The following is a 72,089-nucleotide window of genomic DNA, read 5'->3' as shown; positions in this document are numbered from 1 at the left end:
CGTCTATTCACAAGTTGCCTATTCAGCAATATACATTGTGTTCGAAGAGCTCGTAAAAAAAGGTTAGATAGCGACATTGTGAAAAGTGTGTGAACTTCCCAAAGAATGCTAATCGCAATAATACCCTTGCTCTATCTCTCGTTTATCGTCAAACAGGGTTGTGTGGGCAGGAGCTAGCATGGTAATGTTTTTCATCACTACAATATCGATGACGGGGCTCGCCTTGACCTACTGGTACAGGGATTGTGACCCCATGCTCGTTGGCTCCATTACACGGTACGACCAGGTACGTTCTACTCCGATACTTGCGTGAATTCATGGGGCGATAGCGTAGAATGAGCACTCAAATGAAGCATGGTTTGTCGCATGCTATTTGCCTTGAGCGATAACAAGAATCGTAAGCAGCTTTATGGACACGAGCAATGTAATTCTAACTAACCTATCGTGCACTCCGGGTCCTGTCTCTTGTGCCTCGACATCGTGAGATGCCGAGGCACAGGACACAGGATAGCGAAATTTATAATCAATAGTTGGTATTTAATTCTCGTAAAAAATTTAGGAGACACATGCATTGCGAGTGACGAAGAACTTTACACACGATACAAGCTTTGAACGTGTTCAACTCACAAATCATTTTATTGCGATAGCAGTTATATGGACACTCCCGGCGCATTTCTGCCTCCGCCGTCGTCGTGAGGCTCCGTATAAATTCCAAGGGAGATAAAATCGTCGCCGCGCGCCGTACACTGTATGTGCGAGTGAACGCCTGCGAGGGTGAGCCTACGATCGCGGCTCAATGCCGTTCTACTCTGGGCGGCTCGGGCTGCTGTATCTTGAAATCCATCTGCGTCGGGGACACGGTCCACCGTGCGCTGTGTTTTTGCGGCTTAGTTCGTGTTGATGCGAGACGCAGCACGAAGACTAATTCGGTCGCAGCTGCTGCCGCGCTTCCTCGCTCGAGCATTTTGACAGCGAGTTCCCGCAGTCACCGAGGGAGATGTGTTCATGTTCGCTTGTGCGCGCGTGACACGACGCTTGTCCACTTAGTTAGTATGTCTATCTTCACATGTTTATACGGCGGATAAAACCATTAACTTCCTATAGCTGCCCACTAATTTGCTATCGTAATCAATGCTTCGCCTTTCGCGCGAAACTTCGACTTCTCTAATTGCACGCGCAGAAAGTGCACACAGATACCTCGCGCATTCCATGAAAAGCCACAAAAAGAAAAAAAAGAAAAAGAGAATTCGATGTACGCCTCTAACAGTGATCAATGCAGTTGAATTCCCTGTCGTGTAGTAAGAAGGATGGCTGGCTAACGCATGGAGCGGCATTCCTGGTCTTATGATGCGCCTCCGTGATCGCTCTCGTGGTCTTGTCAAGATCCCGAAACAACATTATTGCGCTTTCGAGAACGAGTTTACCAATTACATGCATGACAATGTAACTCAAGATAAGATAACGGTGCGTTATTTAATAAATTTTGGCGTTCTATGAGGCGCGGAATGTTGTAAAGCGCTCCTGAAATTCACTCTACAAAATGATTTACATGCTTGCGTCGGCATTCACGACTACCATCTGGAGTTCTTCGCGCCATTCTGTGCACAGTATAACAAACCTGGCTGAGTCTCTGCGGCGCAGAAAATAGCACCCGCATACGAAAGCAGTATACCACATTTTTAAGAACATGCAACATTTTTCTTGCACGTAGGTAGCAAATGACAAATTCGTATGCACAAATCCGTGTGCACTGAAGAACAGCGCCTGTTCGGGTACCGTCGGTTTCAAAAGAGGTGGTTAATGCAAGACTAAATTATTTCGTAGTGCCTACGGGGCGCATTCAAATAATAATAATAATAATAATAATAATAATAATAATAATAATAATAATACAAATATCACCATCATCATCAACTTTTTTGATGCCCTTGCAGGACGAAGGCCTCTCCTAGCGATCTCCAATTTTCCATGGCTTGTGCAAGCTGATTTCAAACTGCGCCTGTAAATTTCCTAATTTTCTCACCCCACTTAATAATTTTCTGCCTGTCTTCGACTGCGCTTCCCATCCATTGGCACTCGCGCTCTAACTCTAATGGTCCGCTGGTTATCTGACACCCCGGCGGTACCTGCGCAGGCGCTGTCTTTACGTACACACTCAAGAGAAAAGAAATTAGGCAGATAACCTTGGCATGCCTCGCTTCATTTTATTGCGATAGCAATTATATGGACACTCCAAAGCAGATTTCTGCCGTCGGCGTCGTCGTCGCCGTGAGGTTCCATATGACGTCAACGGGGATGAAATCGTCGCCACGCTCCGGACGCTGTATGTGCGAGTGAAAGGGCGCGAGAGACGCGCGCCGTCACGGGGAGCGAACGCACGTCGGAGAGGTAGGAGGAGGAGGAAAAAACTTTATTCTGACAGGGCATTTGGGACCTCCTAGGTCTCCTGGGTCCCCGCGCGACCCCACCGCACTCAAACGTTCATGTTTAACATGTCCATGACGCTAGCAGCCCGGATGGCGGCGATCTTCTGCCTTGCCGGGTCCGTGGAGCGCAGTGAGGTCTCCCAGTCCTCCCAGGTTTGGAGTGGTATCGGGCCGCCAGGGGGAGGAGAAGCCGGACAGGCCAGGAGTATGTGGGTGAGGTTTGCTTTCGGCGCATTGCACAGAGGGCAGGAAGGTGGGATGGGTCTGTAGTGGGAGAGGAGGGATGGGGTAGGTAGGGTGCGCGTTTGCAGACGGCGCCACAGGTGTTGCTCCCTGGTAGTGAGGGAAGAGTGGGGCGGTGGGTATATTTGCCTCTCGGCGCGAGCATTCGCGATGAGCTCAGCGAAGGTACACGCACGCTCCCTCGAGAAACCCCCCATGAGGTCCGCCTGTGCCAGGTTTCTTGACCCTCGGGCTAAAGAATCGGTGGCCTCATTGCCGGGGTTTCCCGAGTGCGCGGGCACCCAGATGAGCTCAGCGCTGCGGGAGAAGGGGGGGTTCTGGGTCAGTATGTGAAAGGTGGCAGGGTGAACTCTGCCCCTAGCATAATTTAGCAGTGCAGTTTTAGAGTCACTCAGGATGTAGGTAGCACTGGAGCTGCCGAGCGCTAGCGCTATAGCGATCTCTTCCGCTTCCTCTGGGTCCGTTCCCTGGGGTAGTTCCTTTATTAATGGAGGTGTGTTCAGTGTGTAAGCAACCGCTGTGGCTCCGTGCTGATCGCATGCAGCATCTACCCATATTGCGTTCTGTTCATCGCCGTACCGTTTATAAAGGGCTGCTGCTCTGGCTTTCCGCCGCTCGCGGTTTTGGTCGGGGTGCATGTTACGAGGGAGCGGTCGAATGCGTAGCGTTTGACGAATTTCCGTAGGAAGGGCTTTTAGGGAGTCATGATTAGCAGGGATGCGAATTTCGAGTTTTGAAAGTATATGCCTCCCGGTAGAGGTACTGGCTAGTCGGAGATATTGTGCCTGTAGGTGTGCTTCGTTTAGTTCTTGTATGGTGTTATGCATGCCTAACTCCGCCTGTCGTTCGTTACTGGTGCTTTTGGGCAGGCGGAGCGCAGCCTTGGTAGCTTGTCTGATTATAGAATCTATTGTTTGGGTTTCGGTTATATTGAGGTTGAGGTAGGGGGTAGAGTACAGTATTCTACTCATGGTATACGCTTGTACTACTCGCAGAGTATCTTCTTCCCACAGGCCGTGAGCTTTATTTGTTACTCTGCGTATTAGCTGCATGGTAGCTGCTAGCGTGCTCTTTAGGCGTTTGGTGGTTTCGGTATTTCTCCCATCTGGTTGCAGGTAGCGGCCAAGGATTCGAATGGTGCGGACCTGTGGGACCACCCTATTCTGTAGGTAGATTCTAGTAGGAGTATGATACGTTCTACCCTTTGGCGGGATCAACAAAAGTTCAGATTTTTCCGGTGAGCAGGTGAGGCCTACCTTGGTGACCTCTTCCTGTATTACCATTGCGGCTGTTTGCAGTGTTTCTTCGATTTGCGCGTCCGATCCATATGTAGTCCACAGGGTGATATCATCCGCCTACAGGGTATGGTCAAGATGGGGAATTTGCTGTAGCTTCCGCGCGAGCGGAATAAGTACTGTGTTAAAAAGGAATGGGGACAGCACTGAGCCTTGCGGTGTGCCTACGTTCGCTAGTGTGTAGCGGCGTGTACGAAGGTTGTCTACTCACATGCTGGCCGTTCGGCTTTGCAGGAAAGCCTTTATGTAGTTGTATGTTCGTTGGCCAACTCCTAGGTCTATCATGGCCTTTAGGATGGCCTCGTGCGGGACGTTGTCGAAAGCCTTCTTGAGGTCAATCGCCAGTACCGCTTTAGTGTGCGCAGGTATGAGGGGGTCCAGAATAGCTGTTGTGAGTTGCAGCATGACATCTTGCGTGGATAAGCCCGATAGGAAACCAATCATTGAGTGTGGGTATTGACCAGTGTCTTCCATGTGACCGTGCAATCTAGCTAGGATGACTTGCTCAAAGAGTTTGCTTAGGCTGGAGGTAAGGGAGATGGGGCGCATATTTTCTGGGGTAACTGGTTTGTTAGGTTTCGGTATTAGTATGACCCTTCCATGTGTCCACTCCTCTGGCAGTGTGCCGCTCTGCCAATGCTTGTTGAAGATACCGGTAAGTTCTTGCAGGGAGTTGTCGTCTAGGTTTCTAAGAGCGGCGTTTGTTATGCGATCTTCGCCTGGCGTGGTGTTGCTGAGTCTATGAAGTGCTGCTCGGACTTCTTGTATAGTTATGTCCCTGTCTAGTTCATTATTTGGGGGGCCGGCGAAATCGGGCAGTGGAGTGGAAGTGCCCGGCGAGGTGTGTAGGCTCTTAAGTTTTTGTAGTAGCGCCTGCGTGTCATATTTATGGTTGTGTGTTAGTCGAGCGACAAGATTTATAGTGTGTTGTTTACTTTTCATGGGATCAATTAGATGTTTTAAAAGATGCCACGCTCGAGCGGTACTGAGATTGCCTCTGAGACCCTCACATATCTGCTGCCAATTCTGTCTACAAAGTTGTTGGCTGTAATCCTGAATTTGCTGCGCCAGCTCAGATATCCTGCTTTGGAGCTTCTTGTTGCGTTTTTGCTTAGCATATCTTTTCATGAGACTTTCATGAGCTTCTATCATATGAGCCAATTTTGAGTCCATAACTGGGACTTGCTGTTCTGGGCTATATTCCTTGGTGCACGCCGCTTGGTCCTCGAGGACTTGTGCTGTCCAGGTTAGCGCATCCACCGGCCCTGTTTGTTGGTTTGTTTCCCGCCATTTTCTAAATTTATCCCAGTTGATTAATTTATCCTCTATTCTTTTTCGAGACGCTTGGGGACCTGAGACTTGAACTTCGATAATATAATGGTCACTGCCTAAAGTATGTGTTGTTCTATTCCATTGAAGGTTGTGGATGCGTCTGCCCATCGTGAGATCCGGACTTGTGTCCATCATTCCTGTTGTACCTTGTCTGGTGGGGCAGTCGAAATCATTGTACACCGTGAGCTGGGACTGTTGAGCTTGTGTCATGAGAACCTCCCCTCTGCCAGAAGTTCTCTGGTATCCCCAATCAATGTGCGCGCAATTAAAGTCTCCGGCCACTATTATTGGTGTTTTATTTGCCGCTGCGGTAATTTGCGCTATTAGGTGAGCGCAGCGCGTTGCTGCCATACTCGGCGGATTATATATATTGGCGCTGAGTAAGGAATCATGTTGAATGTAGAGTGGGATAACTTCAAGGACGTTTTGTACTATGTGGGAGAATGAAAGTTGCGTATGCCTTATGAACCGCTTTATAAAGGTGGACACAACCGGAGTAGTATCGTTTGGTGAGTGATAAGCAGTATATCCTGGGAGCGATATGCTTGTTTTAGGGTCCTGTAGCAGAATTAGGTCTGGTGGGTGTTCCTCATTTAGTATGAGTTGAATTAGCGCTTCTCGCTTACGGCGTATGCTGCGACAGTTCCAGTGCCAGAGTTTTAAAAGGGGAGGAGTCTTCGAATTAGATGAATCACCTGCCATTTTGCTGCCCAGAAGTTTGGGAAGTGGAGGGGGGATAAGTGGTATGGGGTAGGGGCACCGCCTGCATTTGGTTGGTTGCCTCCGCCACCATTAGGCCCATCTGTGTCCTGAGCTGGGTACAGAAGGTATCTAGCTTGTTCTCTAAAATTTTGAAGCGTTCGTCAATGAGGCTGTCGATCCGAGCTTCGAGAGTTGGGAATCGAGCCTCGTGTGTTTGGAGGCGCTTGTCTAGGAATTGCTGAAATTCATCGCGCATCTGCTGTTGGAAGTGTGCTTGTTTCGCTGTTAATTTTGCCTCAAGTTTGGCTTCAAACTGAGCCTCCATCTCAGCTGTTTTGTCTGATTGCTCCCGCTCTGTTGTTTTGGCTGATGGCGGAGGAACGTCTTTTCTTTTCTTTTTTGTAGGTGGGGTGGAGGTTGAGGTTTCTGCGGGAGATGAACTCTGGGTGTCTAGGGGTAAAGGGTGACCAGTGGGTGGGTGTGAGGGTTGGGTGATGGTTTGGGTGACGGGTGATGGGTGGGGTTGGGTGATGGCTTGTTGCAAGCTTCTTACCTCCTCTCGAAGACGGATCATCTCCTCGTCCCGGGGGTCTGGTTTGCGGACGATTCGTTCTGCCCATGTGAGCTCCTCGGGGGCCTTCGGGGGGGCTGATGGATTCCATCTTGGAAAATCTTCTGGGTGTAGCTGGCGTCTTCCGGTTGTTTCCCTGTTCACCGGTGGCTTCGTTGTTTGTTGTCGCTTCGTTGCTTTGCACCATCCTGTTCCTGTAAGGTGCTCTCCGCCGCACAGAATACATCGGGGCACGCACTGACGTGTTCTGTCTTCGCCGTGATCTTCGCCGCATCTTGGACATCTCGGTATTTTCGGTTCTGGACACACATCATATCTGTGTCCTGGGGCGCGACAGTTCGTGCAGGCCTCTGGTCGCGCCCTATAGGGCGTGCACAGGTGTACTCCCCCATAGTAGATGATTCTACGTGGATTTAGACTTGTCCATGCGTCTTGCTAGTAGAATGCCTGCTTCCGGATTTCTCGTTTGTAGATCTTGCAGAAGCTCTTCTTCCGTTTCATCCCAAAAAGCATTCGATATCACGCCTCTTACTGTGTCCGCTGCAGGGACTATGTACGCTGCCACCCCATACGCTTTTGCGTTTAGGGTAATGCTTCTGATTTTAACCAGGTTAAGGGCTGCTTCCTGGTTAGTGGTGGCTACTGTGCACGTGTTGTTCATTGGGTGCACGCGTAGTTGCACTTCTGCTCCCATCGGTATCTTCGCCGTTTCGCAGAGGTAGCGGAGCAGCAGCTGCGGTTGTATGTTGGGTAAGAATAGGCCTCCCTGGGAGCGGAAAACTACCTTAATCGCATGTTGTGGCAGTGGAGCCATTTGGCGACTTTTGCGCTTCACTTGCTGCGTGGCACGCAAGTGCGCCGGGTTCGGGCGGTACGTCGGACGCCATGTCGACACGGGGAGCGTTTCGGTGCGTTCCTCGGATGCCTTCTGTTTTCCGCGTACCCCGTTTGTATCTTCCATTCGGGCTTTTGACTGGGACTTGCCTTGATAGGTTCCGATGATCTTAGTCCAGTCTGCTGGGTCGTAGTCCTCTTCTCGGAGGGTAGTTCCTTCGACTTGTACTTCCATCATCGTGGGCTGCCGGTGATTCGCCGAGCTAGGAATCGCGCCTGGCATGGCGCGGCCTGTACGGCGTGTCGGTCTTCTCTGTCCAATAAGTCACGTTTGCTGGACGATATGGTCGCCAAACTTGGTGAGTGGCCTCCACTCACCTTCGGGTAGCTACAAGGCAAGTTTCTTGAAACGAGATGACAAGTTACCAGAAGGGCAGCATCGGTCTCACGGAGCCGATGCTGCATGCGTCCGCACTCGCCCGTTACCTGGACGCGTCTCCCCTCGGAGAGGAAACGCGCGTTCTCCGCCATGCTCCCTGAAGGGCTGCTGAATTAAGCGTCTCTTTCCTCCTTTTCATATATAGAGAGCAAACGCAACTTTTTCCGTCGCGCGAAAGTTTGTGGGGGGACGGGAGGGAGGGAGGGAGGGGAGGCGACGTTTAGCTGCGGCACCAAATGCGTATTTATATATAAACGCCGACGGCGTCGACAACAGTTCTGCGCGTTGCTGGTGCTGCTGCATGTCCAAGTTTGTACAGCTGATAAAACTACTATCCTTACTCCATATAGCTCTCTACTAATTTGCTATCGCAATTGGTGCTTCGCCTTTCGGGTGAAACTGCGACAAAATTTTCCCCCGTAATGTTAACTACGAAGTTTATTCCCACTTTTTCAGTATGTGAGTGGACAATTTCATGCACAGTGTTATCTACACTGTTATTGCAGGTGGTGCGTCAGTAAATCAGTTGAAATGTTAACGGAAATAGTGAGAGGATATTCACTAGTTAAACGACAATCAGGAAAGCATCGAACATGAGGGTGGGCTCATGGGCCTTTGTACGATTGGTACATTGAATTTTGTCGAAAATCTAGCTTGCTGAAAGGGAGTTCATATTCCTTCCTTTCAACCGCACAGCGCTGCCTGTAGAGGCTTGCGCTGGTTTATGCAGGCACGCACACATGTATACTACGCAATAAATATTCTTCTCTGGAGTCCAGGGTCCTCTGAAGCAGTGGGCTTATATAGGCACAAATCTACAATAAAATATGTGCCTTTCATGAAAGTGTGCAATCTGTGAACGTCATTTGTGCACTTGTTTTTTGACATTTACAGGTTGTACCTCTCTATGTTGCTCAAAACCTCGCAAGTGTTGGCGGCCTCCGCGGTTTGTTCCTCGCTGGACTCGTGGGCGCTTCAGTCAGGTATATTGCCCTCATATATTTTTCTAATTTGGACAGCTACATAGATAAAATACAGGCGGATATTTCCTGCAACAGTACACAAATAAAACTAACATTTAAGTTTTGCGTAACGAAGGTCGTTCATCAACTGAAACAAAAATATCGAAGCATTGATAACGACCCCTCATGTAACGCTAAGCGTAAGCTTCATGTGTTCGTGCGTCTGTTCTAAGCCATTAAACAATAGGTTACGGGAGTTGTACGAAAGAATTAGCAAGTATTACAGTCTAGCGCCTATAGGAAGTAAGGCCGTGAGTGTATTCAAGGACATCGTCAAAGCCTGATTCTTGTGATTGTGAGTACAATCGTGTGTACAGGTTGACAAATATGTAAATGTATTTAGCATTTTTTGCATTTTCACGTCCTTTTTGGCATCTTTGTTTCTACATATGTCTAACTATTTTAGCGGCAATTTCGGTAACTGGGTAGTTGTTTATCCCTGTTTAATAGGTAAAGTATCGCGCTGCTGCGTTTAGGGATTGGGTGTTCGAAACCAGCCGAGTGTGTGCCGCAGGTTATGCGCTAAATTACAACGAACCTCTTGGACACCAATTTGCGTCACTGGGTATTCCAACTGACATATTGCCGCGTTTCACTGATCAAAAATTCTGTTAAAATTTTGCCGGTACTGGATGGAATTGAAGAGGCGCCATATGTATTCATACAACGTTATCTGGATATATATATATATATATATATATATATATATATATATATATATATGCAAGATGAAGTGTTTTGCGCCAGACCCGAAGGTATATTCAAAAAAGGAAAAAAAGACGAACGTTTATGGCATATTAACTGACTGACGTTTCGGCCGGAGGACCGGCCTTCGTCGGAGTGAATACAAGTGTGGTTGCGTTACAGGTATATATACACACTAGACACTTATCACGTTGTCCCATACGACATGCAATGCATGTCGTATGGGACAACGCGATTTTTTTTTCATTTTGTCACCGTGCTGTGACTAGGGTTTGATTGTGTATATATATATATATATATATATATATATATATATATATATTCACCAAGCAATTGAGGAAGATAGGATGGTGAAATTGCGGATGAAACGGTGGAAGTATGACGCTAACCCAATGAAGCTGCGAAGGTCTTTCAAGGTCTTTGGCCATGGAAACTGGGCTACAGCTTGTAGTTTCGCCGGATCAGGGAGTACACCTTCTTTCGACACGACATGGCCGAGGATGACCAGCTGCCGGGCGGCGAAGCGACACTTCTTCAAGTTAAGCTGGAGGCCAGCATCGGCGACGCATTTGAGGACGCGTTCAAGTCGAAGCAAGTGGGAAGGAAAGTCCGGGGAAAAGATAACGATGTGGTCCAGATAACACAGGCATATCTTCCATTTGAGGTTGCGAAAGATGTTGTCCATCATTCTTTCAAATGTGGCAGGCGCGTTACACAGGCGAAATGGCATCACGGTGAATTAAAATAAACCGTCAGGTGTGATGAAGGCCGTTTTTGGACGGTCTGACTCAGCCACTGACACTTGCCAGTACCTGGAGCGTAAGTCTAAAGATGAGAAGTATTCGGCACCTTGAAGGCAGTCTAGCACGTCGTCAATGCGGGGTAGTGGATAAACGTCCTTGCTGGTGATCTTATTAAGGCGCCTGTAGTTTGCGCAAAAGCGAATTCTGTCATCCTTCTTTTTGACAAGCACTAAAGGAGAAGCCCAGGGACCTTGCGAAGGTTGTATGACACCGCGTTCGAGCATGTCTCCAATGTGCTCAGCGATGACGCCACGCTCCGTGGCGGATACACTATACGGGCTCTGGCGTAAAGGCGCATGGTGGCCGGTGTCGATGTGATGAACAACAGTGGAAGTACGGCCTAAGCGAGATGGTTGTAGGTCGAATGACGTGCGAAAGTGGTCAAGGAGATCGACGATCTGGGCGTGCTGACTTGCAGTGAGGTTGGGATCAATACATCGAGAAAATGTTGGGTCACGCGGCAGCGTCGGAGGAGAAACATGAAGGACCTGAGGATAAGCCGGGTCGTCAGGCACATCATAAAGGAAGCTTGGCTCGATTGCATCAGCATAACAAAGACACTCATCAGCAGGGCAAGAAAACAGGTTCGAGACGTAAAATGCGCTGGAACCTTGTCGAATGGCAAGGGCAAAAGGAAGCAAGAAGGGATGACGGCGAGCAACAAGTTTAGACGGCGTGAACAGAACTGTGGTGTCGGAAAACCCAACGCAGGAAACACGAAATAACAAGTGCGGCAGAGTATGGAGGGATCTCGGTGTCGGCGTTGATGAACACACGACTGGAAGCGTCATCAGTATTTTCAAAAACGTTGTTGCCGAATGGCGACAGAGCGAGTTCAGCACGGGCACAATCTATAACGGCATGATGAGATGAGAGAAAGTCCCATCCTAAAATCATGACATGGGAGCAGCGGGGCAGAATAGCGAACTCAACACGGTATAAAGTGCCGCTTATAACAACACGCACGGTACACTTCCCTAAGGGTTCAGTCGGCGCAGCGTTCGCTGTGCGTAATGGAACGGCAGAATATGGCGTCGCGACTTCGAATCTGGTGTCATCCTGAGAATTGATTCCAACCTTGCGAACTCCTTGGCTACAATTTGTAAATTGCAATATGGACCATCATATAATTAGTTTAAACCATAATTAATAAATTTTTGTTAATTATTCGATTGTGTTTTTCAATTTCTTGTGTAAGTAATGTCCGCCTCTTCAAATAGACCACCTCATGAACTAGAATTGTGCTATCGGCCACAGGCACCCTTTAAGAATTTTTTAGGTGTTCGCTGAAACACCGTGTATATTGTGAGACAAAGTTGAAGCAGTCAGATTCTTCGTTATGCTCTCAAGCGAGAGCCCCACTACCAGGCCCAAATTGGTGATCATGAGTACGTAAAGATAAGAATATGAAGCGTATGAATAATGCTCACACAAATTTCCTCGTGCGCGCAAACGGCCAACCAGGCCGCGACTTAGCCAGCAGGGAAAGGCCGAACAAATTGTTTGATGCCGCGAAACGTGAACGATCTCCGAACCAGGATAACGATAGTCTGAAGAAACCTCGATGGGAGTAACACGATAGTTCACTGGGGATGTTTGTTCATTAAAAATGTAGGCGCCAAGGACGTGCGATTCAAACTTCTCACACAAACCGGGTGTACAAATGGGCGTTCAAAGGAGCACTTCATCTCCAGGACGAAAGGAGACGTCTCGACGAGAGATGTCGTAACGTTGCTTGTGGTCTAGTTGACTGACTTCTGTGTTGAAGCGAGAAGGGTCACGACATTCGGCAAGTCGCGAGACGGACTCTTCGGGTATACTGACCGGGGTGTTAGTTGGGGCAGTTACGAAAGCACCGTCCATAGTGAATGTCGGCGAACGGCCGTAAACGAGGTAGAAGGGCGAGTACCCTGTAGTTCGTTAGATAGCGGTGTTGTGAGCAAACGTCACAAAAGGTAAACGTTTGTCCTAGTTGTCATTGCTTGGACCGATATGCATTGATAGCTTATCTGTTAGCGTGCGATGAAATCGCTCTGTTAAGCCATTTGTTTGAGGGTGGTATGCGTATGTCATCTTATGAACTGTGCTACAAGCTCTGAGTACTTCTTCGATCATTGTTGGTATGTAAGTCTTGTCGCGATCACTCAACACTACACGAGGTGCACCATGACGCAGCACAATGGCATCCAGGAAAGAAGTCGGCAACGTTTGAGGCCGAACTGCGTGCGTACCTTGTGAGGTGGTCGACAGCGGTCACGATCCATCGGTGATCTGCTGGCGTTATGGGCAGAGGACCGACCAAGTCTGTTCCCACGATGGCAGAAGGTGTCTCGGGACATGGGATGGGCTGTAAAAGGCCAGCAGGATGTGAAGTCGGTCGTTTCCGTCGTTGACACTGGACGCAAGAAGCGACGTACTTGGCCACAAAGGTAGACGTGCCTGGCCCGAAGAAACGGCTCCTAATGCGGTTGTATGTTTTGTGTAAACCCAAGTGGTCAGCAGATGGGTCGTCGTGAAAAGCTTCAAGGATTTGTGTGCGCATCGTACGTGGAAGAACAGGCACCCAGCGGTGTCCGTCGGTATTGTAAATGTAGCGGTGCAGCACATCGTTGTCGAGCTTAAATAGCCGCAGTTGTCGACGTAATCGGGCAATCGGTGCAGAAATAATACCGCACAGACGTTAGATGATGCCGATGCAGTAGGGATTATAACGCTGACACGTGGCGAACTGTGTGCCGCGATTAGAAGATGGCGTGTCAGTAACCGCTAGTGGTACTAACGTAAGCGGAGACATAGTCTCATCATCAAGAGGTGCGGAATGGAGAGACGTGCTCGAAGATAATAGTGGAAGGGGGCAGCGAGACAGAGCGTCGGCATCTTGATATTTTTTTCCAGACTTGTACACAACGTCAAAATCGTACTCTTGTAATCGGACCACTTTCAGCGACCAAGGCGTCCAGACAAATTTTTCACTGACGACAACCAGCGTAAGGTGTGATGGTCGGTTATGACAGTGAAGTGGCGTCCATAAAGATATCGTCGAAGTTTTTGTATGGCCCAAACTACTCCAAAGGCATCCCTGCTCTGTGATCGAGCAGTTCTGCTCGGCAGCCGTTAATGCGCGACAGGCATAAGCAACAACTCTCTCTTGTGCAGTGGCATCACGCTGTAGAAGGACAACACTGATCCCATGGCCACTAGCGTCGCTGTGCAAACAAGTAGGTGCGTTCTCATCTAAGTGACAAAGGACGGAGTCGGATGTCAAGGCTTGCTTAAAGGCTTGGATTGAACGTTCGCAGTCGTCTGTCCAATTAAGAGAAGTGCCCGACGTCAGCAACTTGTGCACCGGCGAGCGCCACGGCAGCAAAATGACTGATGAAGCGGCGGAAGTAGGAAGCCAGGCCCAAGAAACTTCTTCATTCTTTTTTGCTTTTCAGGGCGACTGAAGCGAATCACGGAGGATTGAGGATCGAAGAGTCACCCCCACCACGTATGACGTCTCTGTTGGCACGACAATGATTCGGTCCGAGTACTCGGCACTGAACCAGCAAGGGCACGCACCCGATGATGATAACCACACGGAACTGAAGATGAGGATCGAGAAACGTAGAATGATGATGATAATATACAGAAGAAGAAGACGTGCGTAATAAACGCTCACAATATATATATATATATATATATATATATATATATATATAGACTTATTTATGTATTTATTATATCCTCAAGGCCAAGGGCATTACAGAGGGGAGTGGTTATACAACCAAGAAGACAAGAAGAAAAGCAAGGGGCAGTAGGTCAAAGTATATACAAATACCTTGGCTGCTACTATAATGTTAACTAATTACAAACGGCAAAAAATGTAAGTTTAAACCCAAATACAAAGCATCTAACAAAGTAAGAAGCAATATGCAGTGCATAGTACAAATCGTAGCTATTTTCGTTCAAATGGGCAATATCAACAGTAACGTGGTTTCATTGTTGTGATGTTCAAAAAGAAAAGAAAAAAACATTGAATGGGTGTTCGTGTTAGAAAAAGTAATTCCTATATTGTGACGACGCTCAGTGCGATGTGAAATGTAAATGGGTAGAGGAATCAGAACGTTTCGCAGTTTGGGGTGATGGTATTACTAGTGAAATAGTGTTGATATGGATACCTTGCGTCGGCGACTTGATAAAGTCATTGAGAGAATTGCAAGCGGGCAACGAGAAACAATTAAGACGACCCTTTCTCTAGGAACATGCACCCGACACACAACCTCGAGAGACCGAAGAAAAGGGCCAAGTCACTCCGTCAAGACATAGATCAACATAAGCAGCAGGCGGTGTTTGTTGACGCTGCCTGGGTTAAAAATAAGGATGCGTATACCTCAGTTGTTGTAGACACTCAAGATAACATACGGGATGCCATCACCGTCTATACCAAGGACCCAACAGCAGCAGAACAAGTAGCAGTCGCCTTAACCATCCGAACCAATCGGTGGACACATATTTACAGCTATTCTAGAACAGCCATATACAACTTTAATAACGGATATGTGACACGGATAGCAGCCAGTTTACTAGACAAGGTCAACAGTGAGAGTATCGAAAGCCTCTGGTTTCCTGCACATCTGGGGGTGGTGGACGAAACTCGGAGTAACCTCAGTGACGGGGCAAATGAAGCAGCACGAGGACTTTCTAGCCGTGCTCTTCATGACCGATGAACTTACACTTCATTCGGGGACCACAGGGATCGATTATTATCCTATAACGAAATCACGCAGCATTATTACTTAAGCAGAAGGGAATAACCAATGCCACACGGTAAATTTTGCAGAGCCCAAGCGGTCACATTACTTTTGCTACAGACACGGACATAACCAAGTCCAGATTTTATTACCAGCATCTATCTGGACTGGGAAATTTAAACCAATTGTAATAAATGCAATGGAATCATTACTGTTGACCACATGCTTTGGCAGTGACCCTCGGTCTTCACAGACTGTGACAAGAAACAAGAATGGTGGTGGCAACTGCTACACAGTGAATCACTCTCCGACCAATTACGGGCTGTCTAGAAGGCCCGCGATGTGGCTGAAGGGCTCGGCCTGACATTCCCAACGTGGGAGCAGCCCGCGTCAACTCAGTGCTGACCTTCAGGACCCAATAAAGTTCTTCATACCATACCATACACCTATAGTTGTACTCCGATTGTAGTTATATGAAATGAAACGAACATTTATTCTTGACTAGTTGAATAGATGAAATGGGATTCTCATGATATTGTCACGTAGTAGTGACGGTGAAGAAAACAGTCGCAAAACTGTGAATGACGAAATGGACTTTTGATTGGGCGAACCTGTGCCCACAAAAGCAAGTTGCACTCGAAGCACAACGATAGCGGTGAACACAGTCGGCAATCGTCGAAATCTTAGCAGCGGCGAAACGGGCCAGCTTTTATACATGAATCATCGAAGGTTCCAGAGTAATCCCTGGTGTCCGCGTGCCTTCCAGAAATTACTAGACAATTCGCGTCACTCATACAATCAGATTACATAAGCGTCGGTGACGACAGACAACCGATAGAAGCATCGATAACGTTCGAGAAACTTCCGATACACACAGGCGCGTCCTGCGCCTAGCGATAACGTTTTACCTTTGTTAGCCAGTGAAAAGCGGTCACCGGTGAAAGATAAACAAGTACATGTTTCAATATGGATCCCAAACTGCCTATGTATATTCTAGATTTGGATGCATTTAGTGTTTTATAAAGCAACAGTTTGGAAGTGGAAGAAAAATTTCGTGCAATAATCCCATCGAATCACGTGGACGCCGGGCCACGCGGGACTGGAGGGGAACGAAAGGGCGAACGCCATAGCTCGAGCGCTTATCATACGAGTGGGGCGAAACTAATCGTCCCATCAACCCCCACACTTAACCTTAGTGCCCCTGCCATCCAATTACGACGACCACCTGAAATCCAGCGGCTCAACCGCGGGATTTATCCTCCCTCTAACAAACAAATTGACAGCCGATCCGCGAGGTGAATGCTGATGATGGAGCGAAGCTCCTTGGACGATTGCGGCTGCTGCTAGAGCTTTCGCTTCGGGGTCTTGCTACCGTTGCCAGCATGCTGCTGCCTCTCGCGCTCGTAGCTCGGGGATAGCTTCGCGGCGTTGCCGTTGTGCTGCCGCGTCTCGTTTTCGAAGTGTACGATCAGAGTCACGACGTTTGCGCTTACGTTCGCGTTCCTCTATAGGCTCCGTCCAGTGAACAGAGGGTGCCACAACCGAATACGGCAAAACGCCGTGCAGCGCCAATGGTGGTAGTAATATGAAACACTGAGACGGCCGCTCCAACCCCCGCGGCAGCGACTGAACGTCTTCCAACGCGTGCGTGACGTTCAAAATGTCGCGTGTGCTGTTTTGCGGCTTTAAGCCGATAAGCTGTATTGAAAATTACTTTCGTGCGCCTATACTCGACAAAGGACAGAAGCTGTATGTGGCGGGCCACGTTTACGACGTGAAGGAGACCAACGGCACCGACTTGAGGGCGAAGTGTCACAAGCAGCAAGGGAAAGAAGTGTACGACGTTTCCTTGCAGGTAAGGAGAACATGCATGCATTTTCATATCGCCAAGTAGTTTTGACGCATAAGCGGAAGCGCACACGCTACCAAGACTTATTGGAGGAAAATTTGCGCTGCAAGTTAAACGAAGAAGAAGAACACACAAACAGGACGGGAGCGAATACGAAATTTTGCGGCGCATTGCTACTAGCTCAAACCAAGATTATGCTACCGCGACGCTTTTTGAATGAACAGTCCCAAATCGACATTTGGTGATTTCATGTCGTTTTGCTACGTTAATTGCCAGGTATTCTGGCGCAGGGTCACAGAAGTGTCCAACTGCAGCTCTGCTATTTACAGTATTTCGTTCACTTCTTGGCCGACGTGCGCAGAAACGCATTTTTGCAAATATATTGCTACACGCGTGTGGTATTTAATTGTTTGACCGAGGCGCGCGGGCGCCATCACTCGAGAAAAGAAGAGGAAGAACGAGCTGGGCTCGCGCTGTGAACCTAACCGGTCAGCGCTGCAACCGCTGTTGTAAATACAACCTGTAAATAGTTGCCCGTCTTACTGACTCGTTCTTCGCGTAACATCGTGGTGGAGGTGGAGCGTTCCCCGTCCTCGCCACGGAGCTCCGAAGCGGCCGCACCGTCGTCTTCTCAGCCATGGCTTCCGATGGAAACACCCCGTCGCCACCTACACCTGCGGCGCCTACCACAACGTACGTTACGGTTCCTAGTCTCCGTGATCCTGGGACATTCTCCGCCCAAAATGGCGTTGACGTCGACGACTGGCTCAGCATGTATGAGCGTGTTAGCCGAAGCCACCACTGGGACCCTACCATCATGCTTGCCAATGTGATATATTATCTGGACGGGACACCGCTTGTCTGGTTTCGCACCCATGAGGTTGAGATATCCAGCTGGGACACTTTCAAAGAGAGGCTTCGCGACCTCTTTGGCAACCCGTCAGGTCGCCAACAGGCTGCGCGAAAGGAGCTTGCTACCCGTGTCCAGTCGTCGACAGAATCGTATGTCGCCTACATACAGGAAGTGCTCGCGCTTTGCCGGAAAGCCGACGAGCACATGACCGAGGTTGACAAGGTGGGCCATATCCTAAAAGGCATCGTGGACGACGCCTTCAATTTGCTCGTCTATAATGACGTCTCTACTGTCGACGCCATCGTCAAAGAATGCCGCCGCTTCGAGGTAGCCAAAAGCCGCCGCGTAGTCCCACAGTTTTCCTGGCTCCCTAACACCCCTGCCACGTCCTCTTGCTCCGGTCTTCCTGCCACACGACCTTTTCAAGAGAACGTCACTCGTATCGTTCGCCGTTAGATTGAAGCGGCGAGTCCGGCCCCCCTTCATCCGCGAACCCTCGACGGTACCTTTGACCCAGCGGCCCCTACTATTTCCGTGATACAAGCAGTTGTGCGGCAAGAAATTGCAAACCTTGGCATACCTACCGCTTGCTCTGTCTCCCGACCTGATTCGGCATCCATTCCCATGGCCACATCCTTCAACGACCAGTATTTTGCTCCCCGACCACGCAATCCTGCTGAATGGCGTACCCCCGACGGCAAACCGATCTGCTTCCGCTGCCACCGAGTTGGTCACGTATCCCGCCACTCCCGCAGCACCTGGATGGCGCCGTACTGGAGCTCATTCCCTGCTCCTCGCCCATACGCCGACGCTCGCCGTTACTCACCTCGCCGTCTGTACTCTCCTTCTGATGCCCCTGACAGCCGCTCCTCCCGGCGATCGCCGTCGGCTCAACGCCGTCGCTCCCCGTCACTCCAACCTCGCCGCTTTCCCTCGCCAAACCGCCGGACGGAAAACTAGGCCATGCAGCTCTTGGAGGTAGTGCTGCATCCCGTCCGTCCTGTAAAAATCCTCCGCTGACGCTCCTCACGAACGCGAACCTAATTGACGTAATGAGGGCAGCATTGCGGGCAAGTTGGTAGTCCATTACTAAGGTGTTAATGCGCAACAAAAGGACATGGACGGCAGAGAAAAAATACACACACCAAGCGCAAACTTTCAACTAAATTTATTGTGCCACTGAATCAGTTTATATGTGTCAGGCAGTATAGACTGCGCATGCACTTACATGAACTAAAAGGATTGCATATTCGTGTAACATAGTTACGAGTCAAGTGATGCCGCCTCCAAGAAACTTAGTTCTTTTTCTGTGAGAGCCAGTGAAGGGAAACTAACACACTTATCGCCCAGTTTGTCAATCATCTGCGCTTCAGTTATTTCCCGGATAACCTGCGTCCTACCACGGGACACAATCATGCACTCGTCCTCGATAGGTTTGCAGCCATGATCGCGACAATGAATCGCCAAGAACCCACCGGTGCCATTTTTTACATTATTGCGGTGTTCGCGGAACCGATCATTGAGACAACGCCCACTTTTCCCGATGTATTGCTTTCCACATGAAAGCGGGAGGTTGTATACACCACGCGGTGAGCACACTCTACGAACTTTTTTCGGTGATGCTTCGTGCACTTATCGGGGGGGACGGCATTTGGATCCGTCAACTTGCAAAGCTTGCTGAGCTTGTTGGGAGCAGAAAAAACCACTCTTACATTTGCCCTTTGGGCCATCTTTTCAAGTTATGGGATATCCCGTGCATGTAAGGTACAACACTTACTTTGGGCCGTTTGCCGGGAGAGACATCGGCAACAGGTTTCGGCGTGCTGGGTCGCGCTTCTCGTAAAATGCGTTCCGCGACAGACACCTGCATCTGCTTGGGATATCCAGCCAGGGACAAACGTCGAGTTTGCTTCTCAAAACTTGCGTCCACTACATGGCAGCAAGATTTGCTAAGGGCATTCTTGAAGCCCAAACTGATAATGGCCCGCTTAACAAGCTTAGAATGTGCGGACGTATATGGCAGAAGTGGCTTGTTTGCTCGCGGCTCATACGACCAACATGTGTGACTATCCTGAAAGCTCAGGCGAAGATCAAGAAAGCGAATAGACCTCTCCACGGGCAACTCATGAGTAGTTTGAAGGGGAACTAGGCACTTTTGAAACGTTTCTAACGCTTTTTTTGTTTCCAGGATGAAGGCATCAGAAGAGCAGTCAATAATTTCTAATTTTTTAGTTTAATAAATTTAGTTGAAAGTTTGCGCTTGGTGTGTGTATTTTTTCTCTGCCGTCCATGTCCTTTTGTTGCGCAATAACACCTTACTAATTGACGTAGACGTGGATGGTGTTCCATTCAAGGCATTGGTTGATACTGGAGCCCAAGTGTCCATAATGAGCGCTAATCTTTGTCGTCGCCTCAAAAAAGTTCTTACGCCTGCCATCACTCGGGCCGTAGGCGTCGCCAATGGCACCCCTGTTGCCGTCAGTGGTATGTGCACTGCGCGCGTAGAAATTGCTGGCCTCCACGTTCCAGTCCTGTTCACCGTGCGTCAGTGACCAGTTGCCCTCACGACCTCATCTTCGGGCTCGACTTTCTGACGACGCATTCTGCCCTCATCGACTGTTCCACCGGTACGCTGTGCCTCGAGCTTCCTCTTGTTTCCGATGTTCGCCCCGAACAACCGAACACCCTCTGCACTACAGCGTTTGTTCGGTTACCTCCAAAAGCCCTAACCTTCGTCGAATTGGCCTCAACGGCAACCGTGCCTGATGGCGACTATGTCGTTGCACTGAAGCGTTTCTAGGTGTTGATATTTACTTTATTGGCTACTGCGCCGTTCACGAAGTGTTTGGAGCAGATCCTGCTCGTCTGCTTCGGCATCCACGGCGAGCCGTCATTCTCGCTGAAGAAAACAAAAGTACCGTGGTTGCGAATACTACGCAGTTATACTGACGACACAGTGCCCTATGCATGCGGCCGCAAGCAAGAGCGCACATGCAGTAACCGAATGACTTGTTCACGAGACGGTAAACGAGGCAAACACGCCACAAAGCGCTGACAAGAGCGAGCAGTCTCACGGCGGGCGCCACTTGGTGAAGGCATTTGGAGTCTAGATGTTACACGCCCCATCACTACCCCCAAAATCAACTCAAACCGAGTTTACTCACTTCGCTGAAAGTGTCACAGAAAAACGCAATTTAACAGTTAATTACCGGACTACACGCATGCAAGCAAATCCACAAAGATTCGCAGACAGCCTACAAGAGCGTTTGTCGCGCAAATTCGCGCGTAAGAATTCGCGCTACGCAAGCTTGCTGTGCAAACCGTGCTCCTTACACTTCCAACCGCGCTAAGCACACAAATACAGCTGCAGAATTAACCTCAAGGAGCTAGACCTGGCTAGACCTTAAAGCACATAGTTACATTGACACTAGGAAAACACTGTTTTCACAATAACTTACTTAACTCTTCGAACAGCAACAATCCATCTTTTCCGTCGTTCTTGCTCCCACGGGCGGCCAGGAAATCGGTACAATTTCACGCCAGGCTGGCCTTCCTGGCTGTGGCAGTTTTTACGCAGCAGTACCGGCACTTGTTCCTCTTCCTTTTCCGTACCGTTTCAGTCGATGGATTAGAATTAGTCGACCTGAAGGATGACATTGTCTCAACGCCAGAAAAGACCGAACAGCACCATCGACGCCGCGCCTACGAATACCCGCGCGCGCTTTGGCCGTCTCATTATTGTTGGCGGCACTGCGACAGATGGCGCAGCAATCGCAGCAAACTTCACTGAGCGGAGCCTATACTTCAGTCCTAGAGTGTACTAGAATTCAGTCCTAAGTGTAGCGAAAGCGGCGCGGCGCCGGCAGAACACCTGCGCGCGGTCGGTATGTGCGCTGCGTGCGCTCTGCGAACGGTTCTGCGCATGATATCGTGCGCTTGCGCGGAGAGGGGTTTCACAGCGGCGCCGGCGCAGCGCAACACCTGTGCGTGGTCGGTATGCGCGCTGCGTGCTCGACGGGGAGCTACGACGGCGACAACGGACATCGTGAGAGCGTAAGGAGCTTCGCTCCTAAAAACGCTCGCTTACGGGGTACAGGGGTGCACGCCAAGATTGTTCAACCCTAGGGGAGGAGTTGGTTATTTTTTGAGCATTGCAGATGTTCACGGGCCCACTGCCGTCCTTCAACGCAGCCTGCCCTTCGGCAGAACGAACCAAACGCGGCCTCCCCTTCTGACTGCTCGGCCTGAACTGGCCGGAAACGACAGGGGTGGGGCGAGTGAACACGTAATCACACTCTTTCCCTTCTCCGGAGGGAGGGACGCTTGTAATTTGGTGGGGATATTGCGTGATTACAAACGCCAGCTGCGGGCGCCGCGTCTACTTCTTCATGCATATAAAATCCCGCTTTAAAGGGCGCGTAAGAAGAACTGACAGTGGCCGAATTGGTTCAGACTTATGCAAGCAAAGACATTCCTAAACAAACACGCATACCGCGAAGTGTACCCACTAACATATCGCGGCATCTGCCGCTGGTGCGGCGACGCACGCCGTACACTCCTCCATATCTCCTAGGGGTGTGGAGGCAAACCTCAACACTTAAAGACGCCTAGCACGTCATTTGAGCGGTGGGGGGTACAGATGACTGGCGATACCCTGTCGGGCCAAGAAGCGCTCGTCCAGCAAGTTCGTCGAGCAGCCATGGCCAATGGAGTCCTGGAATGGAGACACAACCCATCGACTTCAAGGGCAACGACCTCGATGGTTGAAAGAAATGTGTTCTCTCTCTCGGCGCAAGTAACGTAATATCCTATTAGGATTGTCCATTATGTTACCAGCATGAACTTTCCATGTGAGACTACTTGTTATTTGAATGCTAAGTGCAGCCATATTCAAAAGCACTGTTATTGAGGTAACATATAGGTGAAGTAAGAGTTGTACTAGACACCCTTAACACATTACATTTATTAGTGTGAAGCTCCATTAACATTTTGTTACACCGATTATCTACAGTGTTAAGAGTGGCCTGTAACAATTTGTAATCATACTTATTTAGCGATAGATTACACCAGGATAAGCGAATAGCTGACCATTAAACGATATTAAACAAGCAATGTCGTTAATGTATATGAGAAATAAAACTGGAGCCAGTACTGAACCCTGTGGTACAACTGAGTTTACATTAGAGGAAGCAGACTTATTAATGGCGACAAATCGTGAGTGATTAGTTAGAACAGATTAGATCAACTTCAAAGGTAATAAGCAAGGTTAACAAGGCTTAGTTTTCCCCGGATGAGCGTCTGCGTGAGTAGGCGTTTGGTATGTACCGTTTGGTATGTACCACGTACCGGAGCGCACGATGGTTGGACCCTCCCGCGTTTAGCGTGCGCGGCTTTGTCGTGTCTGGAGAAAGGGGGATCCTGGGGTTTGAGCTCAGGATCCAGTTTCTCAAACCAGGGAAATTTGAAAACGCATCATAAGGAACCACGTACGAATTTTGAGCATAAGAAAAGAGGTCTACTCCAACCCTAGGCAAAGCACATTTTGGAGGTGGCCGCACTAGAAGTGGTTCATGTGGTTGCCTGGACGCATACTTTCTGCATGCTCCACAGCTTTCGACTAGCGCAGTGATTTCGCCGTTCTGACAGGGCCACAAAACAAGGGTTCGGGCCCTCTCTTTGCACTTTTGAAACCCGACGCGGCCAGCATGAATTCTTTTCAAGATGCTTCGTCGCATACGCTTCGGTATTACAACTTTCGAGCCCGTCAGCACAATAAATTAACGACTGACATTTCGTTCGAAAATGGCTTAAATTCCCCTTTCACTGGCTGCCCGCTTGCTAAGCTCTTCCTCACGGTCTGTAGGTACACGTCACGAGACGTTTCTTGCTGCAGTAACCGCCGAGTTTCGGAAGTGACCAAGTAGCCAAATGACTGCGCCGCATGCATCTTCACGTCGTCCGTGGTACCAGAATGGGTGCCAATTTGGTCTTCGGCCTGGTCAGCCGTCAAGCTTGACAAACATGTCAGCGAGAACTAGCTGCTTTCCGGGAATGTACTGCAAAACAAAGTTGTATTTTAGCAGTCGCAAAAAGAATCATTGCGCTCGCGCTGGCATGTGGGCGATTTCCCTTTGCGCGATCGCTACAAGCGGCTTATGGTCTCTTTCAATATGCACTTTTCTTCCGTACACAAACTCGTGAAACCTTGCACAGCGAAATTAAATTCCCAGTGCCTCCTTTTCAATTTGTCCACAGATTTGCTCGGCTCGGCTGCATATGAGAGATGCACGAGATGCATATGCAACGGGTCGCCATTCACCATTGGAGCCGCACCGACACAGTTCTTTGATGCGTCGCACGTTATCTTTGTTTCTCGTTGCGCATCAAAGATTGCAAGCAGGGGGCGGTAGTCAAAACTTGCGTTAAGATTTTCCATCATTGCGCGTGGTTTGCTTTCCATTGGAACTCTGCGCGGGAATTGATAAGCTCTCGTAAAACCGTCGTTCGTGTAAACAGCCGTGGCACGAATTTGCCGAAATAGTTAAGCACTGCCAGCATCCGCTGGACATCAGTCTTGGAGTTGGTGTTGCCATTTTCGCCAAGCTTTTTATTAGCTTTGAGTCAGGCGATATACCCGTTCGGCTTATGACGTCGGCAATGAATTTGACTGATTTGACACCGAACTTGCATTTTTGCGCGTTGAAAGTCAATCCTGCTTTCTCGGCACCTTTTAGTAATTCTGTAAACCGTTCATCGTGTTTTTGCTTACTGGAACCCCTAACTAAATTGTCGTCAATGTATACAAGAATACCAGGTAGGCCTTCGCATACTTGCCTCATGGTTTGTTGAAATACCTCCGGTGCGGATGAAATGCCGAAAGGCAGACGCGGGAAACGGTATATCCCAAACGGCGAAGAGAAAGTGCAGATCCCAGATGCCCGCTCGTCAAGTGGTATCTGATGATAACCGGAGTTCGCGTCAAGACAGCTGAAGTACGCGGCATTAGTTAAATGGGCTTCCAAATCCTCGTGCCTAGGAAGCGGGACATGCGGCCGCTTTAACTGCTCTGTGGCCCATGCACACCCTTAGCGTGCCATCTTTCTTGTTTGCCAGAACTAAAGGCCTGACCTAGTCGGTAGGCTCGTTCACTTTAACAATTATGTCAGCACTTACCATCAGTTCAAGTTCCTTCTTTAAAGGCTCTTCCAGCGCCAAAGCAACTCATCGAGCTGGTTGCACGACTGGCCTCGCTCCGGTTTCAGGACCATCCTGTAGGCCTGCTGCAAACAACCTAGGCCCTCGAAGACATGCCTGAAATTCTTGAGAAGTCTGTCATTGGAAATCTGGTTTTGTTCTTCTTCTTTCTGGGGTTTTACGTGCCAAAACCAGTTCTGATTATGAGGCACGCCGTAGTGGAGGGCTCCGGAATAATTTTGACCACCTGGGGTTTTCGGTGCCTACTTTACGCTGGACCAGCCCCAATGCTTCACTAGCTTCTAGTCCAAGTAAGGTCTGCCGGCCATTTTTCACAACAAAAAATGTAATTGTAGCAGAAGTACTACCAAGCCTTACTTCCTGTGTAGACGTTTAAGGGCATGATATGTTACCACCGTTATACGCCCTCAGCACCGAATTTGTTGGATTCAACTCTTCAGCTCCCCTCAGTTGGCGGTAAACTGACATGGGATACAGGCTTGCCTGCGACCCGCTGTCCACTTTAAACCTCATCTAGCGATTGCGAACTTGGACTTTCACCGTCCCATCCCTTTCGTGACTAGCTGTCGTGATCTCGAGAATGTCGAAGTCCTCCTCTCGCTGTTTTTTTTTAACTTCGCTTACTACCGCTGACGTGCAACCACTTGCAAAGTGGTTCAGGTTGTGGCACAAACGACACCTCTTTCCAAGAACTCGGCATTGCTCCCGTTTATGCCAGCGGTTACACTTACGACAGTGAAAGTGTTCTTTTCCTTGCTTTCGCTCGTTTGAGCTTGGCGCCAAGCGCCTCGATATGGCATCGACTCTGTCTTCCCCGCAACGCCATACTTCGTTTCGCTGTGCTGTCGTCTCCGCCGCTTTGCACATTTAGTATGCTTTTTGGAAAGTCAGTTGGCTGTCACGAAGGTTTTTCTCATGTAGTCAAGGATTGTGCGTGCCAAATACGATCTGGTCCCTTATCATTGATTCTTGCAATAAACCAAAATTACATTGCGCTGCTTGCTTTTTCAGGTCACGAACAACTTTCTTAAATGGTTCTCCCTCCACTTGCTTTATTGAACGGAATACGTATCTTTCGTACACTTAATTGCTTACTGCGGTGCAATAGCATCAAACTTTCTCACCACGGTACTGTTGTCGTTCTTGTCTTCATCCGGCGCGAACTGGAAGTTGTTGAAGACGTCCTGTGCTTTGTCACCCGCCATGCTCAGGAGGAGGGCTGCCTTCGATGCTTCCGTTTTCGGCTGGTCCTTTGCCTCCGTTGCCTGCAGCAATAACTGAAATTTCTGCTTCCAGTTTGCCGTGACTTACCCGTCAGCCGCAATGGCTCTGGTATCTTCAACAGGTCCATAAGGTGTTCTTCCCGGGTACGATTCCCCTCAGGCGTCGACGGGCAGCGGGGAGACTTCTGACACCAAGTAACGTGTCAAAGGATACGGCGCTTACAGCAGCATAGCCAGTGCAGAAAATGAACAGAGGTTTACTGAGAGCGTGGGTTATAAAGACATGATCCAGCGCGCTGTACGTACTGCGCATCACCGATGTGCATCCGCCTGATATAATCACTACACGTGTCAAATACAGTCAGGGCTTCCCTTGCAGAGACTCCTGTCACGTTCCCGCATTGGGCTTGTTGGTGGATGGCTGTCATCGCTGCTGAAAACCCCAGCTATACTCATGGACAGTGCTTTCCCAAAACTCCCTGATCGCCCTCAGAAACGAGCGCGCACCTAAGATGTTTTTGAATTTTTTGGTAACCTAACCTAAAACTTTTCACGGTTCCACGTCATCCACTCTGATAAGGCTGAAAAGACAGTGAAATTGATCTCATCCTTCCTCTTCCCAAAATTCCTGACTGAAGTTCTTGGCAGAGGTTACAAAGAATCAAAAATGGCACACTGTGATCTCCTTCTGGAGCTCCAAGATCAAAAACAGTACGAAAAACTGCCGAAATTAGTGTCATTCGGGGGACGTCGCTATAACGCTTACTCCACGTCGTACTATGAACACCACCCGCAGCGTTGTCTCAGATATGACTATTGGCGGTCTGCTATAGTGAATATAGCTTTAGTGAGTTTATATATTGCCATTATTGACTATATTGAGCGTCTTCGGCATGTTCGTCAAAGAGCAAGGAAGAAGCATCGGCGGTGTTGAGGGGTATAACAATGGGCCATCCATCTTCCGTTTTGACACGTGCTACGGGACAGCTGGCAGGAAACCGCCACGCACATGGAGCCGAAATTGTTGACCTACTTGCGGTCTATCTATCTATTTGTGTTGCCGGACGCGAGCTCCTGGAACCTCGTCTGTAACAGCTTCGGCATAAAAAAAGCTGTCACACGCGCACAGAAATTACACACCCTCGACAAACAAAGCCATGTTAGCAAGTTTGCGATTAAGATAAATTGCATAAAGCCTAAGACACAATGCTTCAAACTTGCCTAAAATTTGTGCAGGAAAGTAGCCTCTGCAATTTTAGGATTTGGATTCAATGCTCCTGTTTAATGCAAAAAAAATCAAATTGATTCCTGGAGGATGTAGTAGTGCAAATGATTGTTGCATTGCAATTATTCTGCTAGAAAATCTGCACAGAAGTTTTGCACTACTAATGTCTGCTATTTTGTCCAATGAATGTGCCCTGGCTGCGCTTCATTCAGAGTGCGTTTCTTGAATTTCCTTGCTTTAAGTAAACAGTAGCAAGAGGTCAAGTATTGATTTTTATAAAAAGGCCCTTCTTCTTATTTCTTTGATCACAATCTAGCAGCCAACTCCGCAAGCTATGCCACAGAACTTTTCTACTATTTATTGCTCTTTTAACGCTTAGAGTTTGTAGGCGCCCAGTAGTATTACGGGCACCTCAGATAAGAGGCCTCCAAAAAATGACTGGCTTGTGGACAGCAGCGTTGTAAGAAACGCTCGATGTACAACTGTGATGTGTAGTGCGCGACGGGGATTTTTGTGGTGTGCGACACGGTGCGGTGGTTGGAGAGAAAGAACAGACGACGAGTAGTGCGCGCGCCGAGGCGAATTCCATGCTGATGGAGAACGATGACGCCGAAGACCGTCCGGCGCGTGAACACGCGCCGCAAGAAACAAAACAAAGAAAAAGGGATCCAATTGCAAAAGACCACCGAGCTTCAAGCAGCCAATGAACAAATGACAAATCGGCCAGAGCGGCAGAAAAGCGAGCCGCGCTGGCAGTAGGAGGGAATAGTTCCAGCAGCGGCACCAGGACAAGGTCGGCCACCGGATCGGGGGTTGAAGACGGCCATCGGGTTCCGGACCCGAGCCACTAGGACTTCACCCAGACGGGGCCTCCTGCCAACCCATTCCTGGGCGTCGCCACTCCATCCGTTTGGGAACAGCTGCCAGAGGCCGGCGAGCGTCTACGCCCGTGGGCAGAACGAGAGCTGACGGGCTACGGGCCCGAGTTCCACAATCAGCTGCCCGGCCAGAACGCCGCCACCGTCAACCCGTGCTGCCAAGCCGCCTACCTTCCAGGGCATCGTCACTCTGCCCGATAGTCAACTGCTGCTGCCCGAGGCCGGTGAGCGTCGGCGCCTGTGGGCAGAACGAGAGCTGTCGGGCTACGGGCCCGAGCTCCACGAACAGCTGCCCGGTCAGAACGCCAGTGCTGCCGAGCCGCCTGTCTTCTCACTCCACATCAGGACTGCCACGCACTGGTAGCCTGTGCGACAGTCCGGCACAACGACCTCCTTTGGTGAGGCCAACACCGCTTCTCTCGTCGTCTCGTCTCCGCTGCTCTGCGTCGAGACTATAGCACGCACACACGCCCGCTTCCTGCCCGAACTTTCCTGTAAATGCCATACTAGCCCGAAATGTGTTTGTTGCTGTAATGTCTTGCTAAGGGTTTACTTTATGATTCTTTATTCTCACTTTTAGTTTTATTAAAAGTTTGTGGGTTTTTCAACAAACGGCTTTGTCCTCAATTGGGTTCTGGGAGGCTCCGCCTCAGATAACCGTCAGAAACCTTTATCAAAAGAACATGTCATCACAAATTAGCGTCCGCGACAGGACAAAGCCGTTTGTTTGGATTCTCTTGCTGATTCTAACAGTTTCAAAAACTTGGCTAGCACGCCAGAGCTGTTAGCTTTAGCGGAACGCAGGGGGCTTGAGAGAGCAGAGCTAAAAGCGTGGTTCGCCAAGCGCGAGGCGCGAGCGCGAGAAGAACGCGTTGCGGAGCGAAAATAACGGGCTGCGCAACTAAATGAAAGGGCCGCCGAACGAGAAGCGGAAAGAGATCAGCTTGAGCGCGAGGCACGTCTGTTGCAGTTGCGTCTCAAGATCGCGGAGGCGGAAACGGCACGTTCACTGATAGAAATCAGCGAGCTGGAGTCCTATACAAGCTCTATTGAGCAAACGTTTGACGCGGGCTCCAGACTCGACAGTTCGACATATCTGTCTATTGATCGCCCCGACCACCATCACGCTCTCTTATTAGAAGGCACGAAACAAGGCAAGAGAGAAGTAAACAAGGAACGGGCCAGCCTAGGTCTTGACATTAGCCTCAAGGAGGCTGAGGACAGCGCGGGGAGCAGGCAGCAGGCAACTACCAATGAAATCGAGGCACCCATGCGCATCTGTGCTGAGAAAAGCACATTGGATAAAGAGGCTCAGATGCCTTCAAAAAGCCCAACGGACTGGGCAACGGTGCGCATTGGCAGTGACCTCGAAGAGGACACCACTAGCAAAAGGGTACGCTGGCGAACCAGTGCAGTTGAAAGCACATCGCATAAAGAGGCACAGAGACCTCTAGAAAGCCCGACTAATTGGGCAAAGGTTCGCAAAGCCAATGGTCTCGAAGAGTGCGAGGCGAGCGATGAAATGCTCCCCCACTCCTCCGGTGTACCACTTGCGGTGGTGATAAGTGGCCTTGATAGGTTTGAGGACCATTCGAATAGCTCACCTCCAGTGAGGTTAAGTTCGCCTGCCTGCATCCTCGAAGGCCACGTAGGCCAATGCAAAATGTACATGAGTACATATGTTTTCAGCAACTGTACTAGTACAGAAGTAGTCAGTAGAAAGACAACTAATGCAAAGGATCAAACAAATGAATTGAGAGAAAATCCGCATGGCTGGGCAGCGTATACTAATAACGCGCTCATGGGAAGTGTGCAGGATTGCATGCCAGGAGGGATATTCGACAAATCATGGTTTATTTCTTCCCGAGAGCGCGCTACGGATATGTCGGAAGCTTATCTGGGAGAGTGTAACGACGATGCATCGCCTACGGAATTATCAGTGAATGGTGACGGGGCGGATCGGTCTTCTCTGGTGTCGGCTGAAGCAGAAAGCATTTCAGCAGGAATGCTGAGTGAATGCTTGTGCAACCAGTCGAAGCGACACGTCAGCATGGCTGAAGTGGTCTTTGCGAGATATGTGTCTCAGTGCACGTATGCAGCACACATTTCGTTTCATTCCAGGCACTCCCAGTCTGTGACTTTCGAACCAATGAAGCCGCTCAGTCAGGTAAATCAGGGTATCACAGGGACGCACTTCCCAAGACTGAACAGGGTGGTTCCAGGGCGGTCGTCGCAAACGCAAAAGAGACGCGCGGTTCGTCTTATCTGGGACGGGATCACTTAAGTAGCTGATAAATAGCCGGTTGCCCTCTCAAGATCTTTGACCCTGGACCGAATAGAAACATTTAAGTGTATTGCTATTTTGTTTGGGCCTGTGTTACAGAAACTCATGATTGTTATGCATTGCATGCCCTGTGAACCTTCTTTGGGGCATGAAAGTGCTATGTGTTTGAACCAAGATTAAGTGAACTTTAAGTGATAGCTGTGTGAACTTGTCGCGCACTAGCGGCAGTTTTTCCTGTGGAAACATTTGTCCCAAAAAGGGGCTTATGTGATGTGTAGTGCGCGACGGGGATTTTTGTGGCGTGCGACACAGTGCGGTGGTTGAAGACAAAGAGCAGACGACGAGTAGTGCGCGCGCCGAGGCGAATTCCATGCTGATGGAAAACGACGACGCCGAAGACCGTCCGGCGCGTGAACACGCGGCGCAAGAAACAAAACAAAGAAAAAGGGATCCAATCGCAAAAGACCACGGAGCTTCAAAGCAGCCAATGAACAAACAACAAATCGGCCAGAGCGGCAGAAAAGCGAGCCGCGCTGGCAGTAGGAGGGAAGAGTTCCAGAAGCGGCACAAGGAGAAGGTCGGCCACCGGATCGGGGGTTGAAGACGGCCGTCGGGTTCCGGACCCGAGCCACCAGGACATCACTCGGCCGGGGCCTCCTGCCAACCCATTCCTGGGCGTCGCCACTCCATCAGTTCGGGAACTGCTGCCCGAGGCCGGCGAGCGTCTACGCCCGTGGGCAGAACGAGAGCTGTCGGGCTACGGGCCAGAGTCCCACAATCAGCTGCTCGGCCAGAACGCCGCCACCGTCAACCCGTGCTGCCAAGCCGCCTGCCTTCCTGCGCATCGTCACCCTGCCCGATAGTCAACTGCTGTTGCCCGAGGCCGGTGGGCGTCTGCGCCCGTGGGCAGAACGAGAGCTGTCGGGCTACGGGCCAGAGTTCCACAATCAGCTGCCCGGCCAGAACGCCGCCACCATCAACTCGTGCTGCCAAGCCGCCTGCCTTCCTGCGCATCGTCACTCTGCCCGATAGTCAACTGCTGCTGCCCGAGGCCGGTGAGCGTCTGCGCCCGTGGGCAGAACGAGAGCTGTCGGGCTACGGGCCCGAGCTCCACGACCAGCTGCCCGGCCAGAACGCCAGCGCCGTCTTCCCGTGCTGCCGAGCCGCCTGTCTTTTCAATAAAAACATGAGCTGGAATCCTCAAGTTAGCTCAGTTATATCTCGCCTAAATTGGTGCGTTGGTGTTCTAGCAAAATTTCGCTCATACATTCCCGTGTCCGTAAAACTGTTAATTTATAACACACTGTTCTTATCACATCTTAACTATTGTTTCCTGGTTTGGGGAAGTACCACATCGTCTAACATTAGCAAACTGCATGTGCTACAAAAGAAGGCGTTACGTCATATCGCTAGTGCTGATTATAATGCACACACTGCTGAACTGTTTCGTCAGTTTAAAATTGTTCCCGTGCCCAAACTTTACGAGTATTTTCTATGCATGAGATACAAAAAATCTGTATATAACTGCGAGCATGCATTTCTTAGCATATCATCGCTGAAAACGAATACCATTGTATATCCATTCCGCAGTAAAGAGTATTGGCACGTGCCATTTTGTCGTACTCAGCATGGGCGGCAAATCTTACGTCATACACTTGCAGTTCTGTTAAACAGACTAATTTTCCAAAACACTCATGTGGAAATGTGCAGGATACGTAACATACGAGAGTATTTCATTCCATGATGTCAGTACGTTTTTCCACTGCTGTTAGTGTTTTTTATGTATTTATAATTATTGTCAAGCTGTTCATTATAAATAACACGGTATAACATTAGAGGTTGACTGCAACGATAAACAGTTCAAATGCCTTGCATATTGTAGCCCTTTTTGTATGCCTTGTATATGGGGGCTCGGGCGCTTCTCAAGTGAATTGATTTTCACTTTTTGCCCGAGCATTCCCGCATTGTTATGATGCAAATAAATTTCGACTTCAACTTCTTACTCCACACCAGAGCTGCCACGCACTGGTAGCCTGTACGACAGTCCGATACAACGACCTTCTTTGGTGAGACCAACACCACTTCTCTCGTCGTCTTTTCTCCGCTGCTCTGCGTCGAGACTATAGCACGCACACACGCCCGCTTCCTGCCCGAACTTTCCTGTAAACGCCATATTAGCCCTAAATGTGTTTGTTGCTGTAATGTCTTGATAAGAGTTTACTTTATAATTCTTTATTCTCGCTTTTAGTTTTATTAAAAGTTTGTGTATTTTTCAACAAACGGCTTTGTCCTCAATTGTGTTCTGGGAGGCTCCGCCTCAGAGAACCGTCAGAAACCATTACCAAAAGAACCTGTCATCACAACAACTCCCATAGCCTTCCTTTTTTTCGCTTTTGTTCCAGCACAGTGTCATCGGTAATCAACTCTCACGCCGCCACTTTCTACACTGATATCGTGGCACCGCACTATAAGATGAGCGCCCGGCAAGCCAGCAGGGTGACCCACGTCCTAGGTGAGTGGTAGGCCTGCCTGTAAATAGGCATAGCAACGCACGCTTGATGAAAGCGTTTTTCATCTAACACACCGCAAACAATAACAGGAGCAGCATCGAGTGGCCGTGGGAGATCCTGTAATCATTTATTGCAATAGATATTAGTAACTGTACAGCGGTCTTCTCCGCCATCACAAAATGCACCCAGCTTAGATACAGCTGCGATAACACGCAGAGTGACGCGTACTTCCGTGCTCAACTGATCAATGAATTTGAACAAGAAGTAAAGGAAAGTCAAGCTCTACCGGCTGCCAAACCAACCAGTAAACCTTCGTTCGTTTCCTTCCAGAGATGCGCCTCCGGTAGCCTTAACCAGTCAATCACAGTTTGGTCCAGCCCATTGACTGACGAGGAGATTCGTATCCCTACTTCTCTGTCTGTTTCATGACTATGGTAAAGAATGAAATCTTGTACATTGCGTGTATTGGCAACAACAAACGCCTGAGCCAGTTGGAAACTTAGTATATACTGGCGATGGTGGCGCCCTACTGTGCCGGGCCAGAGAGGGCTTCTTCAGTGACTCTCGCACTGGAACTGTCGTTCGAGAGTCGAACGCGGGGTAATAAAGGAGTGTCGCTTTATCTCTCGAGTCTCAACCGTTGGCTTCTTAGTGTACACTTAACCTACTACCTACAACAAGTGACGGAAGGTACGGAGGTGTCGGGAAGCTAAAGTGACCTCATCTTAAAGGAATCCTGCCAAATATGGAACCACAGTAAAGTCCAATAAAGTCCCTTTGCAAAACCCGTACCAGCGAGGTCTAATACTATCGATGGCAACTTTCACCATTCAGCCACCCCATCCCTTCAACTAGGACGGGGCGACGTGGAAGAAATGCTTTGGAAGCTTCAGCGATTCATCAAGACTAGGCAGCAAGTCCGAATAATTCCTCGTGAACACTCACCTGTACGTCGTGACTTTTTAGAATTACAAGGACCCAAGCACATGCTGAAAACTGTCTTGTACCCAATTAACGGAAGCGACAAAACGTTGATAGTAAAAACCATGAGGAGCCAATGCTCAGCAGCGAGTTACCCACCATGCCATGACTGCCTTCAGCTATGGACCTATTTTACATCAAGGCGACGTCGTAATTGATAGTCACTGAACACGTTGCAGGTACCGCGGACTGCTGCGCCTAGAGAAACTAACAGCAGCAGTGCTCGTAAATCATTTTAGATCTATTTTTGTACGTCATGGCATTCCTCAATGGGCGATGTCAGACAATGGACCTCAATTATCGTCATCGAAATTTGCAAACTTTGCTCGGAAATGAGAGTTATATCACGTTATCTATTTCGGACGCTGCGGCTGCGCATGGCTGTCCTCGCGGGTGAGCACATAGGAGGCACGCGCGTTCTTTTGGGAGGTAATCGGCGATAGGTGCAAAGTGCATGGCCAGCGGAGATGACTGCTGTGTCTATGTGCATTGTCTTTCTGCGAACCTAGTGAAAGAAACCGCGTAATCTAAGCTTTCAAATATTTGGAGACGTTTTGTACCAAGTGTTCGCTCCTTTGTGCCTGTTGTCACAGCTACGGGTCGCGGTCATCGAGTGAGATGTGCTCATGTTTCTCTATGCTCACGTGACACCATGTTTGGTCCTTTAATGAAGTCTAAGATATATAGGTGCCTCAGTGCGTTCGTTCAAAGGACATCACAAGATGAGCGAAGAAATTACAGAGCCGATAAAACTATGAAACTTACTTTGCGTAGTTGTTTAATACTTTGCTGTTGCTGTTAATTCTTCGACTTTCGGGCGAAACTGCGACTTGTTCTGATTGTCTTCGTGCTGCTTCTTGCGTGGCTACGCCAACACTCTCGTCTCGTTAGTTGTAATCATTATTAGTGCTTATTTTGTGACAATCCATTTCATCTGTATTTACCGGTGTTTACAGAGGCTACAAGCGGCGGGGTTATGACAGTGTTCGCCCTGGTGGTGCCTTACATGGGTACAGCGGCTAGGGTAAGTCTTTAGGCATAACCCCACTTGATAATTCTTGTTTTTAGTTTTTTTTTCTATTGAAAGAAGGAGGATCTTTTCGTCTGCAGGCGCATAATTTGGCAATAATATTTCCGCCACAGCGCCACATTTCAAAACATTTAATCAAGTCTTAAATACATCGGTACCTCAGTGCGTTCGTTCAAAGGCCATCACGAGAAGAGCGAACAAGACATCCATTAAAAGAAGTTTTACGCATTTATTATAAAGCACGGACTAACATAATTGTAATGGAAATGCGAAGCAAGAATCAATAATTAACATGGCCAAGTGACTACAGATTTATTTAGAGAAGGCTGAAATTTCAAAAAATGAGCTGATAAGCGTAGAAAAGAAACAATAATGCTTTCCGATGCATACCGTGTCAGCATAAAAGATAAAGGGCAAGCGATAACTGCAAAAGAAGGCACCCCACTGTACTTAACAACGTAAGAACTCCTAGCAGGCATGAGCTTGCAATCACTGAAGGTATTTTTCCCTTGAATAATATGTGCCAAATGAAAGCTTTACAAAGTGTACTGCTGCGGCCTATTTGACGTAGCAAGTTAGAACACCTGTTCTTTCGCTGCTTATTGGGCGGTTTTATCCCTTTTACCCTCATTTGAGCTCTCTATTCCGCTGATTTCTCACCATTCTGCACTGGCGCAAGAGACTCGAGCTGCTGTCAAGCTTAGAAATAATGCCCCAAACTCCACAACTAATATTATTACATTCTGAGTGGAGATTGGCGTTCACTAGTAGACTTCGCATAATTCATGATGTTTGACACATAGCGACCATGATGTGTTTCCTGCGTCGCAATCGCTTCAGGCACATGTATATACCAAAGGCATAGCCTTCGAGATTGGTTTCCGTTGACTTATTCAACGGAAACCAATGACTTATTCTACTACTGATGGAACTAGCCAATTTAGTGGCATATATCACAGTGTCATCTGTCCCAGTGGAACGGCGTTACTAAGTTAGCCGAACGGAGCTTGCTCGTGAAAAGCTGATGCGGCATGCAATACTCTGGTCACAGCATGACTGCTCGCATCACTGCGAATAGAAAAACAATAATTACTAAGCTTGAAATTTTATTATGCGCATTCTTGGACTGCACGCTCATTGTTCGCACCAGTCAACAAAATTTCCGCCATAGCCCGTGTCACTTTATCAGTGCTTCTGTTTGCTGAACCCCAACAGAAACATTAAACATTAACAGGTATGAGTCTGTTAGGAACACCGCTCTCACGTATTTGTTTATCTAAATTACATTTTCAAGGGTTATGTTATATAAAAATTATTAGCCTGAATTACAAAACAATTGTACACGTAATAAACTCCGCCCTCCCCTACAGATTAAGGAAACACGTTCAAGAAGAAATCAAAATGCGTCAACAGTGTTGTATTCATGCAGCATGTTCATTAAGCAAATATACGAGTATGTACACCTGAATACGACATACCGGGTGTTTCAATGAACATGCTAAACGTTTTTTATTCTTTTTATTTTTTAATTGCCTGTGGCAGACAGCGCACTTCTATCCATGAGCTGGTCTATTCGAAGAGGCAGATATGAATGCAGAAAACATTGAAATGTTTCTTATACTAATTCACAAAATTCACTAATTACCTTAGTACACATGTTGAAATTTATAAATTCCAGCCGGGGAGTCCGCAAGGCGGATCAACTTGGAACGAATTCTCAGGATGACATCAGTTTTCAGATATTATTTCCCGAAATTTTCGGACAAGTGCATCGGCGCTTGAGTTATTTTTGTGCTTGAATACATTAAACGACGTTTTGTTGCCAAAGTAACTGGAATGACAGCAGTTTTACCGCATGTTTCATGGCGCATATCTTGTAAATGTTGTCATCCACACATTTCCTTTTTCAAGTGGATATGCCTTCCACTCTCACCCACTAGAATTTGTAAATGGCAATATCTGCCATAAGGTAATTAGTTAAAAGTAGAATCACTGAGTTTTTCTTAATTGGTCGAATATTTATTTCAACTTCTTTTGCAAGTGACGCCTACCTCTTCGAGTAGACCACCTAGCTCACATGGACTATGCGCCACAGGAAATTTAGAAAACATTTTTGAAAGTGTTCGCTGAAACACCCTGTATATAATGCAACACTGCAGTTACCAAGCGCTCCAAGATCCCCAATTTACTTGTTGCATCTTTCGCAATTCCGAATACGATACGTGTCGTATAGATTCCTTCATATTAAATGTACCACGGAAGTGTGTGACACTATATGTCACTGATAGTGTTTTTTTTTTTTCACTTGCGTGGAGTTGATGTCAGTCTGCTCAACTGCTTTCATGAGCACCTTCCCCACGGACAGGTTCTGATGACCCTGTACAGCGGAGCATCGGGACCTTTTGCTGGAATGATCGCTGCCGCCATCTGCCTACCATGGGCAAACAAGAGGGTGATGTTTTTTGCTTTTTTTTAGTCAAATCTTTTGTCTACTCATGAATATGCACGACGCGCACTTCCGACATAACGATAAATTATGAGCATTAGGCTGTTCATCTATCGCGCCTACTCATGGCTAGACGGATGCGTGTGTTTCATGCGTACAGAAGTATAACGTACGGAAATAGGAGCGGCAATGCAATATTAGGTTTAGAAGTTGGGAACTCCGTCAATTGTTCCTCCTTTTCTTAGCCGACTGATCGTTGGCGTAAACCCCTAATGCTTTATATCTGCGCCGCTTTTTAACGAACCTCTTGGACGCCAACTTGGTCACTGGGTATGGGCCACTGGGAATGTGCTTCACTTCGCTGAGCCTCTTTGGAGCTAATTTGGGTCACTGGCTATGTGGCATTAGGTATGTGCCGTTCTTCAATAAAAAATCAATATTATAAGCTTACCTGGTGCTGGGCGGAATCGAACCCCCTCTATGTATACTAACGAAATATCTGAATATAACCGCTACGTACGGACTTCGCGGTGACGCCGCTAATGCATAGACGTCGCAATGTGTCCAGATGGAAACGCGAAAGGAGCGCTGCTGCTCGCACGTCTCACAGAAGACCCATTTCTGCAGTCGCACTATGCAGGCTGTTTCATTTTAGCTGCACTAAAATTTTTAAAAGTTGCCTGTGGCAGATAGCACAATTTTTATCCTTGATCTAAAGTACTCGATGAGGCGGCCATTACTTCCACGAGAATTCAAAACGTATAATGTTTTAATAACATAATTACGCTAAATAACTTATTAATTAATTATTTACGGCACATCTTTCAATCTACGAATCATAGCCGCTGAGTTCGCAAGGCGGATCCACTTGGAACAAATTCTCAGGACTGAACCAGTTTCGAGATATTAATTTTCAAAGTTTCCGAGGAAATGCATGGGCATTCCTTAAAAAAGGCTATTTTACGCATTGAAGCACAAACTGAAACGTCATGATTTCGTCGGACACTGAAAATTATCAGCTCGAAACTGGCTCAGTCCTGAGAATTCGTTCCAAGCGGGTACACCTTGCGAACTCAGCGGCTATAATTCGTAGATCGAGAGATCTGCCGTATAATAATTAATTAAAAAGGTAATGAGCGTAATTATGGCATTTTTCATTAGGCCTTATGATGTCTCGTGGAAGTAATGGCCGGCTCATCGAATAGTTTGATCAAGAATGAGAATTGCGCTATCTGGCACAGGAAATTTTTAAAAAATTGGTGCAGCTAAAATGAAACGCCCTGTATGTGTGTCACTGCATTGTTTTCGTGCTAATCGCATTAAGATCGACATTCAACGTAGGATGAGTTCAGTCGAAATTTTTCACACTCGCCGCGGTGGCTCAGTCAGCTAAGGCGTTGCGCTGCTGAGCACGAGATCACGGGATCGAATCCCGGCCGCGGCGGCCGCATTTCGATGGAGGCGAAATGCAAAAACGCCCGTGTGCTTGCGTTGTAGCGCACGTTAAAGAACCCCAGGTGGTCAAAATTAATCCGGAGCCCTCCACTACGGCGTGCCTCATAATCAGGACTGGTTTTGGCACGTAAAATCCCAGAAAGAAGAAGAAATTTTTCATATTGATACTTCTTTTTTGCAACATTGAGTGTTCGACAAAATTGACCTTCAGCCTTTGGAATTTATTAAATTAAGAAAATTAGGAGCGTAGAGGCATAGAAGCGTAGGATGCATAGGAGCATCCGTCATCAACATTTGACAATCACTGCCGTCATTCTGCTAGTTTATCCAAGCGCTAAGGTTCAACGTACATGAAGCTACACAGGCGCCTTGGCAGTTTAGTTATGAAGTGGTGTTTTCTCGGCGCTCTTTCTTATATTGCAACACTTTCGCATAGATGCCGGCCGCCATAGAAACTTGCAGGAAGCTTAAGCTTCGCCTTTAAGAGTGGAAAGCGATTACACGCAAAGATCGCTGGCTGTTTCTCATGCTTCCCGGGAACTGCAGCTTATGTAAGCGAAATGTTTACCTGGAAACGCTGACGGCGAACGCTATGCACGAAGGTGAACTTTCTGGCTCTTTTACAGTTTCTGGCGGGCGCGAGCACGGAGGCGAGGGCCATCTGGATGGTGTTGCAAGACACTCTAAGACAGATCTCCAGCGGGAGCTGTATATCTCGTATAGCTCTCGTATATTCAAATTAAAATTCTACGCTATTATGTTCGCAGCACTTTACGAATTTTCTGACGCGTTTTACTTTTACAAATTCAATTGCTTCAGCAACGCCTATGCGCCACGCGGAGGGCTTGCGTGAGTCGGGATGCGTGGTTCGGGACGATTTTTATCGTACGGACAAAGCCGCCGACGTCGGATTTTCTGCGACACGGGGCCCTTCACGCTCTCGCGTAAAACTTTATATTGCGTGCCTGTAACTACATTGACTTTTGATGAGTCGTGTGAAATGTCCATCTATGTGTGAGCTCCTATATTAAAATAAGGGAGTATTATAATGTGGAGCTTGTTTATGCAACTGCGTATTTCATCTGCCACAGATGCGAGGTAGTTCCTAGACCCGCTGTCTAATTTTGGCATTTCCGGCGCTTGTATTTGTTTATTCTTGAATATTTGAGGAGCTCATGTACGTGTTGAATATGCTACAGAGTAGAGTAGATGTATATGGCGGTGTTTACCACAGCTCATGAATGGCTTTAGAGAAGAATTAGAGATCAGAAGGTGGGCTCATTCTGCGCTGTATTTTTTATTCTTTTTTGCCTAAAGCCATTCGTGAACTATTAAACACCCTCACGCACTATTGGCAAGTCGGCGAAGCTTTTACCCTTCAAGATTACATGTAGGTTATGTTTATTTTATTGATTTTTTTAATCATGGCCTTTATGTATCACTCATGTTAGTGGCAAATAGTTGCTACATAGTGTATCCTTAAGGGAAAACTGAATCGCTCCGTAATCATGGCCTAATTTTTGCGTTTTATCACATGACTGCAGGGTACAGCAGCTGCTACTTCACTAGTGTTCGCGCTCGTGCTGTGGCAGACAGTGGGCAGGACGCTGTCTGGAACAGAACCACCGAGGATGAACACCACGCTGCTTCGCTGCTCTCGAAATGCAACGGATAATGCCTTATTTGACGATATTGGGCACCTATCCACTCAGCACGAGTGTGCCAAGAATCTCACCTGTGTCAGGCATAGTGTGCACCAAGAGAGGTCAGTGCCTCAACTCACGATAGCAGATTTATTCAATTTGACCTCATGATGTGACTGTAGACAGTGGATAATATAAAACAATAAGTAATATTATTATTTTAGGCACCATTACAGCAGTTTACAGCATTGAACACCAGTGGAAAACGTATTGTGCTTTCTCAGGAAAGCATGCATGAAAATGCGTAACACTCTTTTCTTTTTTTCCCGCTTTGCAGTATGCAAGAAAACTCATTCCTGCTCTACCACCTGTCTTCTTACTGGTTTTCACTCATCGCCTTTGTAGCTACAATTTCGCTGAGTCTCGTGTTCAGTTTCATTCTGGGTAAGAAAACCATGTGCTTATTTTAACCCGGGCCCCTTTATTCTTTCTTGGCAGCAAATATTGACAGTATGCCACAAATATACTATGTTTCTAATTCACTACCACTTCATCTACTTAACTCTTATTAACCACAAGAATAATACAGACGGCTTACGTACTGTACATATAAAACGTGCCGCCACTTCGCAGCAAAATAACAGAATTCATTAGACTAGACTTGATTCGGAATTGTTCACCTCACCAGAAGATATTCAGCTTTTATGACGGTTTTACAAGGCATGAATAAACTTAAAGCAATAAAAAGAGCACCATGGCATTTCTACCCACTGACCAAAACTTTATGCGTAGTAAGCGCCAAATAGCAGGTTTGTGCTTATTGTTAGCCACATTTTGCTTCGGCAGTGGAAAAATGATTCAGGCTCAACATTTGTGGCGGAAGAATATCGGATAAACACAAATAATAAAAGCAAGGTTTTGCATTTTGGAACACCTGTGAAACCTTTAGGTGGAATATGTTGGCGTCATTTAAGGTTTTGTTTTATAAACACATTTGCCGAATGAAGCAAGACTAGTTCATGTTCGAAAATGTGAAGTGATGTCACCAGCGCAGTGTTTCCCGAAAATACCAGCTAGTGATAATCGAAAACTCTATCAGCACACGGTAAACGCGGCGTAGTAAATGAGTTTACAGGATTGTTTTAAGGTCAGCGATATTACGCTAAGCATAAATGCGGCAGTACACAGAAAAAGACTCGTGATTAATTTGCATTAGAGAAAGCACCAGCTACTCTCATATTTTCATAGCTAAAACATGTCATTCCTGCCCTTCACAGTGTATTTAGAATTTGTCGTTTGGTTGCTGTTTTGAATGTATGTTAGAGTGGTTATGAGAAAGAGCAATTTACAGTATGCCGCACCGTTTGTATTGCTCTATTACTACATTCGTAAACGACTCTCATTGCAAAAAAGGCTCAGCGTGGAACTCCTGGAGCACTGCGCCACCAAAATTTAAAACAAGCAATTGCGATACTGCAATATACCCATGGATACGAAAACATGCGACGGCATTGAACGCTGAACGAGACTAGAGCTAATCAAAGCAAGATTCGTCTTCTTAGCGGGAAACCCTGGCGAAGTTCGCATCTACAGACCACATCTGAAAACCGATTGCGCACAAGACTGGTTTCTTTTATGCACGCCAAACAAGACTGCTTAGTGCTGCGTGAAAGTTTCAGGAAAAACTATTTTCAGAGTTCACAAGCGTCAATGCTCTCTACGCCCTAGAACTGACCATTTGAGTGCCTACCCTGAGCTTTTCGTTCCGGACCTTGGCACGGACGCAGCACTCTGGATCAAATAACATGCGAGACTGTCCTTACGCATAATGCGCAGGATTCTTGCTACCGTGGGTGATTGTGCTTGTTTTAACCACTGGCGGAAATATTTTGCCAGCAACGTATATGAAGGTCTTTGTAGCGGAAAGTCAAATCGAACATGTCCCGCCAACAAAACCCTTGCGCTGCTGAGCACTAGATCGCGGGATCAAATCCCGGCCGCAGCGGCCGCATTTCGATGTACGCGACATGCAAAAACGCCCGTGTGCTTGCGTTGTAGTACACGTTAAAGAACCCCAGGCGGTGAAAATTATTCCAGAGCCCTCCACTACGGCGTGCCTCATAATCACAACTGGTTTCGGCACCTAAAACCCCAGAAAGAAGAAGAAACAACGGAAAAAAATATTTGTAATTGTTATAACTTAACACATTGTCTCTAGTAGTTGCTAATAATATTGTAGAGAGGCGTTCTGCTTTAATTAATGAAACCCTCAGAGACTAGAGCATCGCAGCCAGAGGTTACACAGCTCAAGCAAAACAGGCACACGGCTTCGACCAACTTGTCGTCGTCGTCTCTCTCGAAGCGGTACATACTGCTCGTTCTTCTCAGTGCAATAATCTCCCCGGAGAAGAGGAACGGTCGCAGTGACCTACGGGCAGGATTGCACAGGGTGTCAAAGTAATGGTTTAGACGCTGAACGTGCAGGATTTCACGCTCTCGGCGGCGCTTATCCGAAGGTGGCTCAGGAGTCCTATCATATCGTTCACAGGGGACGTTTGACGGGCCACACGGTATTTACCCTGGTATTTGGAAACGAGTTTGGGTGAACGTCCTTAGGCTGGCGGCGGGAGCCCAAAGTCAGACTAGTGAGTCAGGGGCATAAGGTGCAGGAGAGGCGAGAATATCCCGATGGTGCTTTTCTCGCTGATGATCTTCCCAAGTAAATTTGTGGGCGAGCTGTCGGCACTGTTCCGCATGTGGAGCAGCTTCGGACAGGGTATTATACTTGGTCGTGTCAGCGCGATACATAAGAATGGTACCCATTGTGCAGAAAAGCTCACGTCCGTAAAGAAGATAAAACGGGGAAAATGCCGTAGCGGTCTGTGTGGCGGTGTTATAAGCATGCGTCGAGAAGGGTAGAACGCGGTCCGAATTCATCTGCATGGTGAGATAAGGCGCACATGGCTAACATGTAGCCAAGAGATCGGTTAAAGCGCTTATAGACATCCCATTAGTCTGCGGGTAGTATGCAGTAGTGGTAAGGTAAATTACGTGGCATTCCTTGAGTAGGGCTTCTATAACGCCAGTAAGAAAGGCACGGCCTCTGTCACTCACCAACTATCCGGGTCTCCATGGTGAGTTATGACGCTACGCAGAAGGAACCAGGCAAGATCACGTACAGATGCGTTGGGCAGAGGCAAATTTTCCGCGTAGCGCTTAAGCTGGTCTATTGCCATAGTCACCCAGCGGTTCCCGGCTGAAGTACTCGGAAGGGGCCCGTAAAGATCAACTCTGACGCGTTCATAGGCGCGTCCTGGGCAATGCAATGATGACGAAGGAGCAACTGAGGGACGAGGGTTATTCTGGCGGTGTTGGCAAACGAACTAGGAGCGCATATATAGGCGGACGAATTGGTACATCCCAAGCCAGTAATATTGGAGTTGCAGGCGCGAGTGTGTTTTTAGTACTCCTGCATGCGAAAATTGCGGGTGATCGTGAAACGCTGCACACATGTCCGAACGTAGATACAGAGGGACCACGAGTAACCATTTGCGGCCGTCCTAGCAGTAGTTACGGCGGTATAGGAGTCCGTCACGAACAGCGAAGTGGTGTGCTTGGCGGCGCAATACACGATCAGGAGAAGGCACTGATGGGCGTGCCAGAAAAGCCATCATAGAAACAATCCATTGATCCTTGTGCTGCTCCGAAAGAATGTCCATGGTGGTAAGGGAAGACTCGCATATTGGTACCTTCGGATAATTGGGCTGGCCTGACACAGGGGAGTGGGACAGGGCATCCGCGTGCGAATGTTTGCGGCCAGAGCGGTACAGCACTCAATGACGTTAGTCAGTTTAGCTGTGTCGTCCCATTTGTTTTGCGCACTTACACGGTCGTATAGCGAGAGCCAATCCTCGACGTCATAAGTCATGGTCGTCCGTGCCGCTGAAGACACGAGGATCTCGTTGGTGTAGAGCACCAGAACAGATGACAGGGGCTGCCTGCGGAGGATCGGGCTGCGCGGCGTTCTCGGGCATGGCAGAAACGGGAGGGAGCGTCGGGCTGCGGAGTTCGAGGTCCGTAAAGGACCCAGTACCTCCACCAAATCTAGAGGGGCGTTCTGCTTTAATTAATGAAGCCCCCAGAGAGAAGAGCACCACAGCGAGAAGTTACACAGCTCAGGCAAAAGAGGCACTGGGCGTCGACCAACTCGTCGTCGTCGCCTTTCCCGAAGAAGTACATACTGCTCGATCTTCTTCAGTGCAATATAAATGCCACCGAGAGCTCACCACATGAAACTTACAAGCTATCTAGTGAAGTACCCTTCCAAAAGCCTCACCGCATCGCCATTAGAAAAGCTCCAGCAACGGCGTGGCTCTTGGTCATCGGGGCGCGAGTCAAGTGTGTTCGGTGAAGAGACGTGGTGGTCCGTTGAAAAAGGTCCAGTTAACTCTTCTCCAAAATTTTGTAAAAGTGTTCAGCCTTTAGTTTCCATGCGCAAGTTCGCCCACAGTAAACCAATTTGTTTACTGTGCTTCGCTGAAGAGTGCTGCAATATTGGCCCCACTGTTCTTAATTGCTTGTTTCCTGCCTGTGCCTTTGTTAGTGTTCCCACTGGAGTCAAAAGAAAGCTCTTGGGCAACCCAGATGCATTTTGGTTCTTACCTAGCGTTGTCTTAAATTTTTTATTGCTTATTGAAAAGTATTTTTATCATTTGAAAGACATTTACCACGTCTACGCCTGACGTTATGCACACAGAAATTCAAGACTACGCGCGAACAATCAGCGAAATCTTCGTTATCCACATCGGTGGCATAGTACACGTTTCCCTCAACACTACGAAATGTTTGTCGTGGATGAATCTAGCAAGATAACTTTTTTAGATGAGTGCAGTGGCTTTCAACTAATCATCAGAGGCATCCTGACAGCATGAAATGTCCTGGGTAGCACACAGTCCTAATATGTGCTCTGTTACATTCAGATGGGTTATAGTATTGCCCACAATAGAGGATGTAGTTCGCTACACGTGACTGTAGAAGCAAGAGGAGGCGGTATCGCACAGATGTGCACGACAATATTTAAATTGTTTAGGACTGCACCGAGTGCGTATTGATAGTTAAAACAGGGTTCGCTATTTTCTTTTCTCTTCATTCCACACTGTACCGGCGTAGTCAGAACCATTGGTTGTAGTATGTACGCCCTTACACGTTCAGTAAGATAAGCCTGCCTTTCGTGCTTAGTCAAGCCACCATTTTAGTCCTCCTAATAAGCAAATTTGTCTCTTTTCTTGGTTACTCTCATCTTCCTTCCCCATGCTAAGTACTAGGCTTGAAGGTTTATTCGGGCCTACTGGGTAGCACCAGCTGCACTAGCTATTGTATCTTAATAAATGTCTATCTATCTGTGCTTCCTTTTTACACCTATTCCAGGTGACAAGCGAGAGCCGGAAGGGAACCTGCGTCTTTGCAGCCCTGTCTTCATTCGGCTATGGACGAGACTGGGTCTTCTTACAAAGCAGTCTGAGGTACACCGCACTTTCACTTTTATCCCTTTTCGAATGATGTTCCAAGTACTCGCACGGAAACTTGCTCAATGGTAGCTCCAGCAAGGCAACTTTACTTGCTAGAAAGTTTAGGAACCTCGGGTTTATTATGTAACAATGCAAAAACTGACTGCAAGAATAATATCTGGAGTTATCTTGAAGCAATACTAACTATTAATATTGAGATACCTGGTCTTGTAAAATACACCTAAGGAATTAAGTCGTTGGCATTTCTCTTAAGAAATTCCGGGAAATACCATCAGCTCGGTCTAGCAAATTTTCAAAACGCTTTTGTCGGTAAAACAGAGCCAACACATACACACATACGCACGTACACAACACATGAGCATGCACACACAAATACCTTCTCACACGTGACCGCACATCGATGTAATGGAGCCAGTGTTTAGTGATGCCGTTTATTATGCTTTTAACTAAGAATAACGAGAATTCATAATAACCCTGCTCCAAAAAGTGAAAGCCACGTAAAAAATTAAGCAGTATCTTTACCTGAGTTAGTTGGTCCCACATAAGGAAACCAATGAATAGCGCTTAAATATGGTGACTACACGAATAATACTAGACGCACGACACTTACCGACTCATCTTTACTTCGAGATACAAGCGTCTTTTTTATGTAAGTTCTGTTCACGCACCGAACGTAATCACCACAGCACACACCAGTACGCAGAGCACGCAAAACTGACACATGCAGCTATATCTATTCAAAATTGTGTGAACCGAGCGAATCATTTAGGAAGACCATTTATGATTTACAGAAGAAACAGAGATGTCATGCCTACGTAATTTTCAGCTTTTCGTCTGATTTTATGTAGGCTTCTGATATGCCGCTCTCCGTTTTGTCATATCCTATCCCCAAGAATTTATTCTTACGGAGAAGCGGATAGCAGCTGTATTCACGGTAACGCATATCTAAAGGCTACCATACTCAATCCTTAATTTTAGTCTGTGAACTTGCGTCCTATTGTTAAAGCATTGCTCGCGCAATGTTTTAACACTAGAAATGCCGCGGGAATAGCCGCTCGAGGCATTTTGTGTGAATTCGCGAGCTTCTTTCACGCTCGGAAAAACACATTTATCAAGCACGTATAGAGCAACAGAAAGCTCTATCAGGAGTTTTTCATGTTGCACTACAATTTTCTCATTGACACTTTTCATCTAATTACAATATTTGAAAAGTTGAATAGTTATTTAGGATAATTATCTGATTAGGCGCAATGCAAAATAATGTCTCTCCACGCGACGGCAAGCAACATTAACTTGGTTCTGTCCAGCAGCGCGGCATTTGCATATTTTTAAATCTCGGTGCATCATAGTTGGAGCACCCTGTTTATAGATGTATAGAGGGGCAACATGCACTATTTACAGCTTCGTTTTTTTTTTTTGCAATTTGCAATGAGTTCGCTGCTGTCTGCTTCGTTTCAGGCCGCATGAATGAGTTCTGTCCGCTAGCTCCATAAAAAGTGGGCCGCCTTACAATAGCCGATAAATCTCTCAAGACGAACAGCAGATAAAAAGGCATTGTTCATGGCTCGTTATTCTAAGTAAGATAGTAAATAAACTGCTTATTAGAACACCACGTTGGTCCATTGGCGTGCTCTTTTAATTTTGCACCAGGAGAAAAAAAAACTTATGTAGTATACACCAAGAAATAATATTTATTTAAGGTATTAGGCCTAAGCAAGTAATGCCAAGTTTTAATTTCCAAGAGTGTTTATTTTATATGGCATACTACAACTAGAGGGCTGATTTTTCAATTTTTTCGTTGCAGGAGCCCATTGATGACGTAGAAAAAATGAAAGCAGTCGACGCACCGGAGGAAATGTCTTCATTCCCGCAGCTAAAGGAACTGTTCCACAGCAACGCTTCGCAGAATCTTAAGGATGTCCTTACGTAGTTGAATTTGGATTGCTATTACACTGCGGTCTTGTAGAAGAAGCTATTGCTCGGGGGCTTGCATTTATATTCATCGTATTGAATGAATTGTTTTTCTTTTTCTTTTTTGAAGTGGGGCCATATTTGATAACCTTTGTTGCACTTTAAAGATGTTGAAATGTAGTAACTATAGAAACACTCATGCTTCATTTTTTTTAATTTTGGAAGCTGCAAAATTTCAGAAAGTTCAACTCAACAATAAAAAACGATATCACACTTTTCTTAAATGCACCTGATAATACTGCAAAGTGGAGATAACTGATCTATTATACACCGTTACAAAATATGCCACTAAATATAGAGTAGAACTCGACCTATACCTACAAAAACAAGCCGTAGAACTCGACCTATACCTTAAAACTATCACTAAAGAAATTATAAGCCAATCCAAGACAGTTAAGCGACCTAAAAACAAATTTATCAGAGAGTCGTATCATTTCAAGTCTAAGTTGCCGGAACGACATTGTCATTAAGGAAGCAGATGAGGGTGGAAGTATAGTTATTTTCCTGATTGATAAGTACAAGCACGATGATTACAGACAGCTAAACAACCCTGAACATTACCGTAAGCTGGACAACGATCCGACATTACCATTTACACTGAAAATTACCAACAGGAAAAATCACTTTCGGGTGATGAATTGATAACACCGTCAGAATTCAAATTTCTTAAACCAAACAACAAAACTGCAGGACGCTTCTACCTCCTTCCGAAAATTCATAAAATTCCACCCACTGAACTTTACACCGCTAATATACCAGGGTGTCCGATAGTATCAAACAACAACACCCCGACCGAAAGCCTCTCCACATTTCTTAACCACTTCCTTGGTGACTTTCCCAAAACACTTGCGTCATTTGTACAACATACCCCCCACCTACTCAGAATTATTGAGGACATTCATACTAAAGGCACACTACCGCAAAACATCATTCTCACAACACTAGACGTCACGGCCCTGTACACCAACATTCCAATCCCTGATGGTTTAAATTCGATAAAAGAAACGCTGTACAAACACAATGAACAACACTCTATTGAAGTGTACTTGTCTCTTCTGAATTAGTTCTGATATATAATTACTTAGAATTTGAGAAAAATTACTACCTACAAATACATGGGACAAGTATGGGCACACCTTTTGCACCAACCTACGCGAACATATTTATGGGTACTCTAGAAATGGATTTCCTATCTCGGTGCACCCACAAGCCCCACACATACCTACGATACATAGACGACATATTCATAAAATGGGGATATGGTCAGGACAGTTTAGATAAATTTGTAACTTTCCTAAATTCTTTTCACACAACAATAAAATTCACATCGGAATCTTCAAATGAGCGCACAAACTGTCTGGACACAACAATATATATTGATAATGGGACACCAAAGACAACGCTGTATAGGAAACCTTTTGATAAACAACAGTACCTAGAATAACAAGCCACCATCCCAGACATTGCAAACAAGGTATCTTTAAAGGCCAAGCCACACGACTTCGTCGCATTTGCGTTGAAAACCAAGACTGCGTAGACAGACTCGATCACCTTAAGGAAACCCTATCAAGCATGAACTACCCCAACATTGCCCTTCAGAAAGCCTACACTGATGCAACCAAGCTTGATCGAGCCGAGGTCCTCAAACCCCGCCCTAAGATCACAAGGACAACAACGCCTCTTCTTACTACTAAATTCTCAAACGCACTCCCCAACGTGAACAACATCGTCAGTAAATACTACCCAATTCTCACCAGCAACCAGAAACTTAATAGGATCTTTCCCGACCCGCCCAGAGTAGCCTACACAAATTTACCAATGGGCAGGGGATGAGAAATACGAACCGCTAACTTCCGGATGGCGGTATTGGTCACATGTGCACATCATATGGCTATGAAAACCCAAACAAAAGTAAACGAAGGACAAAGTACATCTTAACCGAAAAACAAGGCGAAACAACGAAAACTAAATTTATTTTAGTAGCTACGTCTCAATCGAAATGCCAAAGGCATCTTTGGCAAACAGGCACTTTTAGTTATTTCACTCAGTCCCCCGATATCACAATTGCTTGTTTGACAGCAACACCGACGGAACATTTACACATCTTTTTATTGCACGTGCCAATTTTGCTCCCTCCAGAATATTTCCTTTGTGTATAATTATTTAGTACCTTCTTCGCATGTACTGGCATTGCAGTTGTGAGTATACGCGCACATTCCTTGCAACGTAGAGAGAGTGAGAGAGAGAGAAACGAGAAGGGAAAGGTAGGGAGGTTAACCAAGGACGTGCCCGGTTGGCTACCCTACGCTTGGGGAGAGGGAGAGGGGAAGAATAGATAAGGAGCGAGAATACGAAAAAAACACATAAAGAGTCAGTTATTCACACAGTCAGTCGCAGAGGAAGGTCCACTGTCACAAGCGCTCATATAGTACAGTCTCCTTCAAGAACTGAAGAAGAGCTTTTGTGGCCTTTCGCATGCAGGAATGCGTCGGCCATGGAACGTAACTTACACTCAAATCAAGCAGCCAAAGCAGGGAGGGAATTACCATTGCACACTATGCGAACATTTGCAGACGGAAGAACATTCTAATCTATTATGGTCCAAGGAAAAAACAGTGCAAGGCGTCGCCTATAAGAGGAAATTTCTTAATTTTCTTACTGTGATGTCTTTCTTGTGAGATACAATGACAGCCTAATGCAAATCTCTCTATCTCTATATATTTAGAATAGTGTATACTGTGAAATATTTTTAATTAAAGCCACTTTCTAGTCTTTTAAAGGCTGCCATGGCAGCTTACCCTCGACGAGAGTGGCGACGTGGGCTTGTTGGTCTGTCATCATGGATTGGTAATTTGGAAGCGCATTTGGAAGCGCATTGGTTGTTGAAAGTCAGCGCTTGTCTTCGTCTTCGTTTCTTCTCGTGTCCTTGTTTTTTATGCGCTTCCAAATTACCATTCCATGAGCTTACCCTCACTCTCAAAGCGTTTTAGTATGATTTCATATTACAAATCAAACTGCCATATTTTGAACCTTTTCAAGCGTACCAGCTAACTCATTAGTATGGAGATCCTAGCAAACAAATGCTTACTCGAGTAACAAACGTTGATAACAAAAACACAGCTTTTATTTGAGGTTTTTGGGTAGCCGACAAATTGTATATGGGTAGAGACACGATGGCTACTGCAGCGATACGCATTGTGGCCAACTAAAATTAAGTTTCTTCCTACATGGGCTGGCGCGGCCTAGTGTCAGCAGACAGCTTTTTGCGGAAGTACGTAAAGTTAAACCTCGACATAACGAAGTCAGTAAAATCAGCAATTTGCTTTGTTGTACTGAAATTCGACATTTTAGTCAAAGGAGTAGTCGCCAACGAATTGTTTCCACACGGAAGGGGCCCCAATCCGAACACCAAATTTGAATGAGAAAAAAATGCAAATTGATAGTCGGCAATCAAAGATATGGTTTCATGCCCAGTACAGGATACCTTCAAATCGGCAATATGAAGTTAACCCAGCCATGCTTTCGCATCCACTCTGACCTCACCGCTGATACTGTCACACACAGTGGGACATCATGACAATTCAGGCAGCGGAGCAAATGCCTCGTCTGCCTCTCTCTTGAATGCATCTCTGAAACTTTACACTCTACAATCTCCCGTACTAAACACGAGGGAATATAATGCACATAATGCCACACCATGTCAGCAGGTCCATTCTTCTCACACGCAGCAGATTACCTCTAGAGCAGGGTGCGCAGGCCGCAAATGTGCTCAGCTGCGCCAACAGCCATGTGCAGCGATGGCTGCGCTAGAAAAGGAGATGCGCACTCCAACTTCCTTCTACTGGGCCCCTCTGAGGGTCCCATTAAAAGCTAAGTTTGTCATTCTTTGCTTCTGTTATAGGCTAGGGCAAACAAGTGAATTTGTTTACTCCCATAAAGAAATTTTGTACAGTAGGTGGAAAATGTATTACAGCGTAGAACATTATAATACTTTTCACCTCAGTTGAAATATTGTACAAATGCCTAAGGAGCACTGTTTGCCTTCTTTCGTCAAACTTTTTTTCATGCTGAAAGAAAGGCATGCGTTTCAAAAATAAGCTTGGTTGCAACCGTTGAAGGAATTGTGTCATGTCACATAAAGGGTTGTTGAAATCAAATATAGTCGCGACTTTCCTGCGACTGACTTTATCTAACACACTCAAAAGGAAAATTACCTGTTAAACAACAGACTCAAAAAGCCGCAGCACATGCACCCTTACAAAGCCAGGGACTGTATCAAGCTGATATAAGAAACAGCTTCCAAGAAAGAACATCTCACCTTTGGTAAAACTCTTAAAAGGATGGCTAACACCTGGCGCCATGCTTTAAATCTAGAAGGAATGAGGTTCTTCTGAGGTTACTGTGTGTTATTTCAACACAACAAATGTGCCAAGAAAAATTGGTCAAGTGTAAATTTGCGGCAAGGTGTAAACAAGAAACTCCCTTTAGCTGGCAGCAGTGCTCCCTGCAATGAATATTCAGGCAGTAAATTGTTAGTCATTGGGACTGTGCCCACGAGAAAACCAAATTTGGTCGACTACATCACATGCACATGGAAAAGTGTTGAGTACGTGCTTGCTGGCACCCTGTGTCCGTATTGCACTCGAGGATATACTGTGACGGCCATCTGGTGGAATCTTTCCGTGGCGTAGAAAACATCTCGTGGATACCAGCTGCGAAGTGTTTGACCTCTCCAGCGGTTTAACCAAGTGTTAACCAATTCCCAGTGTTTGCCGGTTTTAAGTGTTGCATGTGGGCATCATGGTTGCAAAACAACCTAGATCTTACATCCCAGCCTGGTGTGTAGGGCATAAATGGTTTTTAGCGGAGCCACCTCATGCTTTTATATTGGTTATTAGGTTCGCATGTTATTTCGCAAAAGTAGCTATAGGCATTTTTGCCGCTATAACAATACTGTTCACAGCATTCATCGCGGGGAGTGCAGCTTGCAACTTTCGCCACAATTATCGCTGAACGATGATTTCTTAATGGTTCATTATAATATATGTAACCCCTAATTTTGTCTCCTCAATCCGCACTACCACCGTGTGCACGCATAGAAGTCACAAGCATCTCTGCGCAGGATATTTTGACGGATGTCATACCAAGTGAGCACGCTACAAGCCGTTTGTGCATCACTTGCTTGACTCTTTCGATGACCACATTATTTTGTTTTATGTGACATTATCAATGAAGTATCTCGTGGCAGCCGCATTTCGATGGAGGCGAAATGCAAAAACGCCCGTGTGCTTGCGTTGTAGTGTATGTTAAAGAACCCCAGGTGGTCAAAATTAATCCGGAGCCCTCCACTACGGCGTGCCTCAAAATCAGAACTGGTTTTGGCACGTAAAACCCCACAAAGAAGAAGAATGAAGCATCTAGTGGCGGCTTGAATTTGGAGCACACGTGAGAACTAGCCCCAGGCTCAGTTCAATACTATGGCACTCAGTAGTAAACTATGCTGTAAGAGTGGGGAACTAAATTGCTGCCTTGGGAATGAAACGTATTATTTACAACCTTAGAATCAACATTTCAATTGCCTAGCCAGCGAGCTGTAGCAAAGGCGTGAACTCGAGCCATGTGATGTCACTTCCTACATAATAGCGTTAGCAGGGTCGATCTCTCGAGTGGTAGTCCATGATGCCAATAGACATCCATTGTCTGTGCACGTGCTTGCGTAAGACTAGGAAGATGGTGGCAGTTCGTTCTTGAACATTAGCTTCATGTTCACACCGTATTAGGAAGACATTTTCTTACTCAATGTGACAGATCATGAACCTACATAATTACCACCAAGTGGTAATTACACCAACCTTTCTTTCCCCTTTGTACACCAACCTTTCCTTTGCAATGTCTCTCGCTTCTACTTTGATGCCATAGAGGCACTTCAGCTAGCGGGAGCAATGAGATGGTCAGAGTACCCACTCAGCTTTGCAGTTTTCCAACCTGGGAACTGGCTCAATAAAAGGTGCCATGATTTCACCTTATCAAACAGAAATCACCCAAAAATAGCTCATAAACTTCTTTTGATGTCACGCTAACCTTGTCTATAATCCCTTCTCTTTTGCTGCGTCCGTTCATTAATGGCCAAGGCAAGTTAGCTCTTAATAAATGAAAATAACTTTGTGTCGCCAGCTACTAGGTTACCACTTTCTCTTCAGTGGCCTGAAGTGTCTCGCAGCTGTCAAGGAAGGAGAAGAAAAAAAGACAAAGGGAAGTGTGGCAGAGAAAATGTGTTCGTGGAAATCCTATCCGTTTATAGACTATTAAACTGTCTGAAAAAGGAAGTGGCTTCGCAATACAGTCTGGATGTAGTTTTTTTCGGTCAGGAACGAACATTCATTTGCCCAGTCCTGCACAAGCATTGTGTACAACTGCCCACTGATTAAAGTTCGCTACCTTTTTATGTGGTGCAGTGTACGACATTTCATTTTCCTAAGGGTGCAGTATATTGCGCAGACTCATCGCTACTTCATTAGTAGGCCCTTAGAGTATAAGATCTCATTAAACAACGCCCCTTGTTCACATTTTGCTGCAAATTGCATCTAATGCGAATGCGAATTGCTTTTGCAGGACACATCAGTTGAGATCAAGAAACGAGACAGCTAGTGTAACCCAAGAAAAAGTTTAAGCCTCCGATACACAATATTTCACTGTTAAAATGGTTTTTCTCATAAAACTTTAATAGAGTCCCTGATTTAGTACAGGTTTTCGTATGATGTTTTGGTTTCTTCTACACTACAATGCTGTGGCTTGTTAGGCACTTACTGGTAAACTATTAAAAAGGATTTTTCTTTGTAAGTAAAGTTTGGAGACAGTGCGTGTCACCTCATCTTTTATTCTGTTTTTCATCTGTGCAATTACACCAAACATAAGCTAGAAAAAATATCAGTACTCAGACTTACAAAAGTGCACACCTGTGTAATTAGTCTGCTGAAATCCTTGAAGTGGTCAGTCACACAACAGGAAAGATAGCATGCCATCGTGAGTTAAAATAAAATAATAAGAGTTGTAAGATGGACATCAAGAATTTTATTGAGTGAGACTGGCATGTATGCTAATTACCACATTTGCATGTAACACAGTTTTGCCTAATAGTTGAGCAAGGTAAATCAATATCTGGCCCTGGGACTGTCAGCCAGTGCTACTCATGACAATGGTGGCATATATGGCACATCGTTTCAAGTGCAGTTTTTGCGGGGTACATGAATTAAAAAAAAACTTAGGTTCACATATTACATGAAACCTTCAGTACGATGGATGTGTTATCTAGCGCGAAGGCCACGAGTGGCACGGCCTAAGACTTCCAGAGCTAGACTTAGCACACACACAGAAATGCGCAACAAAGTGAACAGGAGAAAGACGGGCTGCTGTAACTCAATTAATGAATGATTACATGCATCATGCAGATGTGAATACAGCTCCCATCAGCAGCGAGTTGTCCTTTGGTCCCGTTCACTTCGCTCCCGATTTTATTTCCTTGTCTGTAATAGTTGACGCCATAAGGTTGCCATGAACAAAAATCAAGCACCTCAGTTCCAATTCTTGCCTTACTACATGTTGTAAAGTAATCCAAATGTGTTTAAGACTCTTCAGGGTATAGTTTAACGGTTTTCTTTGCACAATACTTTGTCTTTATTTGAATACGCCCTAATATACTGCTAATCCAAAATCAAAAAAGATGGCTGACTAATGGAGTAGCACACTGCTAAGAAATTCAAGACAATTGTTTGCACAAATACCTATATCCCCACAATTACATATCTGAATAAAACTGCACAGTCTATGACTTCAAGGTGTGTACATACACAGTTTATACATACCTGCAATGAAAATATTTGTGACTCTTCTAATACGCACACTTAGCATATTGCATAAACAGTGATCTGGTTCCAATATGATTTTTTTGTTATCACACAAAGGACAGCTACAATTTTAAGTTTAATTTTGAATCAAGACCCTCCCAAAACATTCCGAGTGCGATCAATTAAAATTTTCGAATTTAGAGCAGTTGGACATTAATAAGGCAAAAAGTTTATAATGACAAATACTGCAATGTACATGGCGGTAAAAGGCCATGCTCCTGAAACATAGGTACTGTTTATCATTTAAGCACATTCTTATACTTTTACTTGGTTTCCTAGGGATTGCGTCAAGCGATTTGCTCATGTGAAAATGTTTACTACCTAGCCATTTCACGTTATCAGTTTTCCTTTCACATTTGCCTTAATGCTACTTTATGTGCATGCAAATGCGCCTCTACAAGCTACATGCACTTCGTAAGACCAAGCGGTGGACTTAGAGAATAAGCAACTCTATTAAAAAGTGTGGTTCTTTGCTCAAGCATTAAATGACATATCCCTGGAAAACATTAATTTTGCTAAAATGATGACCTAATCCTGTTGGCACTAAGCAGAATGTATCGCACAAGACGCTTGCATTTACTGGACACCACTACTGACACTGCGACCTCTTTGGCTTCTACAATCTGGCACAATGTGCTCAAGCTGTCTGTAAACACTGGAAGGCATCCACGATACATTTTTTAAATACATTGGCAAACTTGAGAAGGACCTAAAATAAGGTCGCAGAAGCAAAGGAAATTTTTAATAAATCCCCTCTATGTTTCTGTCGATGGGACCGTGAAAGTAAATGATGTATTTCAAATGTGTTTTACACATGCAATACTATAGAGTACATTTTTGCAATAATAATGTGATAGTGAACAATTACATTAACGCAACAGAAAACAATGTAGGTAATGTTTTTAAAAACTTGCCCCAGTTTTTTTGTCGTTATGCTGATGCACACACCTGTGCACCTTTACTGTACACTAAGCCTTGTTGTTGTGGTTTTTTATTTGTCACAATTTACATGATGCACTTGTTCTATAATATGTCATGTCGGGCTGCTACAGTGTTTTTATTTTCTGATTTCGTACATGGCAGCTAGCAGATACCGCGCACAAAGAAACGCCGAAACACGTACACACGCGCATCGAAGTAAAACTGAACCACTCGACATATTTCAAGGCCACGATTAAGGGCGCCAAACTTAGCACGCCCCGCGCTGCACCTAACTTCTCTGGTAGTGGCTTGCGCTTCGGGGAACATATCGAACGCTCACAGCCACCCAATTAACAGACCTCAAAGACATGGCAAAGTCCCTCATCAACAAAAATCATCATTTCTAAGTACTCTCGCTTCACTCTAAGCACTCAACTGGCCCCGAATAAGAGAAAGCTCGCGCAAACACGGTGATCGCGCAAAATGGTTATGGACCGCCAGCTATTGCACTTAGGCCTTCAATTACTCATATCACCGCCTCTGCTCACTTAAAACACATATGCATACGCAGAACTTGCAGCGGTCGTTGAAAATCACTTACCAAATCACTTGGCTATCTAAAACTGCGAGAGACCAATGACTGCAGAAGAATGCGCCGGTGCTGGTAATGGCGCACGTGCGTGCTCCGAAGACAAATCCTCTCCCGCGCGAAGTTTTGGTGGTGTCAGCTTTCGGCATTCTCTGCAGCAGCGCTAAGGCGCGGATACTTCGAACAGAAAAACAGCGCGGAAACACATTGCGCCGGATATTTCGGATCTGACTGCAGAAATAACTATACTGAAATTGGCGCTCGGACTGACAGCCACGTTGGTCAAGGCAGGCGACGATCTGAAACCCTGCAAGATTCTGTAACAATAGTCCACCAGCTTCACTACTCGTGTCAGCACCTACTTGGTAAAAGCGATCGCACGATTTTCATCCGCGACCGAGTCACACCAGTCTTTGCTCGGAAAGCATAATTTGCCCGCCACGCTGCCTCCGCAGACGAGGGCCTTCGCCTAACTCGTCACACAGCCAGCACACTTACGTATTGGAAAGGAAAAATTGACGCTGAATGTAGGTGAACGGGTCCAGACGGTCCTATTGACGCTTGCTACCACTGGATGCGATGACATAGGCTGCTGCCACCGCCACCATGTTCGCGAGTTCAACTCGAGGGGGGGGGGGGGGGGGTTATCGATGTACGAGTTTGGCACGAGTTCGCGTGACAATCAAAACCATAGGTCACGCCCCGCGCGAGGCATGTAACTCTTGTGCGCGCACCCACCACGGTTGGGCCACGCCCAACTTATTTTCCGGCAACAGCGACGTGGTGCGGAACTGAAAGACATCAACAATCTTGACCGCCGACAGAAAACACGCACAACGCACTGTCCTCGGTGATGTACTGAGAACCACTGTCAAAAACAAAGCGGCGACTTTCGCTGGCTTATGCATCTGTCTTCTTAGGCTGTGATGGCTCCACAACACAGTTCATTGTCTGCATTGTAGCGACGTAGCGCACAGCAAATAATTATCGGCACGACACTGTAGCTGCTTGCAAGGCGTCGATGCGCCGGGGTGGACGAGGATGCTGAGCAGTGCGTAGTGTTTTGCAACGACAACGTGTCGCAGCTGTCGTTCGAGATGGCTGCTGTCTCATCGGTGATGTATCGGACCCGCCGTGCCGCTAACGTGCACGGTCAGCGTCGGGCATCGCTCGCTTTTTTAGACCCAGTGCGATGGCATTTCTTCATCACAAGCACGACACACTAAAGAGTTGCAACACCTTAATGCGTTCGAAGTTCATTTTTCTAACTGCACACAAGAGCCATCACTCGGAAAAATGCGATTGTTGCGCTCTCGTTACTCTATCCATCTGCGATCGCTGTTAGCTCAGCAGCAGAGGCAATCGGCAAGCACATTGGAGGGAACAACACACTCAAATTCTGCGTACATGCGTCCGGAGGCACATTCACTGGGCAATCGATCACAAGCGATGAATTTTGTCGCTCGGCAGCACGCTCTTCTTCGCAATGCATCGCGGAGGCTTCGCGCACGCAGATAAACGGGCGCACTTTCACCAAGGTAGATATACCTGGTAGCGAAGCTTCCATAGAAGCCCATACGTTCAAAACATGGTTGCTTACCGGCGGTTCATGGGGCTTAGCGCCATCTGTGTGAGGAGGGAACACTTCCGGTGGAAGAAAAAATAATTTGACGTCATATCCGTCAAAAACAGAAGTGACGTCATTTTGTTCTCATAGGCGCGAAATTTGTTTTCGGAGGCCTGCCATTAGAGCTGTATATTCAAATGCCCTGCCATTCGTCTTCATGGGCGTTCCGAGTTTTCAGCGTGAAAAGCGATGCCGGAAAAGATCAGCCGTACGGGTGTCGAAATCGCATCGCTGCACAGAACATACTTTCTTTGGAGGCCGAGAACACTTTGGGCGTAGATTGCGTAGAGTGCTCGTCCTTACGTCGGACGCCAAGCCCGTCGGCCAGCGCTGTTGCACGAAAACAAATAAAGTAAACAAGTATCTGACGATCGCAACTCACTACTTTTGACTGCACAGGTTAAGAAACAATAAAACTACCCGCGTCACCTAATTCAGACAAACGTCGACATGCAACACAACACACGTGAGGGGGGCGTATTGTAACAGGTGAACTTTACGAGCACGCCTTTCCACGCACTCCAAGAGTTGCATGACATTGCAAGTGATAGCGGCGTCAACGCCTGCCGCTATCGATGGGCGCTCTCACGGTGGGCCCTGAAAAAAGGGATTTATTGATAATGATCTAGTAAAATACAGTTGTATCTTTTCTCGCCATGCATATATAAAATGAATTATGAATTTTATTTTCGTTGAATGAATCTAACTGCGTCTCGCTTTAATTTAAACACGCGTTTTTTCTTTCCCAGTGTTTATTCCCCCCAAACATAGTCGCGCTTCAATCGCTGCTCCCATAACCACCCTTGCTGATATCGGTGACAATTGGTTCTGAACCGCTTTTCGCCCGAAGCTTCGCGACCTATGTGGATCGACCTTGTTTTCACTGTGCTGTGTCACTACGGACCCTAGAATACCGCACAGCCATTTTGCAGTGACAGCCGTTGCTTGCGTTTTTATCGCTAGAGTGTCGTTTCAGTTGGTAAAGCGGCGGCCTTAATAGCCGCCTCAGCGAAAGCACCTGCGGTGAACAGCCATGTCGCAGCGCTGCGTTGCCATTCGCCTAATCGACAGCGAATGAACAGATCATTTTCATGACTGACTTTATCGAACTTAGCACTGCAGCGCCCTTGGCGACTGCTCGTCGTATGAACGCCCTCGTGCGTGCGAACCTCTAGAATGTATCCGCTCATAAGCTTTCACCTCACTGTCGCCACTCGCGGCAAAGAACAAAATTTAATACTTCCCTTGATCTTCGTTTGTCATCACAAATGTATAGCAGTCAAAACGAAAAACCGATACATTAGGAAATGAAATGTTCCTTTTTTGTATTTAAGGTATTCGATTAAGGGAAAGTGTAGGTGCAAAAATGCACCGCATGTGCCTTGTTCGCACTCGACGGAGGATAGAAAGATAATGCCCGAAAGAGGAGGCACGCGCTTGACGCACCGGAGAAAGGCGTGGCAAGCGGCTGACGACTAAAATCCCTATAGAAGAAAAGTACCGCCATCTACTCTTTCCTCCGCCGTCTCCTCTCCTAAAGCGCTTGTTTTTCTTTCTTTATTTTTTGCTTGCGAAAGCAAGTCGACGGTGGCGCACCTAGATAGTCCACGTTGAAGCTTTCAGGCCGGCCGCGCGCCGCCTCCGGCGACTGCGGCTGCCCAGAGGACTTCCAACACGGCTCTGAGGCGGAAAAAACTAAATATAAAGAACTATATAAAGAAATATAAAGAGCGCGCTCTCATCGTCCAGTCGGAGATACAGGAGAGTGAGAAGCGGCGTTGATCAAAGGATGGCGGTACTTTTCTTATATATGGACTTTACTCACTACAACTGTGCAGATAGCGGGACAGTGACGGTATTGCTAAATTGCGATTATAGGTCGATACCAATGCGTGGGGCTGGCGCGTTTTGTTGCGCAGTCTTCTGGGCTTAGAGCGCGGAAGCACCGTGCCGCGCAGGGTGCGCTCATGTTGTCATACGCGGCTTTATATCGACATTTATTTTTGCCTGCTGTTTTCGCACGTTCCTTGCTATCTTCGTTCATTGACTGCCATCGAGCAAAAATCGAGTAAAACTCGTGCGAACGAGCAACTCGGCGCATCCTGCATAGCACCCAAGATCATGGTTTTGGCACGTAAAACCCCATTGGCGGGACGATCTAATCGATCGTCCCGCCAATCCCAGCCAGCTAGAGACGTGCCACAACATGCGCGCGGGTTTGGAGCACGTATTTGAAGTAGCGATGGAGTTTTATCAATCCCAGGAACGTCTGTAGTCTCGGAGCGGCTGTTCTCACAAGCTGGTTGTGTGGCCAGTGAAAGAAGGTGCCGGTTGCCACCCAAACACCTGAACCAATTTACATTTCTACGAGCATGTGGTTCAATAACATTAACCATTAATTTTCTTCTCTCCCTATGCATATAGCAAGTTTTTCATACTTTAGTTGCACCCCACTTGTCACCTGTGCAATATTTTTTATTAGGTGCCGCTTATTCTATTGTTTAATTCCTAAGTGTTTCACTCAGTAAGTGCCATTTCTAACGTGGATTGTTTATTCCTTCAGTAGACAAGAGTGGCAGTTACAGTTGCTCTTTAACAAATTAAACATTCGTCTTATAATCAAACGTGCTTACACTTGTATTCCTTATCGTGGTTCCACCTTTCAAACGTTAAAATATGGACTTGGGCGACTTGATAACTGTAAGTCATCCTTTTAAAGTGCCCGGCAAAAAAGTCGAATAATCCATTAATCCATGAAAAACCGCACATCAAAAGCGATTAATCGATTATAGGCTACACCAACGACCGAATAATCGTTACTCGATGAAAAATATTAATCGACTATCGCTAACCAAACAGCGCTTGCTTGCAAACTGCGTACGCAAGCAGCCTGCTAGCAGCCAAACCGAATCAGACATTCGCATAGTGTTACGCTCCCTAGTATAAAATTTTCTGTTGCGCAATTTTATTGATCACTCAGCAGGCCTCACTGAACTGCTCATCTGCGCTAAACCTTCTTTCAATTTCACTCCCTATTCTTGACCTTATTTCCCCTGCCCCCTTGGTGACGCACACATCGCATGAACTTCGAAAAGCTATCACTGGAATAACTATTTGTGATTGAGGATAATATACATTTACGGTTTCACACCATGCCTGTCCTAAAACTTGCCACGAGACAATGTTTACGAATGCGAATTCGGAACCAAATCGCACCTTTAGCAGCGAAAGTACTAGAAGACGTAAGACTTGTAAAAAGTGTACAGCATACATTGAGGGAAGACGGAATGCTACCTGACAGATGAGCAAGGAGCCCAAACTATCACTTTAAACTCAGAATGAGCTACTAACATACGCTACAGTAATTACGTCTACATTTGCTATTATATCCTCCGCACATTTGGTTCTTTGGATGTCTTGGATTTGGAGACAAACCAAACGTATTGGTTGATCGCTTCCTTATGCTGCGCGTTTGATGATTACATGAATTTATGTCCGTGGAGGCGTAAAACCTTTGTATGGTCCCTTGTTCCTGGTAAGTGATGAATCACTCAGCGACGATGACATTTGCGAGATGTATGTTCCCCAGGATACATTTCGAAACCTTCGAACAATTTCAGAGGCTCAAAAGTACGCGGCCTGAAATGGAACGCTTGCTGGGTAGGCAAACATCTTGCATAACCATTTTATTCGTACAATGAAGGAACACAGCACGGAAAACGCCGACATTGAGTGATCACAGCCATCAACCGCCCTACCCAGCATCCTTGCCCATAAGAAAACAATGTAAGCCATCGCACATGCCACAAGGCCACCGCGAAGGTCTAGACGCATGCATAGTTTACCGCGATACTAAGACTGTCCATTTGGTGAAAATAGAACGCAGAAAACTGACTGATAACGTACCCTTAAAGGCAAACTTATCAGATTATGAATCCTAGTGAATAAATATTGCCACGGTACTATTCCTCAAGGGGAGCGTCCATGAAGACGACGTTCTTGGTCTGGCGCGCTCTCGTCCATATGGTTCAGCGCTTCATCGCATTGTAAACAAATTGTAAACACGTTTCGTCTTGTGTCTGCCTCCCCGTAACATCTTGGTGGATGTGTAAGGGTTCTAACGCAAAACGGAGCTCCGCAGCGGACGCCAATTCGCCAAGTTCGGCATGTCTACTGGCGGTGAAACTGCGTCACCGGCGGCCGCCATGCCAGCCGTCATCCTGGCTCCACCCTGTGACCCTGGGACCTTTTCCGGCACTGATGGCGAGGACTTCGATGAGTGGATTCACCTCTATGAATGGTTCAGCGCACGTTACAGGTGGGACCCGACCTTGATGCTGGCGAACGTCTTATTTTACCTGAAGTGAACTGTGAGGGCCTGGTTCGATATCAACGAAGAGGCCATCACAAGCTGGAGCGCATGTCAGACTACACTTCGGGAGTTTTGTGGCCAACCTGCAGGCTACCAGTATGCCGCCAAGCAAGAGCTTGCGTCGCATGCGCAGACGTCTACCGAGTCGTACAAGGCGTATACTCAGGATGTACTGGCTCTTTCGCGAAAAGTTGACGATAAGATGACTCAAGCCCATAAGGTACCGCACATGCTGATAAAAATCGCGGACGATGCGTTTCAGCTGATTGTGTTTAGAAACTCTTTGACAATCACCGAGATTCTTACTGAATGCCGACGCTTCGAAGATGCTAAGAGCCGACGTATTGCCCACCACTTCGCCCGACTCTCGAACACGGCAGCGACATCAACGTGTTAGGATGTTCGTATGACGACTCAGCCTTCCACGTCGGAGACCATCATCCGAATCATTCTACGCGAAATCGAAGCCGCATCGCCCGCACATTTCATGCGGAGCCCAGTGATACCCAACCAACCATTTCACTTATTCGATCCGTTGTTCGTCAAGAACTGGCAAACGTGGGCCTTCAAAACATTTCCTCTGTCAACCGCCCTGAACTTTATCCTTCGGCCACCTTCAGCCCTATCCAACGCCACTGTCCTACTCCAAATTATCGTGATCCGAATGCTTGGTCGACGCCGGACGATAAGCCAGTTTGCTTCCGACAAGGACGTGTTGCACACATTTCACGGCACTGCCGAAGTCCTTGGCCCTCGCCTTCTCGACCAAGCTTCTCCAGCTTCCGCTATCCACTCCGAAGTCAACACTCGGTTCCATCCCAACCGGAACCAGAAACATTTGCTGAGACCACTAGGAACGCCGCCCAGTACAGTCGCTCGCCCTCACCACGACGCCGACCTTCTCGTTCACCTCCACCACGCCGTTCCCCGTTTCCATCCAACGCCCGGCGTTTTGCTTCAGAAAACTGACGGCTGCAGCTGCTGGAGGCGACGATGCTGTTACGACCAGCCCTCAAGTTCCTCTGTTGACGCTCCCTACCAATCACAATCTGATCGCCGTTGAAGTGGATGCTCTACCTTTTACTGCTTTGATTGACACCGGCGCTCATATTTCTGTTATGAATTCTCACCTCCGTCAGCAGCTGAAGAAAGTTATGACCCCTGCCCTATCACCTGTTGTACGTGTGGCCGACGGTGGTACGTCTCCAGTAGCTGGCCTCTGTACCACACGTGTCAATGTTGCCAGCCGACAAACTTCTGTTTTGTTCACCGTCCTCGCCCACTGTTCCCATGACGTCATCCACAGTCTCCACTTTTTAACGGCCCACTCCGCCCTCATCGACTCTTCAGCTGGTACTCTAAAACTTGACCTACCAAGTGTAATTGATCAACCGGGACCAATCACAAGTCGCATCTGTTCTGCTGAGCACGTCTGTTTGACGCCGCAAGCCGTGACTTGTGTTGCTGTGACGCCCTCTCCATCAGTACCCGACGGTGACTATTTGCTCGCTCCCATCACTGCCGTTCTGTTGACGCACAGTGTTAGTTTTCCTCACACTGTTATAACTCTACGGGCCAATCTTACTTGTCTTCCTGTGGTGAATTTCGGACTGTGCTCACAAGTGCTCCCACCGGGCATTTCCGTCGCTATTCTGACGCCCTCCAATACGACTACGTTATCTCGACCTTGTCTCCACCTGATGTTGCTCGCTCGTACACCGCCCATATCCCGTCTTCTTCACCAGATCTGTCTCCTACCGACCTGAACAAAATGATCGCTCCAAACCTTTCGCCCCACCAAGCTGACGATCTCTTTCGCCTCCTCTCCTCTTATCGTTACGTCTTTGACCTTTGTCACCGTTCTCTAGTTCAAACCTGCGCTGTCGAGCACCGCATAAACACTGGCGTTGCCCATCCGATCCACCGACGACCATACCGAGTATCTCCAGCTGAGCGCCACATCATTCGAAAGGGGGTCGACAAGATGCTCGCCAAAGATATAATCGAGCCATCTTGCAGCCCTTGGGCTTCTCTTGTGGTTCTTGTTGAAAACAAAGAGGACTGTTGGAGATTTTGCATCTTAACATCTTAACAAGATCACGAAAAAAGACGTGTACTCGCTCCCACTCATAGACGACGCCCTGGATTGCCTTCACGGTGCCAAGTAATTTTTTGAATCAACCTTCGGTCAGGGTACTGGCAGATAGCCGCCGATGACATGGATCATGAGAAGACCGCTTTTGTTATCCCTGACGGCCTTTATCAGTTTAAAGTCATGCCCTTCGGCTTATGCAATGCCCCGGTCACCGTCGAAAGCATGATGGACACTCTCTTACACGGTTTTAAATGGTCCATTTGCCTGTGTTATCTCGATGACGTCATTGTATTTTCAACGACATTTGAAACACATCTCGACCGACTTTCCTCTATCCTTTCTGTGTTTCGCAAAGCCGGCCTGCAACTTAATTCATCTAAATGCCACTTCGGACTTCAGCAACTTATCATGCTGGGTCACCTCGTCGACTCATCCGGTATTCGCCCCGACCCTGACAAAGTTCGAGCAGTGCAGAAGTTCCCCGTTCTGACTTGCACAAAGGAAGTTTGTAGCTTTCTGGGCCTATGCTCCTGCTTCCATCGTTTTGTCAAGAACTTCGCGGAAATCTCACGCCCTCTCACAAATTTAATGAAGAAAAGCATCACGTTTTTGGGGGGAGCTGCACAGGCTACCGTATTCTCTATACCCTCATCACGTCGCTCGCTACACCACCTGTCCTGGCTCATTTCGACTGCTCCGCTCCCACAGAACTCTGCACAGATGCCAGCGGCCGCGGAATCGGCCCTGTTTTGGTCCAGTATCAGAAGGAGCATGCCCGTGTTTCGCCTAGGCCAGCTGTCTCCTTTCCCCAGCGGAACAGAACTACTCCATCGCAGAATGGGAGTGTCTTGCTCTCGTTTGGGCGGTGGGCAAATTCCGCCCTGCATACTTACATGGCCGGCATTTCACCGTCACTACCGATGAGCACGCACTTTGCTGTCTTTCGTTCCTTAAAGATCCCACAGGGCGCCTGAAGCCACCGATGACACGCCTGCCTGTATAATCTCGCTCTCCGCTTTAAGCGACATCCGTGATGAACAGCTGCGTGATCCCACCTTACGTGAGCTCATTCAGAAGCTGGATTCCGCAGCCCGGGATCCGTCTGTTAGGTTCTTCGTGCTTAAAGATCGCGTAATATATCGCTACAACGTCCTTCCGGATAGACGCGAGCTGTTGCTCGTCATTCCTACGCATCTGCGCTTTAGCGTTCTCGGCCAGCTCCATCACGCCCCGACCGCTGGTCACCTTGGAGTTTCCCGGACATACGACCGCGTTCGGTGTCGCTTCTTCTGACCCGGTCTCCGTTCTGTTTCGCCGCGACCCAAAGCTACCTTTTGACACTATCATCCCCGATGCCGTCCATTTGCCCATTCAGTACGCCTGCGATGCCATTCTCAAAGCTGACGAGGCATGCCAAATAGCTCGCCATCACCTTACTACATCGCAAGGACACCAGAAGCACCGCTATGACTCCCGTCATCCCGACGTTATCAACACTCCGGGTGCCCTTGTGATTCTATGGACCCCGACTCGGCGTGTTGGGCTCTCCGAAAAATTGTTTTCACGGTACTCCGGACCCTTCCGTTCCTTAAGGCGTGTAACCGACGTCTTTTACGAGATCGGCTCGCTCACGTCTTCCTCTACCTCCGTCTGGCCACCTACATGCGTTTTCCACGTATCCCGCTTTAAACCTTACCGCTCGCCCACACCACAGCAAGCACCGTGATGGTGCTACAGCGGCAGGGCGTCATACCACGGTACTATTGCTCAAGAGGAGTGTCAATGAAGAAGACGTTTTGGATGTGGCGCGCTCTCGTCCATATGGTTCAGCGCTTTATCGCCTTGTAAATATGGTTGCGTCCAAGCCCGTAAGAGGGACGCGGGGATCAAGAGAAGGGAAGTGGAGAACGACGAGTGTGCAGAGGCCATTCCTGCTGTTCCTGCTGTCGCACGCCTAAATAAACCCCTTTTCCCCGTGCTCGTTACAAATTGGTGGACGTGCTGGGTAACCCCTTATAACCACGGAGCCTACACTGCTACAACTTCACTGAAGTCGTCGACTTGCCGCACTTCGGCCGTTCTCACCTGACATGCCAGAATACGCCGACCACCAGATTTCTGAAGGCTCTGACGCGGCTCCAAGGCCAGCACCTGGTTTTCCGTGGCAGTACTACCGGGTGCCACTCACTTTCGGAGGTAAAGCCGGAGAAGACGTCGACGAGTGGCTCGCGAGTTGAAGAAGTGCTGAAACTGTGTAAAATACTCAACTCTGAAATGTCCGATGATGACAAAATTGGACATTAGTCTAAAGGAGTAGCTGAAGACGTCTACAATTTTTTGATCAACAAAGAAACCTTGGATTCCGTGTCGACGTCATTCGCCACTGCAGGACCTTTGATACGCTGAAGATCAGACGGATAATACCAAAGTGTGGCCGCTTGGCGAATGGCACAACGGTGGCAAGTGTAGACACCAGCTTTGGCGCTAAACTTCCATCTACAATACGGCAGAATGTTCGCGAAGAGTTGCTCCACCGAGAAGAGATGTGCCGTCACACAACCGGCATAACTGGTGCGTACTCACCGCATGAGATGAGGAACACAGCCGTTTCGACCGCATGGCAACCGACGGTTCACGCAGCGACCGTTGAGTGTAGGTCTACCCCAGAGACGAGAGCGGCCAATGAGCTATCAAGATCATGACTACGGTCAACGCCCTCGCTGAACGCACTTCCCCCGCCGGCCGACGCCTAGCCATGATGAATGTGACCCACCTGGTGGCTATGCGGTCGACACCAACATGCCTGACTACATTGAGGAACATCAAAATCTGCGGCCTCTGCCGGTGTGTTTCCAATGCGGTGTCGCGGGCCACATAGCGAGGTTTTGCAATCGTCGCCCAACAACGTGGTATGGTCGATCCAGGTTTTCACCGAGGACCAGACTTCCTATGAGGACAACTCAGCAGCCGTACACCACCTCTTGCCAGCTGGTGCTCCTCCCGGCAACAAGTACTGGCAGAGAAGCTTTCGGAGCTGTTCGCCGGCATCTGACAGGAGTTTGACGCCTCCGCCATCCTCTCGTGCACCCCATTTACCTCAATCTCCATCGCCAGTGCGCCGCTCCGCCTCGCCTTCGCAACCGGAAACCTAGCTAGCCCAGACGATGGGAGTGAGGTCGCTCGACACATGCTATTGACAGAAATGGGCTCTCCGAAAGCTGCACTATAAAGAACATCGGTGTGCGCGAAGCGAAAATTTCACTCGCCATGCCTAATGCAGCTGGTATGATTAAGAACAAAGTACACGTATACTTGCTGATAGTTTTTTCTGGAATGGCTTTAGTGGATACCGGAGCAACTGTACCTGTAGTGAGTCTCGCTTTTAAAGGTCTGTTAGGGCGCAAAGTTGTATTTCGGTGGGACCAGGCTGCAACGTTTTGTGGACGAGCGGCGCGTCGTAGCGCCCCGTTTGTGTGTGCACTGCTGACGCATCCTTGCCTAGTGGAGTCTTCGCGACGGAATTGGTAGTTATTCTCCGATCGACGCACGAAGTGATTTTGGGCATCGACTTTTTGCGACATTGTGGTGCGACCGTCGAATGCGGCATCGGGGAAGTTTTTGTCGACGGCCATGTTTCGTGCGGGCTCTTTGAGGAGACTTACAGCCAAGTTGAACTTTGTATCTCTGCAGATACTCTTGTGCCTGCGTCCACCTCTGTGTGCGTTCCGGTTGTATGTCGCGGTGAAGTTCCAGACAGTTTCGATGCCTCCGTAGAGCCGATGCATCTAAACTGTGTGAAGAAGAACGTTTTTGTCCCACATTGTGTGGTATCCATTGGCAACCGGAATGCTGGCTTGTGGACGGCTAACTGCTCGGCAGACCCAGTCTTGCTTCTAGACGGCTTGAAACTCGCCTACTTTACAGAATACACATCTTCGTCCGTAGCCGTACTAACAGATCCACCATGTGAAACTGCTGAGCTTCGCCACGTCTCAGACAACAAGCTTCTATATATGATAAACAAGTCACTGAGCACAAGTGAGCGCCATGCCTTGCTAGTAACGCTTTCTAAGCATCTGCCTGTGTTTGACTTTGCGCAGCCAGACAAAGCGTTCTCGATCCTGAGTCTCGAACACGCCATACTATCGATACTGGATCTGCGTGTCCAATTAGACAAAAGCCTTATCGCGTCTTGCCTAACGAGCGCAAGATAATCGGGAAACACGTGAGTGGCATGGTGGAAAATGGAATATTACAAGAGTTCTCAAGTCCTTGGGCAGCTCCGGTCATACTCGTCAGAAAGAAAGATGATAACTGGAGATTTTGCGTCGATTAACGAAGATTAAACGCCGTGACTAAGAAGGATGTCTATCCGCTGCCGTGGATTGATGATGCAATTGATTGTCTTCATTCGGCCTCTTATTTTTCGTCAGTGGACCTATGCTCTGCCTATTGGCAAATTCAGATGCAATCGCCAGACAAGGAGAAAACAGCCTTCATAACCCCGGATGGGTGATTCGAGTTCAATGGGATGCCATTAGGGTTATGCAACGCTCCTGCAACATTTGAAAGGTTCATGGACGCCATTCTGCGTGGGTTAAAGTGGAACATCTGTATGTGCTATCTTGACGTTATATTCGGGCGCACATTCAGTGAGTACAATATGCGCCTGAATATTGTCCTACACTGCATCAATAATGCTGGCCTGGTTCTGATCTCCAAGAAATGTAGCTTTGGTGACCGTCAATTCCTTGTGCGGGGTCATTTTGCTGACAAAGACGGTATTAGGCCTGATCCCCTGAAGATGGCAGCTGCTGATGGATTCTGTGCACCGCAGTCAGTGAAGCAACTTTGTAGTTTTCAGGGCCTTTGCGCTTACTTTCACCGATTTATTCCTGGTTTTGCTGACGTCGCCTACCCTCTGACAAATCTGCTACATAAAGACGCACGGTTTCAGTGGAGACCCGAGTGCGATTCTGTATTTCGTCAGTTGAAATTCCTGCTGACCTCTCGACCTATCCTTCGCCCCTTTAATCCTACTGCGCCGACAGAAATCCACACAGATGCTAGTGGCGTTTGTCTGGGTGCTGTCTTGGTACAAACCTATGACAACCGTTAGCACGTGATTTCTTATGCAAGCCGCTCATTAAGCGAACCTGAACGCAATTACACGGTGACAGATCAAGAATGCTTCACTGTAATCTTTGCGGTTCAGCGATTCAGCTCGTACTTGTACGGACGCCCATTCCTAGTCGTCACAGACCACCATTGCCTGTGCTGGCTCGTGAACCTTCGTGACCCTTGAGGTCGCCTTGCGCGCTGGGCTTTGAGGTTGCAGGAATATAACGTCACTGTTTCCTACAAGAGGGGCCGAAAACATGCTGACGCCGACTGTTTTTTCCGTAGGCCGCTTACCACGATGGACTGCGACACAGACAATTTTGATCATCTCGTTGCTTCTGTGACGCCCGTTACTGCTAGCAACAAGCAGCTACAGTGTACGTGACGGGCCCCTGTAAAAGGAACTACTCAAGCACGGGTGCACGCTTCTTTCTAGTGGTACCGGAGCGTCTCCGGCCAGCAATCCTTCAGGCTATGCACGATGACCCTACCTCCGGTCACTTAGTCACTGTGCGAACCCTTTACCGCATTCAAGAACGCTTTTACTGGCCCCGCATGCGACATTCGGTTGAGTCGTATGTCGCCAGCTGCATACAGAGCAAACGAACGTCCAACCACAGCCCCATCTTGTCTCCTTGAACGTGTACCGCCTCCCAGCTCGCCCTTTCGGCAAGTTGCAATTGATCTGTTAGGCCCTTTTCCTTACTCATCTAAGGGGAACCGCCATGGACAATTGTCTGCGCCTACTATTTCACGCGCTACTGCGACATGGCGGCCACTTCCACCGAAGTGTCGTTCTTCTTACTTCACGTTTTTCTTCTGTGACATGGACTGCCTGGTGTTATTATAAGCGCCCGGGGACGTAAATTCACGGCGGATGTCGTGGAACAGCTTGCACGTTTATGTAACTCGCACCTCAGGACACTCGACACCGTATCATCCGCCAATGAACGGCCTCACTGAGCGCAATAATCGAACCATCACCAATATGCTTCCCATGTATGTTGCGTCCGATCATAAGAACTGGGATGACGTTCTACCGTTTATTACTTACGCATACAACACCGCCAAACATGAGACAACCGGCTACAGCCCCTTCCTTCTATATGCTCGGCCGCCCATGTATACACTCGACACTGTCCTCCCCATTTTTACCACCACGACAATCCTACATTGCCGATACACTATGCCTCGCTGAAGAGGCTCGGTGACTTGCGCGTCTGCGGACTTTGGCATCGCAAGAAAACTCCAAAGCACGCTACGA

At 47.4% G+C, this 72,089-nt stretch overlaps 1 protein-coding gene across 1 annotated transcript; it reads left to right on the top strand.

Moving 5' to 3' along the window:
* Nucleotides 1-33,050: 33,050 nt before the first annotated feature.
* On the top strand, nt 33,051-42,153 carry LOC125941113 (uncharacterized). The gene is made up of 5 exons (XM_049658063.1): nt 33,051-33,144; nt 35,080-35,147; nt 37,519-37,605; nt 40,599-40,819; nt 42,111-42,153. Exons 1-5 carry the CDS (start codon nt 33,105-33,107, stop codon nt 42,151-42,153), a joined length of 459 nt encoding a protein of 152 aa, XP_049514020.1. The 5' UTR covers nt 33,051-33,104.
* Nucleotides 42,154-72,089: the final 29,936 nt, after the last annotated feature.

The sequence above is a fragment of the Dermacentor silvarum genome, chromosome 10 (assembly GCF_013339745.2).
Source record: "Dermacentor silvarum isolate Dsil-2018 chromosome 10, BIME_Dsil_1.4, whole genome shotgun sequence".
NCBI lineage: Eukaryota > Metazoa > Arthropoda > Arachnida > Ixodida > Ixodidae > Dermacentor > Dermacentor silvarum.
Note: the sequence above shows the minus strand (reverse complement) of the source record. Positions and strands in the feature narration are given on the sequence as shown.

Coding starts and splice junctions, on each gene's coding strand:
- LOC125941113 (XM_049658063.1), top strand. CDS start 33,105: ATGAGCGCCCGGCAAGCCAGCAGGGTGACCCACGTCCTAG. Junction 35,148..37,518: donor ACATGGGTACAGCGGCTAGG/GTAAGTCTTTAG, acceptor CCCCACGGACAG/GTTCTGATGACCCTGTACAG. Junction 37,606..40,598: donor TACCATGGGCAAACAAGAGG/GTGATGTTTTTT, acceptor ACATGACTGCAG/GGTACAGCAGCTGCTACTTC.